This window comes from Dromiciops gliroides, chromosome 2 (genome assembly GCF_019393635.1).
Source record: "Dromiciops gliroides isolate mDroGli1 chromosome 2, mDroGli1.pri, whole genome shotgun sequence".
NCBI classification, from domain to species: Eukaryota; Metazoa; Chordata; class Mammalia; order Microbiotheria; family Microbiotheriidae; genus Dromiciops; species Dromiciops gliroides.
Genome location: NC_057862.1, coordinates 301,280,619 through 301,352,707, shown reverse-complemented (window position 1 = coordinate 301,352,707; position 72,089 = coordinate 301,280,619).

The window sequence follows — 72,089 nt, the reverse complement described above, 5'->3', positions numbered from 1 at the left end:
TGTGTCTGCTTACTTCACTTTCCATTGCTTCAATTCTTTATATTCTTCATTTCATATAGTGCAATGATATTTGAGTACATTCACACGCAATTTGTATAACTCTTCCTCAGTTTATGGGTATCTCTTTTGCTTCAGTCAGTCAACTAGAATTTGTTAGAGTTTATTATTTGCTAGTCACAGTGTTGCCATAGAAATGAGTATAAGCAGAAAACAAAAACAAAATCCCTGCCCTCAAGGAAGGTACATTTTAATGAGGGAAGACAACATAGAAGGAAGTTGAAAAGGAGTTGGCACATTATCCAGCCAGAACATTTTGGAGAAAGTTCTGAGAGACAGGACAGGAATGAAGACATAGCTAGCCTGGGCATGCTTCTTATCTTCTTATTTTATTTTTATTGATTTTTTTCAATGCAACAAACATTTATTTAATTTTTCCAGTTACATGTAAGGGTAATTTTCAAAATTTATTTTCATGAGATTTAGAATTCCAAATTTTTCTCCCTCCCTACCTTTCCTCCCCTCCACAAAACAGCAACCTATCTGACATAGGTTATTTATATACAATCCACAAGTGCCTTTTTTTTAGTCTGTGTCAGTCAATATCAGTTCTTTCTCTGGGAGTGGATAGCATGCTTCATCATTAATCCCTTGGGATTGTCTTGAATCATTGCATTTCTGAGAACAGTTAAGTCATTAACAACTGCTCATAGAACAATACTGCTGTCACTGTGCACAGTTTTGCTCACTTCACTATACATCAGTTCATATGAGTCTCCCAGGTTTCTCTGAATTCATCCTGCCTGTCAATTCTCACAGCATATTAACATTCAATTACAATCACATACCACAGCTTCTTCAGTCATTCCCCAATGGATGGACATTCCTTTGATTTCCAATTCTAAGCTACCACAAAGAGCTCATTTTTAAAATTACTATTGTTAACTGGTTCCCTCCATCCTATTCCCTTCCCCATGATAATTATTCTTTTATCTATCTTCATTCACCCTATCCCTCTTCAAAAGGGATTTGCTTCTGTCTGTCCCCTCCCCCAATCTGCACTGCCTTCTTTTACTCCTCTCTCTTTATCCCCTTCCCCTCCTATTTTCCTGCAGGGTTAGATAGATTACACCCCCAAAATGAGTATGTATGCTATTCCTTCCTTGAGCCAATTCTGATGTTAGGCTCATTTATTGCCCATCTTAAATATATTACTCCACCCAAAATGGGTGTGTGTATTAATCCCTCCTTGAGCCAACTCTCATGAGATTAAGGTCTTTGAGCCTATTCTGATGAGTATAAAGTTCATTTACTGCCCTGATCTTCCCCCATCTCTTCCTCCTTTCCATGAACCAACCCTTTCCTGTTTCTTTCATGTGGGATTTTAACCCCATGCTACCTCTTCCCTTCCCCTTTCCCCAGTGCATTCCTCTTACCCCTCAATTTTATCCTGAGGATGTCATCATGGGGCACCTATGTGACACAGTGGACAAAACATTCACCCCATACCCAGGAGGACTCCAGTCAAAACCCAGGCTTAGACACATGACAGTCACCCACTGCACAACACCAGGTATGTCCCCCAACTTCTTATTTTTTATGGTTCTCTAGGGTCTTGTATTTGAAAGTCAAATTTTCCATTCAGTTCATGTCTTTTCATCACAAATACCTGAAAGTCCTCTTTTTCACTGAAGTCCCATTTTTTTTCCTCTGAAAGATTATGCTCAGTTTTGCTGTGTAGGTGATTCTTGGTTGCAATCCCAATTCCTTTGCCCTCTGTAATATCATATTCCATGCCCTCCAGTCCTTTAATATAGAAGCTTCTAGAACTTGTGCTATCCTGACTGGGGCACCACTCTACTTGAATTCTTTCTTTTTGGCAGGTTACAATATTTTTTCCTTGACCTGAGAGCTCTGGAATTTGGCTATAATTTATTCCTGGGAGTTTTATTTTTGGGATTTCTTTCAGGAGGTGATCAGTGGATTCTTTCAGTTTCTTTCTTTTTAAATTATAAAAGTATTTTATTATTTTCCAGTTACATGTAGAGATAATTTTCAACATTTGTTTTTGTAGGATTTCTAGGTTCAAATTTCTCTCCCTCCCTCCCCTCCTTCCCCCTTCCCCAGGAGAGCAAGTAATCTGATATACATTATATATGTACAATCACATTAAACATATTTCTGTATTAGTATTTCTGTGAAAGAAGAATGAGAGCAAAAAAGAAAAACCTCAAAAAAGAAAAGTAACAGCACCAAAACCAAAATTAATAGTATGGTTCAATCTGCATCCATATTACACAGTTCATTTTTTTTCTGGATTTGGAGAGCATTTTCCATCATGAGTCCTTTGGACTATCTTGTACCATTTTACTGCTGAGAAGAATCAAGGCTATCACAGTTCATCAACACATAATGTTGATGATATTGTGTACAATGTTCTCCTGGTTCTGTTTATTTCACTTATCATCAGTTCATGCAAGTCCTTCCAGGTTTCTCTGAAATCTGCCTGCTCATTGTTTTTTGTTTTGTTTTGTTTTGTTTTGTGGGGAAATGGGGGTTAAGTGACTTGCCCAGGGTGACACAGCTAGTAAGTGTCAAGTGTCTGAAGCCAGATTCAAACTCAGGTACTCCTGAATCCAGGGCCCATGCTTTATCCACTGCGCCAACTAGCTGCCCCTTGCTCACTGTTTCTCACATCACAATAGTATTCCATCACATTCATATATCACAACTTGTTTAGTCATTCCCTAATTGATGGGCAACCCTCAATTTCCAATTCCTTGCCACCAAAAAAGAACAGCTATAAATATTTTTGTACATGGGGGTTATTTTTCCTTTTTTATGATCTCTTTGGGAAAAAGACCTTATAGTAGTATTTCTCAGTCAAAGGGTATGCACAGCTTTATAACCCTTTGGGCAGAATTCCAAATTGCTCTCCAGAATGGTTGGATCAGTTCACAGCTCCACCAACAATGCATTAGTGTTCCATTTTTTCCACAGCTTCTCCAACATTTATTATTTTCCTTTTTTGGTCATATTAGCCAATCTGATAGGTGTCAGGTGGTACCTCAGAGTTGTTTTAATTTGTATTTCTCTAATCAATAGTGATTTAGATCATTTTTTCATATGGCAATAGATAGCTTTCTTTTCTTTATCATAAAACTGCATGTTCATCTCCTTTGACCATTTCTCAATTGGGGAATGACTTGTATTCTTATAAATTTGATTTAGTTACCTATATATTTTAGAAATTAGGCTTTTTTCAGAAGTACTGGCTATAAAAATTGTTTCCCAGTTTTCTGCCACCCTTCTAATTTTGGATACATTGCTTCTCTTTATTCAAAACCTTTTTAATTTAATATAATAAAAATCATCCATTTTGCATTTCATAATATTCTCTATTTCTTCTTTGGTCATAAACTGTTCTCCTTTCCAAAGATCTTATAGGTAAACTATTCCTTCTTCTCCTATTTCACCTATGATATCACCTTTTATGTTTAAACCATGTACCCATTTTGTCCTAATTTTAGTATAAGTTATAAGATGTTGTTGTTCTGTGCCAAGTTTCTGCCATACTATCTTCAAGTTTTCCCAGCAGGTTTTGTCAAATACTGAGTTCCTATCCCAGAAGTTGCAGTCTTTGGGTTTATCAGACAGTACTTTACTAAAGTCATTGACTACTGTGTCTCCTATGCCTAACCTATTCCATTGATCCTCCACTCCATTTCTTAGCCAGCACCAAATAGTTTAGATGAATGCTGCTTTCTAGTAAAGCTTTCAGATTTACTACAACTAGCCTACCTTCTTGTGCATTTTTTTCATTAGTTCTCTTAATATTCTTGACCTTTTGTTTTTCCAGATGAATTTTGTTATTATTTTTCTAGCTCTACAAAATTATTTTAGGTAGTCTGATTGGTATAGTCCTGAGTAAGTGAATTAACTTGGGTAGAATTTTCATTTTTGTTATATTAGTTCAGCCTATCCATGAGCAATTGATATTTTTCCAATTATTTAGATCTGATTTTATTTGTGTGAAAAATGTTTTGTAACTGTGTTTATAGAGTTCCTGGGTTTGTCTTGGCAAGTAGACTCCCAAGTTTTTTATATTGTCCACTGTTATTTTAAATGGAATTTCTTTTTCTATCTCTTGCTGCTGGACTTTGTTGGTCATGTATAGAAATGCTGTTGATTTATGTGGATTTATTTTATATATTGCTACTTTGCTAAAGTAGTTAATTGTTGCTAGTAATTTTTTAGTTGATTCTCTAAGTATACCATTATATCATCTGCAAATAATGATAGTTTTCTTTCTGCCTTACCTATTCTAATTCCTTTAATTCATTTTTCTTCTCTGATTGCTAAAGCTAAAGTTTCTAGTACAATATTAAATAAGAGAGGTGATAAGGGACACGCCTGTTTCACCCCTGATCTTATTGGGAAGGCCTCTAACTTATCTCCATTACATATAATGCTTCCTGATGGTTTTAGGTAGATGCTGCTTATTATTTTAAAGAAAGCTCCACCTATTCCTAAACTCTCTAGTGTTTTTATTAGGAATGGGTGCTGTATTTTGTCAAAAGCTTTCTCTGCATCTGTTGAAATAATCATATGTTTTTGGTTTGTTTTCTTATTGACTTGGTTGATTATGTTTATAGTTTTCCTAATGTTGAACCAGCCCTGCATTCTTGGTATAAATCCCACCTGGTCATAGTGTATTATCCTGGTGATCACTTGCTGTAATCTCTTTGCTATTATCTTATTTAAGATTTTAGCATCAATATTCATTAGGGAAATTGGTCTATAATTTTCTTTCTCTGTTTTTGCTTTGCTTGGTTTTGGTATCAACACCATATTTGTGTCATAAAACAAATTTGGTAGCACTCCTTCTTCACCTATTTTCCCAAATAATTTGTATAATATTGGAATTAATTGTTCTTTAAATGTTTGGTAAAATTCACTTGTAAACCCTTTTGGCCCTAGAGATTTTTTCTTAGGGAGTTCATTAATGGCTTGTTCAATGTCTTTTTCTACCATGGGTTTATTTATGGATTTTATTTCTGCTTCAGTTAACTTAGGCAATTTGTATTTTTATAAATATTTATCCATTTCATTTATGTTGTCAAATTTATTGGCATACAACTGGGCAAAATAGTTCCTAATTATTGATTTAATTTCCCTTTCATTTTTGTTACTGGTAATTTGGTTTTCTTCTTCCTTTTTTTATTAAATTAACCAACATTTTATCTATTTTATTGTTTTTTCCTACAAACATCTCTTAGTTTTATTGATTAATTCTATAGTTTTCTTGCTTTAAATTCTATTAATTTCTCCTTAATTTTTAAGATTTCTAATTTAGTATTTAATTGGAGATTTTAATTTTTTTTCTAGCTTTTTAAGTTGCATGCCCAATTCAATTGATCTCCCCTTTCTGTTTTTTATTGATGTAAGCATTTAGAGATATAAAATTTCCATTAAACACTGCTCTGGCTGCATCCCATAGATTTCGGTATGTTGTCTCATTATTGTCATTCTCTTGGATGAAGTTATTGATTTTTTTCTGTGATTTGTTTTTTAACCCACTCATTCTTTAGGATGAAATTATTTAGCTTCCAAATAATTTTCAGTCTACCTTTCCATGGCTCTTTATTACATGTAATTTTTATTGCAATTATTATTTCTGCCTTTCTACATTTGACTATGATGTTTTTGTGCCCTAATACATGGTCAATTTTTGATTATGTGCCATGTCCCACTGAGAAAAAAGGTATATTTCTTTCTATCCCCATTCAATTTTCTTCAGACATCATATCTAACTTTTTTTTTCAACAAAGATTTATTTTATTTTTTCCAGTTACATGTAAGGGTAGTTTTCAACATTCATTTTCACAAGATTTAGAGTTCCAAATTTTTCTCCGTCCCTTCCTCCCTTTCATCCCCCCTCCACAAGACAGCAACCAGGTTATATATGTACAATCCACAAGTGCTCTTTTTATCAGTTATTTCTATGGGGGTGAATAATAAGCTTTGTCATTAGTCCCTTGGAATTGTCTTGGATCATTGCGTTGCTGAGAATAGTTTAGTCATGAACAATTGCTAATTGAACAATACTGCTGTCACTATGCACAATGTCCTCCAATCTCTGCTCACTTCCCTATACATCAGTTCACGAGTCTCTTCAGGATTTTCTGGGATCATCCTGTTTGTCATTTCCTATAGCACAATGCCATTCCACCACAATTTTATACCACAGCTTCTTCTGTCATTCCTCAATTGATGGACATTCCCTTGATTCTCAATTATTAACCACCAGAAAGAGTTGCTATAAATATTTTTTGTAGAATTTTCCTCCTTTTCTCTTTTTAAGGATTACTATTGTTAACTGTTTTCCTTCCATCCTATTCCCTTCCCCACAATATTTATTCTATTATCCATTTTCTTTCATCCTAGCCCTCTTTAAAAGGGATTTGCTTCTGTCTGTCCCCTCCCCCAATCTGCTCTCCCTTCTTTTGCCCCTCTCTCTTTATCCCCTTCCCCTCTTATTTTTCTGCAAGGTTAACACATTACTCCACCCAAGTGAATGTGTATGTTATTCCCTCCTTGAGCCAATTCTGCTGAGATTGAGGTCTTTGAGCCAATTCTGATGAGTGTTAGGCTCATTTGCTACCCATCTTAAATAGATTACTCCACCCAGTTAGGTGTGTTTTGATCCCTCCTTCAGTCAACTCTGATGCCTTTAAGGTCTTTGAGCCTTTTCTGATGAGTGTAAAATTCATTTACTGCCTTGCTCCTCCCCCATCTCTTCCCCTACTCCATAAGCCTTTTCCTGTTTCTTTCATGTAGGATTTCACCTCTGCCTTTCCCCTTCCCCTAGTGCTTTCCCCTCATCCCTCAATTTAACCCTAAAGATGTCATCATGGGGTAGCTAGGTGACACAGTGGACAGAGCTTCCACCCTGGACTCAGGGGGATCCCAGCCAAAATTTGTCCTCAGACACAAGATAGTCACCTACTACATGACCCCAGGTATGTCCCCCAATTCCAATTTTGTATGGTTCTCTAGGGTCTTGTATTTGAAAGTCAAATTTTCCATTCAGTTCATGTCTTTTCATCACAAATACCTGAAAGTCCTCTTTTTCATTGAACTCTTATTTTTCCCTCTGAAAGATTATGATCAGTTTTTCCTGTGTAGTTGATTGCTGGTTGTAATTCCAATTCCTTTGTCCTTTGGAATATCATATTCCATGCCCTCCTGTCTTTTAGTGTAGAAGCTGCTAGATCTTCTGCTATCCTGACTGTGGCTCCATAGTACTTGAATTCTTTCCTTTTGGCAGCTTGCAATATTTTCTCCTTGACCTGAGAGCTCTGGAATATGGCTATAATATTCCTAGAAGTTTTCCTTTTGGGATCTCTTTCTGGAGGTGATCAGTGGATTCTTTCAATTTCTATTTTATCTTCTGCTTCCAGAATATCAGGGCAAACGTTTCCTGACAATTTCTCGGAAGATGATGTCTGAGCTCTTTCCTTGATAATGTTTTTCAAGTAAACCAATGATTTTCATACTATCTCTCCTGTACATATTTTCCAGGTCAACACTTTTTCCAGAAGATATTTCACATTGCCCTCTATTATTTTTTATTCATTTGGATTTATTTTATTTTGTCTTGGTTTCTCATGAAGTCACAAGCTTCCATTTGTTCAATCCTAATTCTTATGCAATGATTTTTGCCACAGAGCTTTTCCATTTGACTTTTCAAGCTTTTGACTTTTTCCTCATGTCTCTCTGGCATCACCCTCAGTTCTCTTTCCATTTTTTCTTCTACCTCTCTAACTTTATCATCAAAGTCCTTTTTGATTTCCTCTATGACCTGAGACCAATTAATATTTTTCTTGGAAGCTTTAGACATAGGGGCCCTGACGTTGACATATTCCTCTCAGGGTGCACCTTGATCTTCCTTGTCACTAAAGAAACTTTCTATGGTTCTCACCTTTCTCTGTCTGTTCATCTTGCCTTTCTTTTACTTGACTTTTAGATCCTTAAAGTGAGGCACTGTTTCCATGATGCACTGTCCCAAGCTTCAGGAGGTTCCATTTGGTAAGATTTAAGGAGGAGCAAGTTCTTCTCTCACCTGGCCTATTCCCTAGTCTATAGATAACCTCAGACCAAATTGCTAATCAACCATCTTTTTGTGCTGTGTTCTCAGCTCTCACAAGCCTGTGCACTTTCCAACTTGGGCCACTTCTACTCAAGCTTACCTCCTTGTTCCCAGCAGGAGTGATAAACTCAAGTTCTGCTGCAGCACCAGCAGAAACACCTGTAATCTCCCCCCTGTTAAGGGCTCAGCACTCTCACCAGACTGTGAGCTTAGTTTCAGACATCATTGATGCTGCAGCTTATTCAGAGGCTCTGCAGATCTCCTTCTCTGGTGAAGCCTTCCTGGTACTGGATCTGTGTTAGCATGACTGTGGAGTTGGGCTCCACTCCTGTCTCAGAACAGCTGCTCCTTCCTTCTGACCTTCCAAGCTGTTTTTGGTTGGAAAATGATCTAAGCACATTCTTCCGTGGATCTTGCTGCTCCAGGAATTATCCTATGCCATTATTTGGATGTTTTTTTGGAGAGATTGTGTCATGAGTTCAAGACCTCATTGACTTTCCTCCACCACCTTCGGGCATGCTTCTTAAACCTGGAGTTCTGGAAGGATACATCCAATCAGAGGAAGAGGCTACAGGGGCAGAACATACTTCCAATGTGAAAATTGCAGTGCTGTAGTAAACTTCAGGATGAAAAGTTGGGGTAAACTAAAGAGAGTCAAGGCAACTGTCAGCAGTCTTCACTTGCCACAGGAATTTCAAATACTTTGTTATTATAAAAATGCTACCAATCACAGAAGAGTTCCAGGGAACTCATGATAGAAGAGGATCTTCAAATCCAAGAAAAAAAAAGAACTGTGGAGTATAGATGCTGATTGAACCATACTATTTCTTTTGTTTTGGGTGCTATTGGTGTTTTTTTTTTCTATTTTGAGGTTTTGCATCACTGCTCTGATTTTTTCTCTTGTAACAGGATTAATGCAGAAATAGGATTAATGTTATTATGTGTATATATATGTGTGTATATATATCTATATCTATATGTATATGGATATGATATATAGATATAACCTATATCAGATTACCTGCTGTCTAGGGGAGGGGGGAGGGAGGGGAGGAAGGGAGAAAAATCTGAAATTGTAAAGCTTGTATAAACAAAAGTTGAGAACTATCTTTACATGTAATGGAAAAAATAAAATACCTTATATGTAAAAAAAATGCTACCAATCAATATTTTTACATATATGGGATTTTATTCTCTTTAATAACCTCATTGGGATATGAAACTAACAATGAAATCTCTGGTTCAAAGGATATGGATATTTTAGTCACTGTATTGATATGATTCAAAATTGCTTTCTAGAATGGTTATACTGATACACAAATGTACCAACATGTAATAATATACCTATCTTTCCACAACTCCTCCAACATTGACAGTTCCCATTCTGTGTCATTTTTGCATATTTGCTGATTGTCTTTATGCTTATACTTGGATTTCCCTTGCTTAGCACAGTGCTTTATATAGCAAGAACTTAATAAGTGAGATTTATTGACTCTACCAAAGTGCTAATTCAGTCAGTGCCACAACTTGATAATAATTTACCAACAATTCAGGGTTCCTATCAGGTGTTCATAGCAACTGTAACAGTATTCAGGAGATACAAAGTCCCTTTAAACACACATCACTCTAGCTGGCATTGTTCTACTTTGCTATTCTGCTATCTGATGGTATGCATATCATGTTGGAATTTGAGATGTGAACAATTAACATTATTATAGATAATAACTATAATTAACAATGATAAGTATTAGAATTCCATACAGAGCTCATATATTACTTCTTAGTAGGAAGGTGTATTTTCCTTGTTTCTTAGGCTATGCCAGGGCAGTCTAATTTCTGTCAGGTTTTATTGACCTGAAATAGAGAGAACTAGATGATATGGCTGATAAGTGTTGTACTTGGTACAGGGTCACTTAGCTACATGACCCTGATCAAGTCAATGTCTCTGAGAGTTATTTTCTCATTAATAAGATGGGGATAGTAATAGCTTCTGCTTCTTAGGGTTGTGTGTGTGTGTGTGTGTATACCAAATGAGAACATAATTAAAGTGCTTTGAAAATCTTAAAGATCCATATAAATGCTAGCCCATTCTTCTTCTTCTTATTATTATTATTAGTAGTAGCAGCAGCAGCAGCAGCAATAGCAATAGCACTAACAGTAACAGTAGCAGTGACAGTAGTAGCAGAAATAGCAGCAGTAGCAAGTAGTAGTAGAAGTAGTAGTAGTAGTATGAGCAGCAGCAGCAATAGCACTACTAGTAGCAGTAGTAGTGGTAGTAGTAGTAGTAGCAGCAGGACTCTGAGTATGAGTATGGATCCAACACAGTCTGTGTTTTTCAGTAGATGAATTAGGACAATCTAATTCAATGTGGAAAGATTCATTATCAAAAAGTTGGCCACCAAGTAATGAATTTTTGTTGCAATAACTCATGAAACTCTAAGCATTGTGATCTCCACTAGTGGAGGATGTACTTGCAGCAATAGAAAACATTTATGGTATGGAAATAGTGTGAGTATTATGAGGCCATAAAATCATCAATTTAAAACTTGAAAAGTACTTAAGTCACCATTCCCAATTTTCTCATTTTATAGTTGAGAAAACTGAGAAATTGGGGCCAAGGGGCTCTGTGACTTACCCAGGATCACAGAGCTATCAAGTGTCTAAAGCAGGATATAAACCCAGGTCTTCAAGATTCCAAATTCTTCTATAATGCCAAGGTGCTTCTCAAGCTGTTGTACCTTTTACAAATCTTTTCAAGATGTACCAGTTTATAGTTTCTATGATCCTTGTTCAATCTGTTCCCAGTTTGGGGATTAGGACTCAGAATAAACCCTCAACTTGAAGTCAGAAGATTGAGGCTAAAATCTGAGCTCTATTGCTTATAACATGAGTGATATTGTGCAAGTCATTTTCTAGTTTTGGATCTCATGTTATTCCTCAGTAGAATTAGGGCTCAAACTACATAATCTCTATGGTCACATTAATCTCTCAGTGCTATGATCTTGTGTCCTTTTATAAGAGAAATTTTAGCTCTAAATATGCACAGCAGATCTTGCCATTCTATCACCCTCCTGCTTCTACTCAGGATCTTGGGCTGTCAAGAAATTCAAGAGAAGATATAAGACCTGGGTTGGATTGGACATGAAGAGGTGCTTTAGGTGGCCCCTCCTTTTTCTTGGAACTTTCCTTTTTATTCTTTGATTAAAGTCTTTTTCCTTTACTTACATCCTCCATTAAGATGTCTCAGTGTCATTTAGGGTGTTAATTGAGAGGAGGTTTAAGCTCATCAAGGCGATTATAAGTGATAGTTAAAAATTTCTATATATGGTCTGTGCTGGAATCAGCACAGTGGGGTGCCATTTTTCTTTTATCTAACTGACATTGGTAATAATAGATGAAATTATTACTAAATCGCAGCTGCAGAGATGATATCATGATTTTTTTGTGTAATCTTTGATGAAAAATTAATTTTTGAGAGGGATAATTTAAAATGATTTAAATAGTATTATACTGAAGTCCTTGCTGATAATTAACACCAATCTTGTCAGAAGTGAATTCACTTTTGCAGCTGTTTCTAAAGATACCTAGAGTATGTGTAACTTTTCTGCAAGTGAAATTATAGTGTTTGGACTTTATTTTTACTGTGCAAGGACCATTAAAAAGAATGAAGTTGAAGAGAAGCCTTTGTTCTTCAGGGCCCCGGGTTCCATTCTGTTCATCCAATTACCTATGTTTAGTGTTCTGGAAGACTAATGGATTTCACAGAAATTTAGAATCTCAGAGCCCAAATCAACCTCAGGGGTTATTAATCTGACCTATACCTGATTATGTTTCCTCATTACAAACACTGGACAGTAAGCTTCCACTTGAAGATCTATCTCCAGTGATGGAGAACTCACCATGTTTTGTTGTTGTTGTTGTTGTTGTTGTTGTTTTTGTTTTTAGTGAGGCAATTGGGGCCAAGTGACTTTCCCAGGGTCACACACCTAGTAAGTGTGTGTTAAGTGTCTGAGGCCGGATTTGAACTCAGGTACTCCTGACTCCAGGGCTGGTGCTCTATCTACTGCACCACCTAGCTGCCCCAAACTCACCATGTTTTGAGGAAGACCATTCCAATTTTCATCAGCTCTAATTGCATAGAGGTTTTTCCTAACATTAAGCCTAAATCTGATCTTTTTGGCAGCTTTCATACCATGTTCTTAGTTCTGCACTTTGGGCTCAAGCAGAACAGTTCTGATCCTTCTTCCATGTGATAACCCTCCAAGTACTTGAAGTCAGCCCTACCAACCCCTTTCCTACACACGAACTCCTCCCCCAACCCAACCCAACCAAACCAAACCCAAAACAAAAACAGAATCCTTTGTAAAAACTACTTATTGCCAACTTCTTCAATTAAGCTTCAAACCACACATTCTTTTTTTTTTTTTACGTATAAGGTATTTTTTTTTCCGTTACATGTAAAGATAGTTCTCAACTTTTGTTTATACAAGCTTTACAATTTCAGATTTTTCTCCCTCCCTTCTTTCTCTCCCCCCTCCCCTAGACAGCAGGTAATCTGATATAGGTTATATCTATATATCTATATAGATATAGATATAGATATACACACACACACATATATATATATACACACATAATAACATTAATCCTATTTCTGCATTAGTCATGTTATAAGAGAAAAAATCAGAGCAATGATGCAAAACCTCAAAATAGAAAAAAAAAAACAACAGCACCAAAAACAAAAGAAATAGTATGGTTCATTCAGCATCTATACTCCACAGTTTTTTGGTTTTTTTCTTGGATTTGGAGATCCTCTTCTATCACGAGTTCGCTGGAACTCTTCTGTACCATTGCATTGGCGAGAAGAATATAGTCCATCACAGTAGATCAACACTCAATGTTGATGATACTGTGTACAATGTTCTTCTGGTTCTGCTCATCTCACTCATCATCAGATCACGTAAGACCCTCCAGGTTTCTCTGAACTCCTCCTGCTCATCATTTCTTACAGCACAATAGTATTCCATTGTATTCATATAGCACAACTTGCCCAGCCATTCCCCAATTGATGGGCACCCCCTCAACTTCCAATTCCTTGCTACCACGTAAAGAGCAGCTATAAATATTTTTGTACATCTGGGTCCCTCTCCTCTTTCCATTATTTCCTTGGGAAAAAGACCCCAAAGTGGTATATCTGGGTCAAAGGGTATGCACAGCTTTATTGCCCTTTGGGCATAATTCCAAATTGCTCTCCAGAATGGTTGGATAAGTTCACAGCTCCACCAACAATGCATTAGTGTTCCAATTTTCCCACAGCATCTCCAACATTTATTATTTTCCTTTTTTGTCATTTTAGGCAATCTGATAGGTGTCAGGTGGTACCTCAGAGTTGTTTTAATTTGCATCTCTCTAATCATTAGAGATTTAGAGCATTTTTTCATATGAGAATAGATAGCTTTGGTTTCTTCATCAGAAAACTGCCTGTTCCTATCCTTTGACCATTTCTCAATTGGGGAATGACTTGGATTCTTATAAATTTAATTTAGTTCCCTATATATTTTAGAGATGAGGGCTTTATCAGAAGTACTGGCCTCAAAAATTGTTTCCCAGCTTTCTGCCTCCCTTCTAATCTTGGATGCATTGCTTCTGTTTGTACCAAAAATTTTTAACTTAATATAATCAAAATCAACCATTTTTCATTTTATAATATACTCTATCTCTTGTTTGGTCATAAACTGTTTTCCTTTCCAAAGATCTGATAGGTACACTATTCCTTTCTCTCCTAATTTACCTATGGCATCACCTCTTATGTCTAAATCATGTATCCATTTTGAACTTATTTTAGTATAAGGTGTAAGATGTTGGTCTATGCCTAATTTCTGCCATACTATCTTCCAGTTTTCCCAGCAGTTTTTGTCAAATACTGAGTTCCTATCCCAGAAGCTGGAGTCTTTGGGTTTATCAAACACTACATTACTAGTGTCATTTACTACTGCATTTCCTGAGCCTAGCCTATTCCATTGATCTACCACTCTATTTTTTAGCCAGTGCCAGATAGTTTTGATGACTGCCGCTTTATAGTAAAGCTCCAGGTTTGGTACCGCTAACCCACCTTCCTGTGAATTTTTTGTCATTATTTCCCTGGATATTCTTGACTTTTTGTTTTTCCAGATGAATTTTGTTATTATTTTTTCTAGCTCTATAAAACAATTTTTAGGAAGTCTGATTGGTATGGCACTGAATAAGTAAATTAATTTAGGCAGTATTGTAATTTTTACTATATTAGCTCTGCCTATCCATGAGCAATTGATATCTTTCCAATTATTTAGATCTGATTTGATTTGTGTGAGGAGTGTTTGGTAGTTGTGTTCATAGAGTTCCTGGGTTTGTCTTGGCAAGTAGACTCCCAAGTATTTTATATTATCTACCGTTACTTTAAATGGAATTTCTCTTTCTATCTCTTGCTGCTGGTCATGTATAGAAATGCTGATGATTTATGTGGATTTATTTTATATCCTGCTACTTTGCTAAAGTTGTTGATTGTTTCAAGTAATTTTTGAGTTGATTCTCTAGGATTCTTTAAGTATACCATCATATCATCTGCAAAGAGTGATAGTTTTGTTTCCTCCTTGCCTATTCTAATTCCTTTAATTCCTTTCTCTCCTCTGATTGCTAAAGCTAACATTTCTAGTACAATCTTAAATAATAGGGGTGATAATGGACATCCCTGTTTTAACCCTGATCTTATTGGGAAGGCCTCTAATTTATCTCCATTGCATATAATACTTGCTGATGGCTTTAGGTAGATACTGTTTATTATTCTAAGGAAAGCTCCACCTATTCCTAAACTCTCTAGTGTTTTTATTAGGAATGGGTGTTGCACTTTGTCAAAAGCTTTCTCTGCATCTATTGAGATAATCATATGTTTTTGGTTGGTTTTCTTATTGATGTGGTTGATTATGTTAATAGATTTCCTAATGTTGAACCAGCCCTGCATTCCTGGTATAAATCCCACCTGGTCATAGTGTATTATCCTGGTGATCACTTGCTGTAATCTCCTTGCTAATGTCTTATTTAAGATTTTAGCATCAATATTCTTTAGGGAAATTCGTCTATAATTTTCTTTCTCTGTTTTTGCTTTGCCTGGTTTTGGTATCACCACCATATTTGTATCATAAAACGAATTTGGTAGAACTCCTTCTTCACCTATTTTCCCCAATAATTTGTATAATATTGTAATTAATTGTTCTTTAAATGTTTGGTAAAATTCACCCGTAAACCCATCTGGCCCTGGGAATTTTTTCTTAGGGAGTTCATTAATGGCTTGTTCAATTTCTTGATTCTGAAACTACAGAACCTGCAAAGAGACAGAGAGACACAGTCTTCCAACCAGAGATAATTTAGAAGACTTCAGGAAAGGTCAGTCCACTGGAGCAAAAGAGAGGCCCAGCACACAGTGGCAGGGCAGGGGCGAGGGGGTAGAGGCAAGTCAGCAGGAAGCTGTGGGCTACAGCCAAGCAACTGAGGCCCCAGGATCCTGGTTCAACAAGATGGTTTTGCAACAGAACAGTCGTGAAACCCACCTGCATCAGCCAGGAGGGCAGTTTGCCAGCTGGAAGGCAACCCATAGGACAGGCACGGCTTGGCCTACTGATCCAAGTGTGCAGCCAGCAAGCCTAGGGTGGTAAGAAATCCACAAGCCATAGAGGCCTCAGTGTAGAAAGCCAGTGACACAGCCTGTATACCCCAGGACAAGAAGCTTGAAACAGGGACCCTGGTGCCCCCAGAGAAGACATTAACTTAAAAAAAAATAAGCTGCAGTATGAGTAAGAAACAAAAAAGAGCTCTCACCATTGAAAGCTTCTGTATCAACAGGGTAGAGGCAAACACAAACTCAGATGGGGACAATACTCCCAAATTGCCTACATGTGAAACCACAAGAGGGAAGATGAATTGGTCTCAAGAACAAAAATCCTTGGAAGAACTCAAAAAGTATTTTAAAAATTGAGGCAGCTAGGTGGCACAGTGGATAGAACACCAGCCCTGGATTCAGGAGGACCTGAGTTCAGATCCAGGCTCAGACACTTGACACTTACTAGCTGTGTGACCCTGGGCAAGTCATTTGGCCCCAGTTGAGAGAAATGGGGAAAGAAATGAAAGCAAAACAAGAAAATTATGAAAAAAAAATTCAGCATCTTGGAAAAGGAAGCACAAAGACTGACTGAAGAAAATAATTCCTTAAAAATTCATCTAGCCAAATGGAAAAAAAAGGTGCATAATCTCACTGAAGAAAACAATGTCTTAAAAATTCATTTGGCCAAATGGAAAAAAGGTGCATAATCTCATTGAAGGAAACAATGCCTTAAAAATTAAAATTGGACAGTTGGAAGGTAATTAATCCATGAGACACCAGGAATCAGTCAAGCAGAATCAAAAGAATGGGGGCAGCTAGGTGGCTCAGTGGATAAAGCACCAGTCCTGAATTCAGGAGGACCTGAGTCCAAATCCGGCCTCAGACACTTAACACTTACTAGCTGTGTGAACCTGGGAAAGTCACATCCCCAATTGCCTCACCAAAAAAAAAAATAATGAAAGCAAAATCAAAAGAAGGACATAATAGAAGAAAATGTGAAATTCCTCATTGGAAAGACAACTGATCTGGAAAACAGATCCAGGAGAGACAAATTTGAAAATCATTGGACTGCCTGAAAGTTATGATCGGAAAAAGAGTCCAGAAACCATATTCCAGGAAATTATTACGGAGAACTGCCCTGATATTATAGAATCAAAGCATAAAATCATCATTGAAAGAATCCACTGATCACCTCCTGAAAGAGATCCCAAAAGGAAAATTCCAAGGACTATTGTAGCCAAATTCCAGAATTATCAGGTGACAGAGAAAATACTCCAAGCAGCCAGAAAGAAGCAATTTAAATATCATGGAGCCACAGTCAGTATTGCTCAAGACCTGGAAGCTTTAACATTAAAGGATCACAAGGCTTGAAATATGATATTCTGGAAAGCAAAGGAGCTTGGACTGCAGTCAAGAATCTATTACCCAGCAAATCAGATCATTCCCTTTCAGGGGAAAAGATGGCCATTCAATGAAATTGGGGACTTTCAAGGTTTCCTGATGAAAAGACCAGATCTCAATAGAAAATTCGATCTTAACATACAAGACTCAAGAGAAGTTTAAAAAGGTAAACAGGGGGGAAAAAGTTACTCAATAAGGTTAAATTGTTTACATCCCTACATGTGAAGATAATACTTATAACTCTTGAGAATTGTATATGTATTTGGGCAGACAGAAGGGTTATACACAGTGGGTATAAATATAAATTATCTTTGATGTGATGATATCAAGGAAATTAAGGGGTTAAAAAGGGAGTTTATGGGGAGAAGAGTAATGGGGAGCTGGAGTGGGGTGAATACACTGTATGAAGAAGTGAAAAAAACCTATTACAATAGAGGGAAAGAAGGGACGGGTGAACATTGTTTCAACCCTACTCTCACAAGATTTGATCCAAAGAGGGAATAATATATATATTCATTTGGATAAAGAAACTTAGCTTATTCTTTAGGGAAGTAAAAGGGTAAGGGGAAAGGGGGGGGACTGATAGAAGGGAGGGCAAAAGCAAGCGAGAAAATTGTAAAGAAAAGTAACAGGGTGATAAAAAAGGAGAGCAGACTGAGGAAGGCAGGGGTAAGAAGCAAGATGTTGGTGAGGAGGAATAGGGTAAAATAAGGGGAGAAAAGTACAAAGAAGGTAAATAGAATGGAGGGGAATAAACAGCTAGTAATAATAACTGGTAATGTGAATGGGATGAACTATGCCTTAAAATAGAAGTGAAATGCAGAGTGGATTAAAACCAGAATCCTACAATATACTGTTTACAAGAAACACATTTGAAGCAGAAAGATACACACAGAGTAAAGGAAAAGACTGGAGTACAATATATTATGATTCAGATAAAGTCAAAAAGCAGGGGTAGCAATCCGTATCTCAGACAAAGCAAAGGTAAAAATATATCTAATTAAAAGAGATATGTAAGGAAACTACATTTTGCTAAAAGGTACTATAGATAATGAAGTAATATCAATATTAAACATGTATGCATGAAGTGGTATAGCATCAAATTCTTAGAGGAGAAGTTAAATGAGTTACAAGAGGAAACAGACAGCAAAACTATACTAGTGGGGGATCTGAATCTTCCCATCTCAGAATTAAATAAATCTAGCCACAAAATAAATAAGAAAGAAGTGAAAGAAATGAATAGAATACTAGAAAAGTTAGACATGATAGATGTCTGGAGAAAATTGAATGGGGATACAAAGGAATATACCCTTTTCTCAGCATTACATGACACATTTTCAAGAACTGACCATTTATTAGGGCACAAAAGCATCATAGTCCAATGTAGAAAGGCAGAAATAATAAATACATCCTTCTCAGATCTTGGTGCAATAAAAATTACATGTAATAAAGAGCCATGAAAAGGTAGACTGAAAATCGATTGTAAACCAAATAATTTCATTCTAAAGAATAAGTGGGTCAAACAACAAATCATAGAAGCAATAAATAACTTTATCCAAGATAAGGACAATAATGAGATAACATACCAAAATCTATGGGATGCAGCCAAAGCAGTGCTTAGGGGAAATTTTATAGCTCTAACTGCTTATATGAATAAAAAAGAGAAAGAGGAGAACAATGAATTGGGCATGCAACCTAAAAAGCTAGAAAAAGAACAAATTAGAAGTCCCCAATTAGATACTAAATTAGAAATCCTGAAAATTAAAGGAGAAATTAATAAAATCACAAGCAAGAAAACTATAGAATTAATCAATAAAACAAAGAGCTGGTTTTATGAAATAAAAACCAATAAAATAGTTATACCACTGGTTAATTTGATTAAAAAAAAGGAAAGAAGAAAACCAAATGACCAGTATCAAAAATGAAAGGGGTGATGTTACCACCAATGAAGAGGAAATTAAAGCAAAAATTTGGAATTTTTTTGCCCAATTGTATACCAATAAATTTAACAATCTAAAGGAAATGGATAAATATTTACAAAAATACAAATTGCCCAGGTTAACTGAAGAGGAAATAAAATCATTAAATAAGCCCATATTAGAAAAAGAAATTAAACAAGCCATTAATGAACTCCCTAAGAGAAAATCCCCAAGGCCAGATGGATTTACAGGTGAATTCTACCAAACATTTAAAGAACAATTAATTCCAATATTGAACAAATTTTTTGGAAAAATAGGTGAAGAAGGAGTTCTACCAAATTCATTTTATGATACAAATATGGTGATGATACCCAAACCAGACAGAGCAAAAACAGAGAAAGAAAATTATAGACCAATTTCCCTAATGAATATTGATGCTAAAATTTTAAATAAAATATTAGCAAGGGGTTTACAGAAAGTGATCACCAGGGTAATATACTATGACCAGGTGGGATTTATGCTGGGAATGAAAGGCTGGTTCAACACTAGGAAAACTATTAACATAATCAACCACATCAAGAAGAAAACTAATGAAAATCATAGGATTATTTCAATAGATGCAGAGAAAGCTTTTGACAAAATACAGCACCCATTCCTAATAATAACACTAGAGAGTTTAGGAATAGGTGGATCTTTCCTTAAAATAATAAGCAGTATCTACCTATAACCATCAGCAATCATTATATGTAATGGAGATAAGTTAGAGGCCTTCCCAATAAGAGCAGGGGTGAAAAAGGCATGTCCCTTATAACCTCTCTTATTTAATATTGTACTAGAAACTTTAGCTTTAGCAATCAGAGAAGAAAAAGGAATTAAAGGAATTAGAAAACAAAAGGAGGAAACAAAATTATTACTCTTTGCAGATGATATGATGGTATACTTAGAGAATCCTAGAGAATCAACTAAAAATTATTTGCAACAATTAACAACTTTAGCAAAGTAGCAGGATATAAAATAAATCTACATAAATCATCACCATTTCTATACATGACCAACAAAGACCAGCAGTGAAATATAGAAAGAGAAATTCCAATTAAAGTAATGGTAGATAAAAATAAAATACTTGGGCATCTACTTGCCAAGAAAAACCCAGGAACTCTATGAACAAAATTACAAAACACTTTTCACAGAAGTCAAATAAATCTAAATAATTGGAAAGATATCAATTGGTCATGGATAGACTGAGCTAATATAATAAAAATGACAATTCTACCTAATTTAATGTACTTATCCAGTGCCATACCAATCAGACTACTTAAAAATTATTTTATAGAGCAAGAAAAAATAATAATAAAAGTCATTTGGAAAAACAAAAAGTCAAGAATATCAAGGGAGATAATGAAAAAATGCACAGGAATGTGGGTTATCTGTACCAAATCTGAAGCTCTACTATAAAGCGGAACTTATCAAAACTATCTGGTACTGGCTAAAAAATAGAGTAGAGGATCAATGGAATAGTCTAGGCACAGGAGACACAGTAGTAAATGAAATTAGTAATGTACTGTTTGATGAACCCAAAAACTCCAGCTTCTGGGATAGGAATTCAGTATTTGACAAAAACTGCTAGGAAAACTAGAAGATAGTATGGCAGAAATTAGGCATAGACCAACATCTTATACCTAATACTAAAATAAGGTCAAAATGGGTACATCATTTAGACATAAGAGGTGATACCATAGGTAAATTAGGAGAAGAAGGAATAGTCTACCTTTTAGGTCTTTGGAAAGGAGAATAGTTTAAGACTAAAGAAGAAATAGAGAATATTATGAAATTCAAAATGGCTGATTTTGATTACATTAAATTAAAATTTTTTTGTGCGAACTGAAGCAATGCATCCAAAATTGTAAGGGAGGCAGAAAGCTGGGAACCAATTTTTATGACCAGTACTTCTGATAAAGGCCTCATTTATAAAATCTATAGGAAACTAAATCAAATTTATAAGAATCCAAGTCATTCCCCAATTGAGAAATGTTCAAGGAATATGAACAGGCCGTTTTCTGATGAAGAAGTAAAAGCTATCTATTCCCATATGAAAAAATGCTCTAAATCACTACTGATTAGGGAAATGCAAATTAAAACAATTCTGAGGTACCACCTGACACCTGTTAGATAGGCTAATATGACAAGAAAGGAAAATAATAACTGTTGGAGAAGCTGTGGAAAAATTGGGACACTAATTCATTGTTGGTGGAGCTGTGAACTGATCCAACCATTCTGGAGAGCATTCTGGAATTATGCCCAAAGGGCTATAAAGCTGTGCATGCTCTTTGACCCAGCAACACCACTTTTGGGTCTTTTCCCCAAAGAGATCATAGAAAAGGGAAAAGGACCTACATGTACAAAAATTTTTATAGTTACTCTTTTATTGGTGGCAAGGAATTGGAAATTGAGTCGATGTCCATCAGTTGGAGAATGGCTGAGCAAGTTGTGGTTTAGGAATGTAATGAAATTTTATTGTTATGTAAGAAATGATGAACAGGACAAGTTCAGAGAAACCTGGAAGCACCCAAATGAACTGATGATGAGTGAGGTGAGCAGAACAAGAAGAACACTGTACACAGTATCATCAACATTATGTGTTGATCTATTGTGATAGTCTAGATTCTTCTCACCAATCCTATGCTACAAGAAAGTTCCAAAGGACTAATGATGGAAAAGGCTCTCTAAATCCAGAAAAAAAAGTAACTGTGGAATATGCATGCTGATAGTACCATACTATTCTTTTGGTTTTGGTGCTGTTGTTTTTCTGTTTTGAGGTTTTTCCTTTTTGCTCTGATTCTTCTCTTATAACACGACTAATGTAGAAATATATTTAATGTTATTATGTATATATAACCTATAGCAGATTACCTGCTATCTAGGGGAGGGGGGATGAAGAGGAGAGAGGGAGAAAAATTTGAAAATGGAAATCTTATGTAAACAAGTGTTGAAAACTATCTCTGCATGTAACTGGAAAATAATAAAATACTTTTATTTTAAAAAATACATAGCCTTTCCAGATATCTATTAATGCCTTTCTTCTAAAATGACTTGTATTTGTTATATAGATTCTTTTTATATTTATTCTATATAACAACAGACCTGGGAAAGACCTTAACTTTAAAAGGCCAAAGTCTCCAACTGCATCTGGGACCATCTCAAGTCATCTTGATCTATGTCTTGCCACAAAGTGAGGTTGGTGACTGTAAGCCCGCCTTGACTTAAATCCAATTCACTCACAGGTCAAGGCATCACCTTTCTGATGCCATTTGTCCTATTTGAGAAAGAAGGACAAACAATGACATTTCATTTATCATATTTGTATCCCTGACACCTAACATAGTGCCTATCACATGCTTAATAAATGCTTTTTGATTACTTCATTTGCCCAAAGTCATGCAAGCATAGCAAATATAGAATTCAAACTTGTGGCTTTATATTCAGTGGTAGTAACTTTTGACACCATAACCTAGGATTGTTTCCCTATATTTCCTATACTCTAAGGAATTCTGCTTATATATCCTATATAAAATACTTGTAGCTTTTTGGATTTTTTTTTCATTTTATAGAGAGGTGGCATTAAGAAGGCATCAGGGAAGTCAATGACTTGCTCATTTAGAAACAGGAAAAGCAATGAAAACCAGTTGGCAGTTTGTGCCTTGAGTGTCATGAAAAAAATCACACATTGACAAGCCTTTAAAAAAGTATCCTTCTTGCCTAATAGTTTTCCTATTGATCTTAAATTAATTTCCAGCTTTTCAGTACAATTCTCATAATCTGTAGGAAAAAAAAAAGATGGTGGGAAAAAAGGGAGTGGACAGAGATGCCTTCTCCTTTCCTTGTCTTTATAATAATATGCCACTTTCTCTAGAATTTTTGGTCTTTTTATCATGTCAAATGAATGCCGAATTCATCTAACTACAACTTTGATTTATAATTCTATCCACCTGAAATAGTAGTTTGTTCATAGAGACTTCTTGGGACTTCTTTGTATTATGTCCTTGAACTATTTCCTCCATATCTACTTGTTGAAATCCTACCCATTATTCTAAAGCCCCAAACAAAATACAATATGATCTATTCAAATAGTATTTTGATAGCCTGAAAAATAGAAAATTGAAGAAGGAAAAGACATCAATTTTGACTAGCATAATTCTTAAAGAAATGTAACCCATGTGGAGCAATTGTCCAAAAAGAATAAGTCCAAATAATGCATAACTCTTTCTTGATTTCTAGAGAGATATAGTTATAAAGGTGAACATTGGTTTAGGACACTGCCTTCCTTACTAGACATTATTCCCATTAATATACTCATTATTCAAGTCAAACTGTCCTAGTTACTATTCCCTCAACTTGGCATTTGATTATTGACCTCTCTTCCTTTGCACAAACTGTTCTATGATCCTGGAATATATTTGTTTGTTATTGTTTATCAGTTGTTTCAGTAATGGCCAACTTCTTGTGACCCCATTTGGGGTTTTATTGGCAAAGTACTGGAGTAGTTGCTATTTTCTTCTCTAGCTCACTTTGCAGATGAGGAAACTGAGGAAAACAGGGTTAAGTGGTTTGCCCAGGGTCACACAGCCAGTAATTATTGCCAGCTAGATCTGAACTAAAAAAGATGAATCTTCTTTTCACCAGGCCCAGTACTCTATCTACTATGCTACCTAGCTGTTCGAAATCTTTCCCCATCTCCATTCTTAGGATGATTAGTTTTCTTTAAGGTTTACCTGAGGTGACACTTCAGGAGTCACCTCCTTAAAGAAATATGTTTGTGGTGCCCTTAGAGTTTTCTACCTACTCAAAATATTTCTCATTTATTTATCTGTGTAAATGTTTCATCCTTCCTTCTCAATAGAAGGTAAGTTTCTTGAGGAGAATCATAGCTTCCTCCCTTTCTGCGCAGTATTTCCAGTACCACACAGACACTAAGTGTCTCTTGTTGTCATCATGTTGTTTTATTGGAATCCCATTGATTAAATTGTTGGACAGATATAAATTCATTTATGAATATTTCAATGAAGGTTGATAGATATTATGTGAAATATCAACTCATATGGCCAACCAAACCAGTTTACCATAAGAACATTTAATGGTGAAATTGAAAAGAATTTACACATGAAAAATAAAACCAATCTAGTATTTCTGAACAGATTTATTTCTGTCATCAGTTGCAGCTGAAACATAATATTTGAACTCCAACATCTCACCTTCCCATGTGCTATATAAGCAAGTAGAAATGGTATTTTAAAAATGAAATTAGGTAAACCATCTTGAGCATATAACATAGAAGAAATCTAGAAGTAAAGACAATTTCATAAGTGGTGGTTTTTATTTTCAGTATATTGAAGGGGTGGGGAGAGGTCCAGTGATTATATATTACTATAAATCAAGAGGGCAAGAGTAATTATTCACTCATGTGCATATATTTTTCAGTTTTTAAAAAATATTTCTGATAATTATCTCCACACCTACTGAGGATATTCTTGATAGAAATATGAGAAGGGGAAAATGTAGGTACAAAGAACTTTCTCTAGTAGACCAAATCTTTATATTCACGCAAAAGATTAAAACATTTAGGGAATGAATGCAAGATTAAATTGCATTTATAAATAATTTGTTGTGTTTTTTTTCAAGAAAACTTTTTTAGAGCAAAATGAAAACTCCAAAGATTTTCTCCTATAAGGTATGTGATACATACATATATATATATATATATGTGTGTGTGTGTGTGTGTGTGTGTGTGTGTGTGTGTGTGTGTGTGTGTATGTATATACATATCTCCTAAGACCATAGCTAATTCCTTGATAGATATAATTTCAGAGATTACTTTGAACCATGATTCTTTGCTATTCAATTTTAAGGGAGATATGAGCATAGAGATATATACCTGCAAAAAGTGTTGGACACACTCAAAGTGCATGTGATATGGAGTTTTCAAATGGAAGATGTGAAATTTATAGATGCTGGAGTCTCCCTAGATGTTCTTCTGTTGAAATGATGTGTAGAATTTAGAAAGCTCCACATATGATGGAGCCATTTCAGTGAAATCGATGACCATGCACAGTAAATTTACCTTATAGTCCAAACAGGAAAAAGAACAATTACAACAATAATAAAAAGAAGAAGAATATCATTAGAATATCATAGGTAATTTTATAGAAAGTTCATTGTTACCACATCAATTAGTGTGTATCAGACAGGCTCTGCAAGTTAAAAATGAGTTAGGTCTAGAACTGAACTATAGGTAGAAAATGAGCTAGATTTCATTTTGGAATTTTATGACACTATCAACAATCCTAAACTGATTCTTACATAGGGAAAAAATTTTAAAACACAATTATTTTAATGTGATGCTATAGGTCTAAAAATCAAGAAGAACCATAGTCTCTTACAATTAAAATTGAAAATGACCTTGCCCACTTCTGGGAGCAGAGCCAATAAGCCTGAGTAGAGAAAATATTCAGCTAAGTTTTCCCAATATTATCCTCTAATAAAATAATGACTCCAATCAAATTCTGGAGTGGCAGCATCAACAAAAGATCAGAGTGAGACATTTTTCCAGATCAGGGTCAACATAAGCGGTCAGAAAGATACATATTTGTGACATGGGGCTAGGGTAGGCTAACCTGAAGCCCACATGAATTAAACACCAGTGTGGTGACTATGTGACAGAAACAGCAGCAACTTTAAGGGTTCTCAACCCTGAGATAGTAAAAAGGCCTGGCAACTGGTCAGAAAAAGATTAGGGAGATCATATACTAGCAATGGACACAAGATCAGACTCTGTTTGGGAACACCATTGCCTATGCACAATTCTGGGTCATAGTTTAAGGGAGAAGAACACTTTAAGTCTGCAGGGAGTGAGAAATTTGAAGGGTAATGGTTTGACAGCTCCACTGTTTATACTCACTCCTGGGTCATAGTTCAAGGACAGGAAGGAGTATTTTCAGTAAAGGGGAGTGGAAGCCCTGAGAGAAGGTGTCACTTCTGGCTACAAGGAATCAGAGACCCTGAACAGTTTTTTATAGTCCCAAGGGAACAAGGCTCCAGAGAAGCAGCATTGAATGCAATCTCAATTGTTTAAGGGCCCTTGCTGGGTAAGAACAGAGTACAGGAAGAACAGAGTACAGGACAGTAGTGACCATATCTCTTCTTAGATCAGAAGACCTAGAAAGCACCAAACACTTCCAAATCTACAGGACTATCTCTGAAATAGCAGTGTGATAAAGCCTGAAGCTTGAGACAGTTGTTCCCCTTCCCTCCCCAACCATGCCAAGAACAGATAATAATAATAATAATATAATAATTAATAATATAACAGATAATAATAAATAATAATTTATTAACACAAATTTCCAAGTGAAGAAAAAAGGTGGAAAATTAGCAAACAATAACAGAAATAACCTGACCATAAAAAGCTAATATAGGGGGCAGCTAGGTGTCACAGTGGATAGAGCACTGGCCCTGAATTCAGGAGGACCTGAGTTCAAATCCAGCCCCAGACACTTGACACTTACTCCTGTGTGACCCTGGGCAAGTCACTTAACCCTCATTGCCTCCCCCCCAAAAAAGTTAGGAGACTGTTTAAAAAATAATTTTATTTTTCCAAATTACATGTAAAATCAAATTTTGACATAAATATTTTTTGAAATTTTGTGTTCCAACTTCTTTTCCTCCCTCCCTCCCCACCCCGAGAACTCAAGCAATTTAACATAGGTTATACATGAGTGGTCATACAAAACATCTCTACATTAGCCAGGTTGTGAAACAAAACTTCAGATTAAGGAACTAACAAAAAATATTCTTCAATCTGTTTTCAGATACCATCAGTTCTTTCTCTCTAGATGGATTACAATTTTTATAAGTCCTTCAGTGTTATTTTGGATCATTTTATGACTGAAAATAACCTAGTCATTCACAGCAGTTCATTTTCCAATATTTCTGTTATTTTGTATACAGTAAATTCACTCTGCATCAGTTCTTGCAGGTATTTCTAGGTTTTTCTGATAGCATCCTGCTCATCGTTTTTGTTTTTTTTGTTTCAGATAAAGGAATTAACAAATATATATATATATATATATATATATATATATATATATATATTTCAATCTATATTCAAATACCATCAGTTCTTTCTCTATAGATCAATTACATTTTCCATAAGGCCTTCAGAGTTGTCTTGGATCATTGCATTGCTGAAAATAACTGAGTCATTCACAGTAGATCATCTCACAATATTACTATTATTTTGTATACAGTACATTTCACTTTGTGTCAGTTCACGCAGATCCTTCCATGTCTTTATGATAGCATTCTGCTCATCATTTTTTAAAATAGTAAACTACATTTATATAGTACCTTAAAAAGAAGTTTCCTTACAATAAACCCAATTAGTTGATTCTTGCAACAACAGTCATAGTTAACATTTATATTTTACCTTAAACTTGACAAAGAATTTTCTTCACAATAGCCCAGCAAAGTACCATAAATTTTGCCATCATAACCACCTATCAATCATCATCCATCAATCCTCAAACATCATTGTCAGTCAATTCTCATCATTGTCAATCAATCCTCATGTTCTTCATTCAATCCTTATCACCAATCAGTCCTCCTCATCAATCAATCCTCATTTTCCTCCAATCATCATCAATCCATCAATCAACTATCATCATCAATTATCCTCATCATCTTACATTACTCTTGCCTCTGCTTCAAAATTTTTTCACAATTACTATTATTAACTTTTTCCCTCCATCCTATTTCCTCCCCATTATATTTACTCTATTTTCTATCTTCTTTTACCCTATCCCTCCTCAAAAATGTTTTACTTCTGACTGACCCCTGACTCTACCCTTCTTTATTCACCCCCACTCCTTATCCCCTTCCATTCTTACTTTCCTGTAGGGTAAAATAGATTACTCCACCCAAATGAATGTGCATATTATTCCCTCCTTGAGCCAAATCTGATGAGATTAAGGTTTTTGAGCTAATTCTGATAAGTGTAAGTCTCATTCATTGCCCCACTCCTCTCCCCATCTCTCCCTCCACTCCATAAGCCCTTTCCTGTTTCTTTCACATGAGATTTCACCCCATGCTACCTCCCCTCGTGCAATCCTTTCCCCCCTCAATATTATCCTCAAGATGTCACAGTGTGGCAGCTAGGTGATACAATAGACAAAGCACCTGCCCTGGACCTAAAAGGACCCAAGCACTAACCCCACCTCAGACACAAGACACTTATCAATTTAGCAACCCCAGGCATGCCACTCAACTCTGACCACCCCACCATATAAAATAAAATAAATGCTTTACAGATATCTTCCCATCATAATCAATTCCTACCTATGCACTCTGTATAAATTTATTCCTATCATCTGCCCTAATACTGAGAAAGCTCTTATGATTTAGATGTATCATCTTCCCATGCAGGAATGTAAACAGATTAACTTTTCATCATCTCTCATGATTTATTTTTCCACTTTGTCTTTTTATGTTTCTCTAGGGTCTTGCGTTTGAAAGCCAATTTTTCTATTCAGTTCAGGTCTTAACATCACAAATACCCGAAAGTCCACTTTTTCATTGAAGTTCCATTTTTTTGCCTGAAAAATTTTACTCAGTTTTGCTCGGTAGGTGATTTTTGGTTGTAATCCCAATGCCTTTGCCCTCTGGAATAACATAGTCCATGCCTTCTGAGCTTTTAATGTAGAAGCTGCTAAATCCTGCTCTATCCTGACAGTGGCTCCACAGTATTTGAATTGTTTCTTTCTGCCTTCTTGCAATATTTTCTCCTTGACCTGGGAGCTCTGGAATTTGACTATAATATTCCTGGAAGTTTTAATTTTGGGATCTCTTTCAGGAGGTGATTGGTGAATTCTTTTAATTTCTATTTTACCATCTGATTCTATAATATCAGGTCTTTTCCCTGACAATCTCTTGGAAGATGGTGTCTAAGCTCTTATTTTTATCATGGTTTTCAGGTAGTCCAATAATTTTCAAATTATCTCTCCTGGATCTATTTTCTAGGTCAGCAGGTTTTCCTAGAAGATATTTCACATTGCCCTCTATTTTTTATTCATTTGGATTTGCTTTACTGTGTCTTGGTTTCTCATAAAGTTGCTAGCTTCCATTTTTTCAGTACTAATATTTAGGCAATTATTTTCTTCAGAGAGCTTTTCTAATTGTCTTTTCATGCTGTTGATTTGTTTTTCTCATGACTTTCCTGTATCATTCTCATTTCTTTTTCCAATTTTTCCTCTACCTCTCTTACTTTATCTTCAAAGTCCTTTTTGAGTGCTTCTATGGCTTGAGATCAATTTGTATTTTTCTTGGAAGCTTTGGATATAGGAGCTCTGATGCTGCTATCCTCTTCTAAGGGTGCATCTTGACATTCCTTGTCACTAAAGAAACTTTCTATGGTCTGCACCTTTTTCTGTCTGCTCATCTTGCCAGACTATATCTTGTCTTTTTTTTTTAATGTATGAGGTATTTTATTTTTTCTGTTACATGTAAAGATAGTTCTCAACTTTTGTTTATACATGCTTTACAATTTCAGATTTTTCTCCCTCCCTCCCCTCCCTCCCCCCTCCCCTAGACAGCAGGTAATCTGATATAGGTTATATCTATATATCTCTATACATATACATATATATATATATATATATATATACACACACACACATATATATACACATAATAACATTAATCCTATTTCTGCATTAATCCTGTTACAAGAGAAAGAATCAGAGCAGTGATGCAAAACCTCAAAATAGAAAAAAAGACCAACAGCACCCAAAACAAAAGAAATAATATGGTTCAATCAGCATCTATACTCCACAGTTCTTTCTTTCTTTTTTTTTCTTGGATTTGGAGATCCTCTTCTATCATGAGTTCCCTGGAACTCTTCTGTACCATTGCATTGGTGAGAAGAATATAGTCCATCACAGTAGGTCAACACTCATTGTTGATGATACTGTGTACAATGTTCTTCTGGTTCTGCTCATCTCACTCATCATCAGCTCACGTAAGACCCTCCAGGTTTCTCTGAACTCCTCCTGCTCATCATTTCTTATAGCACAATAGTATTCCATTGTATTCATATACCACAACTTGTCCAGCTATTCCCCAATTGATGGGCACCCCCTCAACTTCCAATTCCTTGCTACCACGTAAAGAGCAGCTATAAATATTTTTGTACATGTGGGTCCCTTTCCCCCTTCCATGATTTCTTTGGGCAAAAGACCTAAAAGTGGGATTTCTGGGTCAAAGGGTATGCACAGCTTTATCGCCCTTTGGGCATAATTCCAAATTGCTCTCCAGAATGGTTGGATCAGCTCACAGCTCCACCAACAATGCATTAGTGTTCCAATTTTCCCACAGCATCTCCAACATTTATTATCTTCCTTTTTTGTCATTTTAGCCAATCTGATAGGTGTCAGGTGGTACCTCAGAGTTGTTTTAATTTGCATCTCTCTAATCATTAGAGATTTAGAGCATTTTTTCATATGGGAATAGATAGCTTTGGTTTCTTCATCAGAAAACTGCCTGTTCCTATCCTTTGACCATTTCTCAATTGGGGAATGACTTGGATTCTTATAAATTTGATTTAATTCCCTATATATTTTAGAGATGAGGCCTTTATCAGATATATCTTGTCTTTTAACTCCTTCTTACAGTGGGGCCCTGCTTCCAGGCTCCACTTTTCCAAGCTTCAGAGGGTTCCAGGTGGTACAATTTAAGGAGGGGCAGGTTCTTCACTTGCCTGGCCTATGCTCTGTTCTATAAATAACCCCAGGCCAACTTCCTAATTAACCAGACAACAAAACTTTGTGTGCTGTGGTTGTTAGCTCTGACAAGCCTGTGCCCCTCCCTTACCTGGGCTGCTGTCACTCAAGATTTCTTCCTGGTTTCCTGCTGGGGTAGAACAACTGAATCCCCCCTCAGCTCCCACAGAAAACCCTGTAGACTTCCCCACCGCAGGCAACTGCTCAGCATTCTCACCAGACTGTGATCTTAGATCCAGAAGGTGCCTGTGGTGCAAGTGATTTGCAAGCTTGGGTCTAAATTTCTCTGGAGCCACCTGCCTGGGGCTGGATCTCTGTTGGCTCCAACATGGTGGTGGGTTCCACTCCCACCCTGGCACAGCAGCCCCCTCCTGCTGAATGTCTAAGCCATCTTTGGCTGGAAAATGGTCTCAGTTCTTCCTTTTGTGGGTTCTGCTGGTCTAGGAGTTGTCTTCTGGCTGTGTTTGGAGTTTTTTGGAGTTATTGTGTCAGAAGTTCTGAGTGCTTACTGCCTTTCCTCTGCCATCTTCTCTCTGCCTCCCTATTATGTGTCTTCATTGAAAACATGTCTTCCTACCCATTGCAAAAATAAGGATCTGAGAATCAGTAGAGTTTAACATCTTACTCAAGTTGACAAAAATGACCCAAAGGGAAAATCTGAGACTTTGATTCTATATAGTATTTGATCTTGAATGAATCCTTGCTATCATTTATTCCAACTCATTTTATAGATGAGCAACTATGGATTAGCACAGCGTACTAGGCATAAATGGTAAAGGGGGATGTTCAAATCCAGATTGCATGAGCTTAGTGCCTTTAAAAAACAAAAAAACAAATACATCATCTTAGTAAAGAACTGGAAAAAAAATTAGGTGAATGGATAAACAAATAATTTACCATGAATACAGTAGAATAACACTGTGCTACAAGGATGACAAATATGAAAAACTCAGAGAAGCATAGGAAGACATATGAACTTATTTGTATGAAGCAAACAGAATCAGAAAAAATAAAATACACAGCGACTACAACTGTGGAAATGAAAATAACAAAAAAGTGAAACCAAATACTCTTATTACAATGATAAATTTGGCCCTAAAGAAGAGTTGTTTTTTTTTTTCCTTAAAGAAGAGTTTTAAAAAAAGGATTATCCTCCCTTCCCAATTCGTAGCAATGGCAAGCTATGTGTAGGGAATATTCCATGTACTGATACAGTTGATGCATTTATTCATTTTGCTGATTCTTTTCATTTTTTATCCTTTCTTACAAGAGATGGCTTATGGGATAGAGGGATGGGGAAGGATATATTTATAAATGTGATGTAAGAACAAATGGTATCAATGTCAACACCTCAATAATAGCTAGCATTTATAGAAAACTTTAAAGTTTGTGTAGTACTGTACGTATAATCTTATGTGATCCTTCAAATAGCCTTGAGAGTTGGTTGTTATTATTTTCCTCATCTTACAATAAGGAAACTGAATCTAAAATAGTTTAGGTGCTTAGTCAAGGGCCACACATCTAGTAAGTGTTTGATGCAAGATTTTGACAAAAATTATATCATACCAATTTCTCACTAATAAATATATATTGTTAGTTGAATTATCAAGAGTATTATTTTAATGTTCATATAATAATCTGTTTATCAGTTGTGAGATATAAAATTCCATATAAGAGCATTAAACTCCCCTTTAACCTCTCCCTTATTTATCTCCCAGACCAGTAAGAGAAAGAAACCTCTGAGCTTTAGTTAGAAATGGATTACTTAGCTTTTATTGTTTGGGAATTAATTAGTCAACAAACAAGGTGATGCTGATTAGAGAAATAGGAAAGTAGAAATACAAATAAATAGTCTTAGATCTAAGCTTAGTCTATATTCTGTATAGAACTCACCAAATCCCAAGGCCACCTCTGAGGCTGAGAACTGCATCAAGCACGTGCTATTACGGAGGACCAGGCCGATCACCAAGGACCACCCATCAAAGTTGACTCAGCATGCGTGTGCAGAGTGAGCGAGCAAGAGACCACTTCTGTTCTCTCCTTGCTTTTAAGCTCGCACCCCGGAAGTGGAGTGCTTAGCAGACACATGGCTGTTTGTCACGGTCTCTTCCCCGAAAGGGTGGTCCTTCCAAAATTGGCGTCCTTCAGTTATTGCTAACCAACTCTTAGATCTTAGTTAAAAGCTTTCACATTTTACCACACAGTGTTGGGTGGTAGAGTACATATCTATGAGTTAACACATTTGGGAAGTTAGTTTCATACTGAGGTTCAGTTCCTAAGTCTTGAAAATGAGAAAATTATATTAAAACTGCATTTGGTTCTATTACTTGGTTCTTTAGAAGCATAAGAGAGTGCACTGTAGTAGAAATATTATGGACTTTGGAGTCAGCAAAGAATACAACTTAAAATGTTCTCTGACACTAGCTAGGGGATCAGGGGCAACTCACGCATGCCTTCATTTTTACCTGGAGACAATTTAGTTCTCGATTGTACATACATCTCAGGGTTGTAGTGAGGAAAAATTGGATCAATACTCTCAAATCCTACCTAAATGACAGTTACTTATTTTCATTCTAAATTCCCTTCCAGCTTCCAAATCTCATAATGATAAGTGGAATCAACTATGGTGATTTTCTTTGAAATCATTTTGTAAGCAAATATAAAAGGGAAAAGGAGGTAAATTGAGAAAGTGGCCAAGTTTTATGTTATCATCAGATCATAATCCTTTCTTTTTTACCATCTTCCAAGTTCAAATCAACCTAGAGAAACTCATCGGTGTTGAGACTTGTTTGTTTAGCAGGACAAGCAGGGCAAGTAAAGACTCTGGGTAGAGGAAGGAGTGGCAAACTACTTCAGAAAGACTCTAATACTATTCCTATCAATCATCAGTTCTATAAAAGCATGCCATTAGAATCAGGTATTACAGTGCCTGGCATAGAGTAGACATAAAAATGCTTGTTGATTGAACGATTTATTGATTAGAAGGCAATAAAAATAAAAGGGCATATCATGTCTGTTCTTAATATTAAGGCCCTTTGACAGAAACACTGCTAAAGACAGATCTATTTTACTTTAAAAAAAACAAGGACTGTTTGTTCAGTTTTACCTGGGAGAATACCACCCAGATGGCATTGAATTCAACATGTACTTATCTTTCTGATTCTGAATTGTGCCTTTGCCACTTGCATCACTATGGAGTCAGGTCCTAAAGGGGAGATACTATGCTTCATTTAAATTTTTTATCTACCCTGTGCCAAGCATAGTGTTCTCTATATGGTAGTCACATATATTTATTGAATAGAAATTAATTGAGCAAAGGGTTGTTTGACCAGGTGGCTTCCCTTATTCCATAAACTCTTTTACATCCAGAATCAAATATAAACATCATAACCTGCCACCCAATCCCCCCTCCACAGACACATATTTCCACTCATTATACTTCACTCCCCTCTACATAATCTAGTGATACTGTTGTCCTTCCTAAACTTTATACAAGATACTTCATCTCATGATTCTGACTATTTTCCCTGGCTGCCCTTATGCCTGGAATTCTCTCTCTCTCCTCATCTCTACCTCCTGACTTTACTGGCTTCTTTCAAATTACATATCAACTCTGATCATCTGCAAGAAGCCTTTCTGAATACAGCTTAATGTTAATTACTCTCCTAAGTGATGATCTCCGATTTACCCTGGATTACATCTTTTTTTGGTATATAATTATTTGCATATTGTTTATCCTATTAGACTGTGAGCTCCTTGAGAGCAGGGACTGTTTTTGCCTTCCTTTATCTTTCTAATGCTGAGCACAATACAATAGTAGGTGCTTCATAAATGTTTGTTGGTTAATGACTTAAGAAAGAGACGCTATAGCTCAATTCCTCCCTAGAAAAGAGCTCCATTTTGGAAGAAGAATGAAAACTACAGATAGAATATTGTTGGTCATGGTGTTCTGGGCTTGTCTGGGCAGGTCATGTGACCCACTCATTTGTAAGGCTCTGAAATCTTTTATAGGAAGGGTGTGGGCTTAGCAGGAGGTAGTTTTGGCTTTAGAATTATGCTCAGAAGCTCAGGCAGATGGTGTTGGCAAATGAGTTCCTAGGCTCCTGCTGTGCAACACATCACTGTGGAGGTGGCTAGAAGAGCTATGAGGTCATGAAGAGGCAGCTGGTGGTATTCATACTGTACATGTCTCCTTCTGAGCAATCAAAAGTAGTGCATCCCTGAAAGAGAGAAGAGACACTATCTCTGAAGCAAATCAAATTCAGCCTGCTTTGACTGTGGGAACCTAGTAAAGGATGTGGGAGATAGAATGCTCAAAGGATCACAGTCTCATTTTGGCTGCCTTCAGGCAAACACTTCCCTGTGACTCTGGCAACTTCTTATGATAGACTTGCCCATACAGGTTCAAATCATCCAAGTTGATGGCTGAACCCATCTTCCTTAGGATGCTAATTTTCAATGACTTTATATCTTGTTTATCATTGCCTTTGCCATCTCCTTGCAACTTTAAAGATACCGGACAAATGCAATCATATCCCAAATCTCCACAGGATTGATCTGGATGTTTCACTTTTTTTAAATTGAATTGGGTGTGGGAAAAGATGGGAATTTATCTAAAGCATATTAGCTTGTGAAATGGAATGAAGATTAATCACTTCAGTCTCCACAAGGAAAAGACTGTTTGATTCAACCTGTATTAACCATGCTATTGGTTGTATGGATGGAATGCTGTTTATTATCATAAGACAATATCTCTCGAGAGGGAAATTAGGGGATTTTCCCCCCTTTCATTTTGTTTACTACTTGTCATTTTGTCTTTTCTCCTAGATATGGAGAAATAAATATTTGTTGCTTGATTGATTCGCTAATTGTGCTATCACATAATCTCAGATTTACAGAGAATCTCAAAGTCCACTCCAACCCATATCTGTAAAAGGAGTCCCTTATACAATATTGCTGGAAAGTGGTGCTCACTCCTCACTTTGAAGTATTCCATTATTTTATGAGATAGCCCATCCATTACAGTTTTGTGTAGCCCTAATTGTTGAGAAAGTTTTCCTTTTTATTGATCTGGAATTTCAGTTCTGTTCTCTTAGGTCAAGCAAAATGGGTCCACCACACTTCTTCCACACAATAACTTCCAGTTCTTGAAGTTACTATAGCTATGACAAGCACTATAGTTTTCTTTCTTTCTTTCTTTCTTTTTTTTTTTTGGTCTAACCTCTGTCTGTCTCTGCCTCTCATTTCCACAATACATATACACACATATGGATGTACAAGCATAAATGTGTGTGTGTGTGTGTGTGGTCACACCTCAATTCACTCTTGGATAGAGCACTGGTTTCAGAGTCAGTAAGATCAAAGTTCAAATTTGGCCTCAAACACTTACTACTAACTGTGTGACCCTGGACAGGTCCCTTAACCTCTCCTTGCCTTAATCCATTGGAGAAGGAAATGACAAATCACTCCAGTTTCTTTGCCAAGAAAACCCCACAGATGGTATGGTCTATGGGGTCACAAAGCATCAAACATGACTGCAAGAGTGAACAGCAGAACTCAATGAATGAAGAAGGGAGTAACCTTCCTTTGCTTTCTTCATATCACAGGAATGTCAAATGTGATGTTTTTTAACGTGTTTAGTACTATTCCTGGTACAGAGTAGATGCTACATAAATGCTTATTCCTTTCCCTTCCCCCTGCTGTGTGGAGTTCTGTGTACACATTTTATAAAGGTTACCATAGCTTGGGTACAATTAGACGAAAGTAATAAGAATGGTGAGGAGATAGGCAACTATGTCATATAGGAATCTGTTGAAGGAATTAGAGATTTTTAGCTTGAAGAAGAGAAGATAGGTATGTAACTTCAAGTGACATCAAGAAGACCAATGCAGAAAATGGATGCCTGTGGGTTCTGAGAGATTTCTTAGAGTCCCCTTCCTCAACTGTCTGGAGAGTTTTGCTCTCAGCTTGCAAGAAGCAGGAAGATGGGTAGATCCTAGGAGGTGACCATTGAGGAAATGAGATGGAGAAAAGCAAAAGTAGAGGAAGAAGCATGTCCTACAACTGGAAGGCATCAAGTGACTTCCAGGAGTCATGAGTTAGGGTGTTATGGAAGCTTGTGGGACTAGTTGGGAGCTTGCATTCAAAGAAAGAAAAAAAACACACTCATTTTAGCAACTTCCTAGAACATAGAAAATACTTTCACTTAGATTCTACTTTTTTTTTTTTTTGCAGGGCAATGAAGGATAAGTGACTTGCCCAGGGCCACACAGCTAATAAGTAGCAACTGTCTGAGGTCAGATTTGAACTCAGGTCCTCCTGAATTCAGGGCAGGTGCCTTATCCACTGCACCACCTAGCTCCCCCCACTTAGATTCTTTTGAGCCTCAAATTGTAGGAGCCAGCTGAGGTGAGTCAGGCAGCAGCCATTAAGCCCTTGGCCATGGGACCAGGTTTGGAAGGAAACCACACCCCCAGAAGGGAGGAGGGTGCTGGAGTGGGTAAAGAGAAAATCTTACCCCAAACTGAGGAGTGAACACCAAGGGGTAGCTCTGCCTAGGTAAAGGTGGGATGGGAGGGAGGAAAGCTACTCAGAACTCTACCTGTCTGTTTACTAATCTAGAGACCACTATTATACATGGCACATGATAAATAACATGGGGAAGAAAGATGAAATGTTTACTTGTGTACAAAGTATACAAAGCCACATCATGAACTGATAGTCAAGGTGAATTAATAATAATAATGATAGCTGGAAATTTTATAACACTTTAAGGTTGGCAAAATGCTTTACAAAGATAATTTCATTTTTTCTCACAATTCTGGGAGACTGATGCTATTATCCTTATTTTACAGATGAGAAAACTGAGGCAGAGGTTAAATTACTGGCCTTGTGTCACAAAACTAGCAAATATATGAGGTCAGATTTGAACTCCTTTCTTCCAGACATCAAGTCTAGCACTCTATTCCCTGTGTGATCTAGTTTCCTAGGAGACATCTGATCCTATTATTCCCAGTCCTGTGCTGTTTCTACCATACCAGACACCAACTTCAGTGCCTCCCTAAATTTGGCTGATATATATTTAGGTGAGGAATATTTACTGTATGAGTCAGAGGTAGAAGAAAAACCACTTTATATGAGACAGTGTATTTTCTTTTTATGCATGGTACCTTTGCAAAGCCATGGAATCATAGATCTCAGAATTGAAGTCCTTCAATGTAGGGGAGGCCTTTATTGCCAGAGGCACCCCATTCCTCTTTTGAACAGCTCTAATTATTAGGAAGTTTTTCTTATACAGAGTTTACGTATGCTTCTTTACAACTTTTATCCATTGCCTCTAGCTCTTCTCTCTGTGGCTAAGGAGACAAGTCTAATACTGTTTCCAGATAAGAGCCTGCAAACTATTTGAAGAAAAAAAATATTTTCTCCCTTAGTCTTCTTATTTCTAGACTAAGCATCCTCAGTTCTTTCATATGGCTTGAACTCTAAGGTACTTTAGCACCCCATTTACCCTTCTTTGGATCCGTACTAGCTTATTAATGTCCTTAAAATGTAGTGTCCATAATTGGCCACAATAATGCAGTCACAGTCAGAACACAACAGCATCATGGTTCTTTGGAAAGAATACTGAACTTGGACTTCCTGGCTCTGAGTTTTAATCCTGCTCTGCCATTTACTATGTATATAACCTTGAGCAAGTCAAGGTTGACACCTTTTTAGGCCTCAATTTCCTCATCTGAAAAATGAAAGGTTAGTATTAGATTATGGCTGGCATCTCTTTCAGCCTTAGATCTTAGATCAGACCCCTTGATCTGCTTATGCTTGGAAGGCATGTTTCATTGTAAGATGTGCTTAGTACAACCCACGATCACATTAACCATTTTGGCTACTATATCACAATATTGACTCCTATTGATCTTGCTGTCTATCAAAATGTTGAGATATTTGTTTTTTTTTTTCAGACAAAATATTATTTAGTCATTTCCTATTTGTGCTTATGAAATTGCTTTTTGAACCCCAAGACAACACTTATCTCTATTCTCTTTCATCTTATTAAATTCAGTCTAATGTACAAGCTATCAATTATTTTATCCTGACTCTATAGTCCAATTTCATAGTTGTTCTTAATTTTATTCTGATTGCCTCATGTTTCTTTTTTCTTTTTTTTATGATCACAAACCATATGGAAGACAAAAAGCTTATTAAAACTTCTTTAAGATTAGCAGCTAGATCACATTAGACCAACAGATCATGAAGACCTTTGTTATTGATTTCTGTAACAAATACTTCTGTAATTCAGCCCTCTTCATAGTTGGGAAAGTGGGTACTTTTCTTTGCATTTTTACTTAATGACTTTCCTTACAATACTCCCATGAGACACACATTTTGGGTTTGTTATTTAGTAACTGAATATGCTTGGAAAAACCATTGACATTTTGTGACTCAGTTTTTTCCAACAGAAAGTCAAAAGAAAAATACTTGTACTGCTTCCGTAACCATGCTTTTTCATTTATTTTTACCTTTTCCCACCTTTGAAATGGAGTCAGCCAGTATCAGAATATATATTGACTTTATTTGGAAGATCCTACCAGATTCTTTATAGTATTTCTCTCACTTTTCATTCTCAGCAATCACTAGAGACATATGACCTACAATTATTTTGATGATGATCATTTTGCAAATAACCATCATTAATATTATATATATATACATATATATATATTTATTGACCAAATATGCCATATATTTCTTGTTTCCTTTGGCTTACAATAAAAATGCTCTGCTAATTATTTTTTTTTCCTAATCAAGTTGAATTTATGAACCTTCCTCTCATCTAGATTAAAATTCCTTTTTATTGTTTTCCTTATAAAAAATATGACAAGAATGATATGAGGGGCAGCTAGGTGGCACAGTGGATAGAGCACTGGCCCTGGAGTCAGGAGTACCTGAGTTCAAATCCAGCCTCAGACACTTAACACTTACTAGCTGTGTGACCCTGGGCAAGTCACTTAACCCCAATTGCCTCACTAAAAAAAAAAATGATATGAATCTACTCCAGAAATAGTTCTACTCGTTGGTAACTAGATAAAGATTCCAAAATTAGAGTACCAGTAATCAGGTTAAAGTTCTCTGACGATTGAAAAACAGATTCTAAGTACCTTCTGCCTCCTTTACCATGATGTTACCACCATCATTGTAGAAGCAATTCACTGAGGGCCATTTTTCCCTCCATGGTTTGCCATGGACAAAAAAAAAAAAAAATCATAGCCAGGTGGCCAGAATGCTGATGATGTGTCTCTCTATATTTAGCTTGGTTGTTCCTTGGAAAACAGACTCAATCTGTTGCCATGGCCATACTTGAAGCCTTTGCAGTATTGTAGAATCTGCCAGAGATAATGCTCTGCTGGTTTAGTATGTAAGAACTGAAAGACACCTCCACACCATGGCAAGGCATCCGACTAGGACTTTGTGGATGCTTAATCTCATATAGTTCATATGTAGTTCATATCACATAAGGTAATACCTGTGACAGTGCTTTGTAATGATAAAATGTTACACAAATGCTAAAGATTGTTATCAACATAGTAAACATTTTTATATACTTTAATACTTAATGGCAGCAATTCACATTGAAAACCCCGTTTTAGCAAAAAAGGTTCATATACCTATTATTTTTAAAATAGTAATACCTAATGATCATAATAACTATCATTCATATGGTGCTTTAAGGTTCTCAAAAACCTTTATATTATTTGATTTTATCTTCACAATAACTTTGTGAGGTAGGTACAATGATAATCCTCATTTTACATATGAGGAAATGTAGGTAGACAGAATTGAAAGTGACTTGTCCAGAGCCACACAGCTAGTAAGTGTCTGAGACCAGATTTGTACTCCAGAACATGAAACATAAAACATTAATACCAGCAAGGAACTTAGAACATGTGATTATATCATTGGAAGAGAACCTATAATCATAGATATATGGGATATCAGCGCTGAAAGCCACTTTGTAATCACTGATTATAGAATTTAAAAGCCAAAGTAACCTAAGAATATAGAATGCTAGAACAGAAACCAGTCAATTTGCAGATTGGGAAACAGGTCTAGAGGGAGGGAATTCCTTCCCTAACATCACACTTCTGAGGTATAGAGCTGGGTTTGCGATCCAGGTCTATGATTTTAAGCCCAATGCTGCACTAAAGTAAAGGCACTACTGTTGCCAGGAGTACAGGGTCTGGGGTCCTCAATCCAACCTGTTCCAGACTTGCAGGCACAAACTAGCTTTATTGCTAGGGGTGCCTTCCTCTAATTAAGGATAGTGGGCTCCCCATTTTTACTCTTAGTGGCTCATAATACCCCCACCTTAATGTCCCAAGGACAATGTTGGTTTTAGGCTCAAGCCTAAGGCTTACCTTCCAAAAGAGGAGTAGGACATGTAAGGTACAATATGAATCACATAGTTTATTCCTACACAGAGTGATATGCTAAAGATAAAAGAATAATTTTATAGTTTTACAGAGTTAGAACAGTATTTCATAACTTCGAACTATGGTTATATTGTTTTGGGAGGCTAATCGTTTAAGCCTAATCAGAAAACAAAGCAATTGTGCAAAAGTGCTAATTAGCTATTTTACATTCCTCTTACTCCTGGCATTGTTCAGTCACTCCCAGTATTTGTCTCCTGGTGAAATAGACTGTACTTGGTTCCTTACGTGATAGTAATCAAATTTTTTAGTGTGAAAATTTTCCCTGCCATCAGTCATTGCCACTTCAGTGGATGTCACAGCTGCCACTATTACAAGGTATCCAGGACATTTAGACTTTTTGCACCTCACAAAGTTACACCCCAAAGACATTCATCTTGCTGTGATTGCTCAGTGACTCAGTGTGATTACTCAGGGTAGGAACCACAAAAGAGGCATCATTGCTAGTTTGCATAGTCAGGACATGAGCTCATAGCCATGTGGAAAATAGGTGCACTTCCCCCCAGTTTCACTTTGGGGAGCCAGCTTAAAACAGTTCTTACTCTTTTACTTGCCCCTTTTATTTATCTATAGATATCTAGCTCAGCACATAATTACTAAGTTTTTCATCTTAACCAATCACAAGCCCATCAGTGATAAGACACACATGATTGGACTCAGTTTCCCCAAACTCTAATGAGGCCCATTAGAAGCAGGATGAGAAAAAATGTGCATGTTCTGTACAAAACAACAAGTTAGGGAACTGAACATCCATGCACCATGGTCTGGTTACATTTCTTCTTACAATAGCCATACTCACATATTTTTGTTCCTATTAAAGACTGGGGGAAAAGCCAAACAAAAAATTAATGCTAGGAAAAAGAACTAACTAATTGTCAGTGGTATTATTGAAAAGCAATATCTATATGTATCCTCTTTTTGCCTAATATCTTTTCTATTTATTATGTAATTTAGAGGGGAAAGACAATTGTGGACTACTTCGAACAATAATATTTTCATTGTGGTTTTTATGATGTACCTAATATTTCATCAAGTTCTCCTTTTTTATATTTCAAGTAGAAATTGTGAGCAAAAATATTAAATAAATAAATTTCAGGACAAGCATTATCAGTACTCAAGTCAATTATGAAATGATAGGTCCTAAAAGATGTGATTCCAATCATGGCATCTCATGCTAATGCTGTCACATTTTTTCCTCACTTGCTTCTTGAGAAAGTAGAAATTGTAGGAGAAGAGAAATGAGGATTTGCAGTACAAAGTACTTCATGAAGTCAGGACCACAACATTTAAGGGAGAATGCCAATTTGAGAAATTTGGAATAGAGAAGCACTCTGAAATAGAAGCGGCTTTGGCAGGTTCCAAATGTTAGATCAGTACAAAACAATTTCAAATTAATGGGCTGAATTCAATTTTGTTCATATGAAAGCTTCTGTTTGGAAGGGCTCTGTAGGGTTTAATATACACTGGATTGCTTGAAATTCTGAATTTAAAAAAAGGCTAAAATTAGAAAAAAAAAAAGAGTTTCAAAAGTGCTTCAGGTGCCATGGAGGTATTTTAATTTAGGTTGTAGCTGTGACTTAAATAAGAATAATAATAACTCACACTTATATGGTGCTTAAAAGTCTACAAAGGAATTCCCAACAACGTGCAGGCCCATAATGATTTACTGTGTTTTTTTTCTAGACTACATTAAAAAAAAGTGGAAAAAAAAAAAAAAAAAAAACAAATCCTGTTGCTTATCCACTGCCATTAAAGCTGAGGAAAGAGGCCTCACTTTTCATGCTTGTAACTGTGTAAAGTCAAAAAGAGTTTCAAAGCCTCAGTTTCCTTATCTGCAAAACAAAGGAATTGGATTAGAAAAAAATTTAATTAAATTCAATAAATATATATTAAATATTTTCTGATCTCAGGGCATTTTCCTTTTCCCTGACAGAGACAAAATTTAGATAAGATATTAACACATAGTCCCTTGCTCTAATGGAATTTAAAGTCTAAGAAGTTGATTTCTAAGGTCCATGAATATTCTAGCATTCTAGATTCTATGATTATAAGGTCCTCTCTGGCTTTAAAATTCTATTACCCTCACTAAAAAAAAAAAAAAAAGGGGGGCAGCTAGGCGGCTCAGTGGATAGAGCACCGGCCCAGAGTCAGGAGTACCTGGGTTCAAATCCGGCCTCAGACACTTAACACTTACTAGCTGTGTGACCCTGGGCAAGTCACTTAACCCCAATTGCCTCACTAAAAAAAAAAAATTCTATTACCACATGATTCTAAGGTCCTTAATATTTGAACATTCTATAGATGTCTGATTTTGTGAATCTGTACAGTTGCCCAGAAAATTCTGGTCTTTAGTTCATTGGTACTATATGGATATGTAAGTATATGTGTGCACATGCACACATATACATACATGTATGAAAAAGTACAACACATGCATTTTGTATATGCATATGTGTATGTGCACATAAGTACATATGTAGTATGTATATGTGGGCAAGCCTGTGTGTGCATATGCATGTGACATACATATGTTCCATATATGCACATGCCAAAGTAATGGATGTATATCTATGCATGAATATGTTGTGAAGTAATATGCATTTGGGCATATGCATGTGTCTATATATGTGCACACACATACACATTCTATTTTAATTACTTTCATAAGCTATCCATAGGTATGTTTGTTGTTGTTGTTGTTGTTTAATGAGGGGAGGAGAGTGTAGTCATCTGTGCTTGACTCTTTCTGGCCAATAGCCAACACCTGAAATTTCATCTTGTGGGCCAAAGGAAGGACTATGGCGATAGGTGGATCTAAATTAGATGTCAACAGCTTGTAGCATTCTGTGGGCTAAGTATACATGCAGAAATTGTTGGCATTTTTCTGCTCTTCCCTATTGTCTGTGTAGAACCTTTTCTCCCTTTCCCTGTCTCTTACCTTACCTCTTTCCCTCTCCGTCTCTCTTCCCTACTTTTGTTTTTCTAGTTTGGGTATTTCTTCTGCTTGTGCATTTTCAAAAAGTTCTCAGAGACCTAATTTTTTATGGTGTCCCCAGTGAAAGGTTGCTAAGCACATTTTAAACCCCTCTAGGATGCCTAATTGTTATAGAGGTGATTACCACTTGAGCAATAACTAATGATTCTGGCACTCCTGTCAAATATCTACAAAATACATCTAGTCAAGTAGTACAATAGACACTATGTAATCAACCTTTTAAGAAAAAAAACTATTTTGGAGAAAGGAGGTGTTGGAGGGGTACCTCAGATCATGAGTCATTGCATCAAGGAATTGAGAGAACCCCACATATGACAAGTTTCTTACTGGGGAGATTGTTGCTAAGAGTTCACCTGAGTGTATGTTTGAGGAAGGGGGAAGGAATGAGTGTTCATTTTCTATTTGATCTAATTAATCTTGCTAATTTCAGCTAAAAGAACACAACTGCTATGAGTGCCCTCTAAATTTTGGCACCCTGCCACAAATCCCCATCACTCCTGGCTAGTTACTGCACTGATTACCACTTCCTCTGAAAATAGTAGCTGATCTTCATGAACTGGAGACCCAAACAGTAAATGGCCTAGGGTGGATTTTTCTTCATAGTGTTTTGATGCAGAAGTTATTTAGCTAAATGATTATGATGACTGTGATGGGAGCTTCTGGACTATATATTGACAGTGCTTACAACAGTTCCCCTTCCAAGACTCAGGAAGGATGAAATTCAGAAAGTAAAGATGTCATGTGATTTCCTCCTTCAATATTCTAAAAGTTGCTTCTTCCTTCCTAATGAATGAGTTGAACGTTTGTGAGAAGCTAACTTTGCAATATGTAGACTGTGATGAACTGTAGCCTTCCCAAGTTTCCAGAATTATAGCTGTGATTTTCTGGGATCCCATTCAGAACTGTTAAGATGTGCCCACAGAGATGATATTAAATGTTTTATATAATAAGGTTGGCCATGATACAGCAACACTTGCCTCTGATGATTCTATAACATCTTCGACTCCTGCCATTTGGAATTTGTGTGGAATTTTACTAGGCATTTCCCTACCCTGCTGTTCCCCATCACTTACCGCCTTCCTTTCTTGCCTTTTTTACTTAATATAGAAGATTAATTTTGTAGTTTCTAATATGTTATAAGTATATTCCTTATCTGTTTATCACTCATAAATCTATATTTGATGTGTACATATGAATATTCATATTTAAACATTAGGAGGTGGTGTTTTTTGGGAGAGGAACCTGTGATTTCATTAGTGTGAATAACTCTTTTCACCAATACAAATCACCCACTCACAGACAACTTATAGACTTAATGTGTTGTTTGTGACAGACATGTTAAGAAACTTGCACATGGTCATCAGAGTAGGATATAGAAAAAGAAAGACTTGATTTCAAGTCTTCCTGTCATCAAGTGCATCACTCTATCCACTCTATCCCACATATCGTCCTCCTCTCATTCAACTCCAATGACTCCCTATTAACTCCAGAATCAATTAAAATCTTCTCTTTAGTGTTTAAAGCACTTCATACTTTGGACCCTTCCTAACTTTTCTGTCTTCTTACACATTTCTCTCTCCCAATTCCAAGTATAATTTGTAATACGATAATATTGATTCCCTTCCTATTCCTTGCACAAGACAAACTATGTCCCTTGCTCAGTGCATTTTCACTGACTATTTTCCCCAAACCTGGAATTATTTTCCTCTTTATCTCTATCTATTGGCTTTGTTGCCTCCCTTCAAAGTTCAGCTAAGACCATATCTTCTTCAAAAAACCTCTTCATATCCATATTAAAGTTAATGCTTTCTCTCTGTTCATTATTTTCAATTTACTCTGCCTTTAGTTTGTCCATAGCTGTTTACATATTGCTTCCCAAGTATGCTGTGAACTCTGAGAGCAAGGACTGTCTTTTGCCTTTATTTGTATCCCTAGCACTTAGCACCATGCATAACACACAGTAGATACTTAACAAGTGTTTGTTAACTTGATTTCCTTCTCTTTGTACATATGAAAATATGAATACACATATTTACATCATCAAGTCCTGTTGTAGGAGACTTGAATTTTAATCTTGGCTCTAACACCTAGCTGTGTATCTTTGGGCAAAATGTTGCATTTCTCTGAGCTTAAGTCTGACCTAAATGATTATCAAAGTTCTTTCCAGCTCTAATCATGTTGAGGTTTTATGGTGATCAGACTCTACTTCTACAGCCAATGTCTTAAGTCTAAGAGCCCAACCAAAGCTATAATAACCACCCAAATACAGAGAGACACATCACCAGCATTCTGGCCACCTGGCTATGATGTTTTTTTTTTTGTCCATGGCAAACCATGGAGGGAAAAATGACCTTCAGTCAATTGCTTCTACAATGATGGTGGTAAAATCATGGTAAAGGAGGCAGAAGGTACTTAGAATCTGTTTTTCTGTCATCAGAGAACTTTAACCTGATTACTGGTACTCTAATTTTGGAATCTTTATCCAGTTACCAACAAGTAGAACTATTTCTGGAGGAGTAGATTCATATCATTTTTTTTTTTTTAGTGAGGCAATTGGGGTTAAGTGACTTGCCCAGGGTCACACAGCTAGTAAGTGTCAAGTATCTGAGGCCAGATTTGAACTCAGGTCCTCCTGACTCAAGGACTAGTGCTCTATCCACTACACCACCTAGCTGCCCCCAGGGTATTCTTTTTTACTGCCTTCAAGGTCCTAGTCTAGAACCATTTCTTTTCCTTTTCTTAGAGAAAAAATATACAATACTTTAGAAGTTTTTCAGGTCCCTGCACCATTTCTATAGAGTAGGAATGGGGAGTCACAGATAAGTGAGTGCTCTGAGAGATTTGTGACAATATAATTCACATCATTCTTCCTTAAATACTCTATATTCTAGCTGTATTGGTCTAGCTGTTATTCTCTATACAAAACATTTGATCTTCTATCCTGGTTCTGACACTTTGTCTTTGCGACTATGAAAAAACTATCACCTCTCTAAATATCAATTTCCTCTTCTTTGAAATACTACCTCTCCCATGAGTTGTTTTGAGAATCAAATGAAATAGAAATTGTGAAAGTACTTTGTAAACCATTTAGTACATTATAAATGTTAACTGTTATTATTCTGTTGTGATTAAGGCTTGGTAAAATCAACACTTCAAATTCTTAACCTCTAACTTCTTGGTTAGACTATGACATTACATTTCTTAAATAGGGAATCATGGAGGCTTACTAAGGGAAAATGGTGTTCATATCTTCTTCTGGAAGACCTCAAAAGGAAGAAAAGTACAGTAACATCTCATGCTTGGTTGTATATCCATTGACAGCTTGTTCACTTCTTCTCTCACAAGATGGAAATATCAGATTTCAGTGTGCCTACAAGCCCTGTGAAATTTCTCTTTCTAACTTTTTATCTTCCATATGTTATATGTTTCAAGTAAACTGGACCACTCTCTATTTTCCACTATGCCTGTGTTTTCTCTCCTTTCATCCTTGGTTCAAAATGTCTTCTATGCTAAGTCTATCCTCCCACCTTTTCTTTGCATGCTTTAATGCCCACACATGCTTTAATTTTCAAATCAAATGTTGTTTCATCCATAAAGGCTTCTCTGTTACACACTCTATCCCTGACTTCCACATTCACTGATGATCCTCCTTGGAACCTTGTGTTATGTTTCCTTGAACAAGGCACTTCATCTCCATATTGCAGGCAAGGAGGCATATTCTTCCGGCATGAATTACTCTCCTTTTTAATCTTCACTTCCTGGCATTCCTGGCTTCCTTTAAATATATCCCAGGCACTGTGCAATATTTTAAAATTATTTTCTAATTTTATCCAACCAACAAACTTGAAAGGCAGGTGCTATTATTATGCCATTTTAAAGATAAGGAAACTGAGGCAAACAGATATTAAGTAAACTGCCCAGGATAACATAGCTAGTAAGTGTCTAAAGCTGGATTTGTATTCAGTCTTTACTAACTTTAGACCCAGCACTCTTTTCACTGCACAACCTAGCTGTCCACTAGAGTAGTCACTATACAGTGCACACTATATCATATCACACACTATATCTATGACACAAAAGAATATATGCTATGTGGATTAAATTAAACAACAATAACAACCAAATGTCAGAAACCCTTACCAGCTTGAGAATCATGGAAAGTTTTGTGGAAGAGGTGACATTTAACCTAACTATGAAGAATAGATAAGATTTGAATAGGGGGAAATAGACATTTTTCCTATGATGAGTGAGACACCATCACAAATAGAGAAAGCAGCATATGTAAAGTCAGGAAGGTAGGCAAGTGGGAAATATATTTGAGATGCAGGGAATAATACAATTTGGCTTGATTTATAAATGTCGTTACATGGGGGGAAAGCTTGATAGTGCATAAATATAAAAGCACACACTTAACCATAAATGTGGAAGGAGGCAAGGCCATTCCTAAACAAGGTAGCTTTCCTGGACCAAATTGAATGACTATGCCCTATTGTTGGATGAGTTGCTTTGGGTTGTTGGATAGCTTTCTGTTGTAGAGCATTTTCAGCCAGACATTTTCATTACAATCTCTGCACATTGTTATGTGTTGGCTATATGCCATGTTTTGCATATATGCCAAGATGCTTTTATAAAACCATTAGAAAAACAGCCCTAATGAGATATTTAGAGGAACTGGATTCCTGAAGGTTAATGTGCCAGTGAAGCATTTCTGACCACAAATGGGTGACATATAAGGAAGTCGGCAAAGGACTGTTTTTGATCATGGTGCCAATCCACTCTGTTCTGCATTTAAAACTCAGAGAGATACAAAATATAGATAGAATATCTCACATTGGTAGCATTTGTAGGAATAAATTGTGTTGGATTAGGCCCAGACCAGTTTTCAGGGCTTTAGATCAGCTTTCCAAGATCAAAGTGGGTAATAATGACATAGCAAAAAGAGAATCTGAAGTAATATCATAGAATCACTGAATTTCCAGTGTGGTAAAGCCTAGGTGCTTGAAATATAGGTTGTGGTCAGATTGAGAAGGACCTTGAATGGTATAAAAAAGGGTCTGAATTATATTTAACATCCAGTACAAAACAAGATTTTTTTAAAGCAGAGATGTGATATGGCCATATCTATGTGGTGAATCAATTCAATTAAATTGAACATTTATTTTTGCTGTTGTTCAGTTGTTTTTCAGTTGTGTCTGACTCTTCATGACCCCATTTGGGGTTTTCTTGGCAAATAAACTAGAGTGGTTTGCCATTTCATTCGCTGCTTCTTTTTATTTTATTTTATTTTATTTTTTTGTGGGGCAATGAGGTTTAAGTGACTTGCCTAGGGTCACACAGCTAGTAAGTGTCAACTGTCTGAGGCCAGATTTGAACTCAGGTCCTCCTAACTACAGGGTCATTGTTCTATCCACTATACCACCTAGCTGATCCCTGCTACTTATTTTTTGACATGAGGAAACTGAGGCAAACAAGATTAAGATACTTGCCTAGGGTTACATAGCTAGTAAGTGTCTGAGGCCAGATTTGGACTCAGGTTTTCCTGATTCCAGGCCTGGACCCGTAAGCCAAGTCATGATCACAGTAACTATAACAATGTAAATGAAAAGAACAACAACAACAAAAGAAGCTTAGTGATGCATAATTAGAGTTACCAAGCTTGGGTACAAAGAAGCATTGAGAAAATGTAGGTCCTTCCTTTGATTAAAAAAAAATGGAGGAAGAGGGCAGAGTGTGGATGCAGAATATTTCACACTATATAAGATATAATTGAGTTCTGATCATTTTATCTGAACTACTTATTCTTTCTTTTTTAACCTTTGTTACAAGGGATGTCTTTGTTAGCTTTTTTTATAAGGGGATGAACCCAAGATGGAGGATTAGATGCAACTCAGCTGAATTCTTTTAATATTCCCCTCCAAACAGCTTTATTTTTTTTTATTTTTTTTTTTAGTGAGGCAATTGGGGTTAAGTGACTTGACCAGAGTCACACAGCTATTAAGTGTTAAGTGTCTGAGGCTGGATTTGAACTCAGGTACTTCTGACTCCAGGGCCGGTGCTCCATCCACTGCGCCATCTAGCTGCCCCTCCAAACAGCTTTAAAATAGTGCCTTGAATAAAATTTTGGAGTGGCACAGCCACAAAAACATCAGGGTAAGAACTTTTTCTGGCCTAAGAAAAAATAGGAGGTAGGAAGGAGGAATGATGGAAGATTATGTGGCACTCACACACAAAGTGTCATCAATAGCAGCTGTAGGAGCAGCAGAAGCTTCAGGAGTTTTCAGGCAAGAGGCAGTAGGAAGGAGGGGTGGTCAGGCAACTGGTCAAAAAGATATCATAGGAGAGGTTTTCCTGGAAGTGGGTATAGCTGGCATTGATTGGCAATTCAATTTCTCATACACAGTTCTGAGTCACAGATATAGGGTGAAATGGGGCACTGGGGCATCAGTCATAGGGGAGCTGGGGACCTGATTGTAGATCCAAGGCAAAGAGGAACATTAACACTTGCATCTGCAAGGCATTAAGGGTCTTCTGGGGTAAAGACCAGAGGACATATCAAGAAATAAATACCTTTCCTCACATCAAACCACCTTGAAAGCACACATCAAACCACCTTGAAAGCACTAAAAACCTGGCGACCCCAGTATTAACTCTGAAAACAGCAAGCAGTATGAAAAAGGCTGACACTTGGAGAGTGCCTCCCCACCCATAAACATAAAGTTCAGAGTAAAGAAATGGACTGGGAAAGTGAGAAAACAACAACACCAAAAAATTAATTTGACCATAAAAGCTAGTATTGTGACAGGGAAGACCAAAACATAAACTCAAAAGATGACAACAATATGAAAACAGATACAAACGCAGCCTCAAGGAAAAATGTCAATTGGACCTAACTACAACAAGGATTCCTACATAAGAAAGAGAGAATAGTAGAGGAAATTTAGGAAAAGAAATGAGGGTTCACCCTCATTAGGAAAAGGGGAATTAATAACTTGCTAAAAGAGGCACCAAGATGCTACAGAAAACAATACCTTAAAATTGGTCTAATTATAAAAGAGGCACAAAAATTCACTGAAGAAAAGAATTATTTAAAAAGCAGGAAAGTCCAAAATGGAAAAGGAGGTACAAAAATGCACTGGAAAAGAACTACTTAAAATTAGAATTGGGCAAGTTGAAGCTAATTCCTCCATGATACATCAAGAAACAATAAGATAAAGTTAACAGAATGGTGTGTATATATATATATATATATATATATATATATATATATTTCCCCTGGAAAATAGTTGTAGGAGAAATAATTTAAAGATTATTGATCTGCCTGAAAACCATGAACAAAGAAAGAGCCTAGACATCACAGTTTATGAAATTATCAAGGAAAACTGCCTCGTCACCTTAGATCCAGAAGGTAAAAGATAAATCAAAAGAATCCATCAATCATCTCCTGAAAGATATTATAAAATGAGAACTTTTGGAATATTATCATCAAATTTCAGATTTTCCAAGTGAAAAAGAAAATATTTCAAGTAGCCAGAAAGAAACAATTCCAATATCATGGAGCCACACATGAGGATCACACAAGATTTAGTGACTTCCAGGTTAAAGGAATAGAGGGTTCAGAATATGATATTCCAGAAAGCAAAGCTGAAGGAAAGAAAATAAAGACCTTCAGTTGAAGTAAAAAGAAATCAAGGAAAAAAAAGTCATTCCAGATAAAACAAAATCAGAAAGAGACTTAATCAAAAAGAATAATCAAGGAAAATACATTTTGCCAACAGTACCATAAACAATGATTTAAAAAAACAAATATATATATATATATATATATATATATATATATATATATATATATATATATATATATATATATATATAGTTTCTCTGATAAAGGCTTCATTTCTGACATATATCCTCAGTCAAAAGAATACAAATAAAAACTATTCCCCAACTGATAAATGGTCAAATAATTTGAACAGGCAGTTTTCTGAATGATAAATCAAAGCCATCTATACATACAAAAATGCTCTTAATCACTTATAATCAGAGAAATGCAAATTAAATCAATTCTGAGATACCACCTCACAACTATTCAGAAATGACAAATGCTGAAGGGCATGTGGGAAAATACATACATTAATGTATTGTGGATGGAGCTGTGTATTGGTCCAATCATTATGGAGAACAATTTGGAACTATTCCCAAATGGCTATAAAACTGAGCATTCCCTTTGACACAGCAATACCACTACTAGGGTTGTATCCCAAGGAGTTCAAAGGAAAAAGAAAATAATGTATACATACAGAAATACTTATAGCAACTCTTTCTGTAGCAGCAAAATAATTGAACATTGAGAAAATGCTCATCAATTGAGGAATAGATAAACAAGGTGTGCCCTTTGACTGTGATGTAGTACTTATCCTGTGGGAAATGACAATGGAGGTGAATTCAGAGGTACATGGCAAAGTTTATATGAACTAATACAAAGTATATTGAGAAGAACCAGGAGATTCTTGTGCCCCGTAACAATAATGTTGCAATGATGTTCAACTATGAAAGACTTGGCTATTCTGATCATTACAAAGATTTAAGATAATTCCAAAGGAATCATGCTGGAAAAAAAATCCTCATTAAGAGAGAGAACTGATGAATTCGAGTACAAATGGAAGCATAAGTTTCTCACTTTACTCTTCTTGCTTTTTTGAAATATGGATAATATGCAAATACATTTTAAATTATTTCACATGTATAATTGATACCTCTGACTTGCCTTCTCAATGATTGGGAACAGCATCATGGGGAGGGTTAGAATTTAGAATTTGAAATTTTAATAATGTTAAAATAAATAATAAATTTAAAATATTCAAAAGAAAAAAATAGCTATATCAAAAAATCATTCTTCTTAACTTAAAATAAACTAACAATGAAAACTCTAAATAATACTAAAGATTTCCAGGTGATCCAAAGGTAAACATGACTTTTTTTGCATTAAAAATGTTCCAGTATAAGTTTTCAATTTAATCTATAAGAAATATGTTAGGTAATAGAAAAGAAAAAGTGAAATGCACTCTAAATTTAAATGAAACTCTATATAAATGAAGCTGTTTAATTAAGAAAACTCAAATATCCATCATACAAAAGGATATGTAAAAATATAAGTAAACATTTTTATGGAAACTTTAATACATATATAAATATATATATATATACATATATACATGTGTGTGTATCCATAATATATTCCCCCAATTTAACATTTGCTAAACAATTAAAAAATTTCTTTAAAGTTTTAAGTTCCAAATTATATCCTTCCATATCTTTCCTTCCCTACCCCTTCCCTGAGATGGCAAGTAATCTGATAGTTGATACATGTGCAATCATATAAAACATTTCAATATTAGTTATTTTGTACAAGTAGACTCAAAATCAAAGAATGAAAGAAAGTGGAAGTTCTAATGTTTCAAGTCTGTACAAAGGCAATATCAGTTTTTTTCTCTTGAGACAGAAAGCATGCTTCATCATGAGTCTGTTAGGATTGTTTTGGATCATTGTATTGCTCAGAATAGCTAAGTCATTCACAGTTTTTCATTGTATAATATTGGTTTTACTGTGTATAATTTTCTTCTGGTTCTGCTCACTTCAGTTTGCATCAGTTTATATATGCCTTTCTAATTTTTTATGAAATCATCTAGCTTGTTATTTCTTTCATTTTTATATAGGGCAATGAGATTTAAGTGACTTGCACAAGGTCACACAGTTAGTGTCAAGTGTCTGAGACTGGATTTGAACTCAGGTCTTCCTGAATCCAGGGCCAGTGCTTTATCCACTGTGCCACCTACCTGCTTCCTAGCTTGTTATATCTTATAGCACAATTATATTCCATTACAACCTCATACCACAGCTTTTTTAGCCAATTGATTGGCATCCTCTCAATTTTCAATTCTTAGCTACCACAAAAAGAGCTGTTACAAATGTATTGGTACAAATAGGTCATTTCTCCTTTTTCGATGCCTTTGGGATATAAACCTAGCAATGCTATTGTTAGATAAAAAAGGTATGCATAGTTTTACAGTACTTTAAGCATGCATCCAAACTGATCTCCAGCATAGTTGGATTAGTTCACAACTCCACCAACAGTGCATTTGTATCCCAATTTTCCCACATCCCCTCTAACATTTATCATTTTCCTTTTTGTCATAAAATTGCCATTATTTTAAAAATGTAAAGCAAGTGCCTTTTAAAGTTGTAGTTATTATCTAAGAAACATTTTCTTAAATAAAATTATAAGTATAAATTTGTTTTATAAAACAAAACAAAATACAATTTTTAATTTGTAAAAACCACAAGGGATGTCTTTCTGTGTGAATGAGAGGAGAGAATAACATTAAAAATGAACGTGATGGGGCAGCTAGGTGGTGCAGTGGATAGAGCACTGGCCCTGGATTCAGGAGGACCTGAGTTCAAATCTGGCCTCAGGCCAGCTTTGTTCACACAGCTGTGTGACCCTGGGCAAGTCACTTAACCCTAATTGCCTCACCAAAAAAAAAAAAATGAACGTGATGTAAAATCAAAAGTATCAGTAAAAAAATAAAATAATTTCTTTCAACCCAGTAGTGACTTTCCTTTAACTGTAGGTTTTTTAGTTATATCTCAATAAATCCTTTGGAGATGTTATTGGTAAGAATTTGTGTTTTGTTTTAGCAGTCAGGTTAGATGATGTCAAAAGTCTCTTCCAAATCTGACTAGACTGCAAGAAACTCCAAACTAGCTAACAGACATAGATATTAGCTATATATGTTGGCTTTAGTTGTAATGTATCAGCCAGGTATGAAAATATAGATAAATCATGGGCCCCTGGTTCACTTAAAAATCTTTGCACCTTGTGTATGTAAAGTACCTTAGAGTAAGTAAAGCTCTTTGCTTTCACTCAATTTGATCTTCAAAAGAAGCTTAAGAGGGGCAGTTAGGTGGCGCAGTGGATAGAGCACCAGCCCTGGAGTCAGGAGGACCTGAGTTCAAATCCGGCCTCAGACACTTAACACTTACTAGCTGTGTGACCCTGGGCAAGTCACTTAACCCCAATTGCCTTACCAACCCCTCTCCCCCCAAACAAAAATACAAACAAAAAAATAAGCTTAAGAGATAGGCAGGTCAGGGAGTAGTCTCTCCATCTTACGGATGAGGAAATTGAATTAAAATGACTTGCCCAATGTTATGTACCCAAAATTTTGGCAGTGAGAACAACAAGCCTGAACTTTTGATTTCTTGTCCAATATTATTTCCACTGGTTGTTGCTCATTTTATTTGGAATGACTAAGTCAAAAGACTATTATACTTCAATAATCAATGGTACTATCTTTTTAAAATTTTTTTAAATTTTGTTTTTGTTTTGTTTGTCTTTTTTTAAATGCTACTATCTTGCTAATATTTCAGGTTTGTCAATCAGATCTCTAAGGGATATAGAGCCAACCTGTGGGCTAGCTTGACTATGTAACATTCACACGATAACCAGAAATTTGATTCATAAGGGCCCTTTGAACTGAACATATCAGGCCATGGATTTAAAAATACTTTTAGAATTTATATCCATTAGGATAATTTATATATATATATATATATATATATATATGTATGTATGTATGTATGTATGTATGTATGTATATACATATATATATGTGTGTGTGTGTGTGTGTATTTGTCTGCCTCACGTTTTCTTGGTTATACCATATGTGCACAGATTAATACTTTGATGTATTTAGCGTTTTCTACTAATTATACCTTGCAGTCTCATGTTAATTCCCATTTGAAATATTTGGCACTATTCCTCCTAATTCATTTATATTAATGAGGGGAGGATCCTCTGAGCAATAATCAGTTAAAAATCATGACTAGCTTGGTTAATAAATACCAGATTGGTGCGTGATATTGTATTGGCTTGGCCTTAATTAAGCAGCTCTGAAAGCTGTACCAAGTGGGAAATGCTTATAAATTTCTCTTATAAAGTCTAGTTGCTCTTTTTTCCCCCTATTTACAGCCCAGGAAAGAAAAAAAAATGGAATTTGTGACTTTTAAATCCCTTAATTTGTTCACATTTAAAGCATCTTATCCTTAATTAAGATATAAACTAGGCATAAAAAGGTATTTTTTGTTGCTTTTGCTTTAGCAATTAAAAAATTCTTTAGATCTGACTATTTTCTGGGCTCTAGGAGTATGAAAATGAGTAAGACCTAGATTGTGGCCTGAAGTAATTTATATAGCTCTGTAAAAATATAAAATACATGCTTCATAGATCCTTGATATATTAACATTGGCTATTCTACCCATTGACATATATTCAAACATTGTTATGTGGTTTTGTGAGTAGTTTAGAAGACTTTAAAAAATTATCATTTGATTTCATGAGTTACTATAACTAAAAGCCTCTGATGGCTAATCTTCAGGTGATGAACTTTAATGCCTTGTTTTTTTCTGGGACAATAGACACATTATTTTCTGAGTCATTTCTTAGAACCTTCTAGACTGACGGTACCTGCCAGAAGTTCTGATCTTCTACATAGCTATTAGGGACTCTTGGTCACCTCCACATCATAACAATATATTAGAGAAGATCTTTAGTGAGCAAAGGAGATGACTCACAGAGAAATACTTGTGTTATAAGACAAAATGAAAGCCTGAGCATAGCACATATAGCCAAAAACCTGAAAAAGACACAGAAAAAGAGCTCCATTCCATTGGATTAGTCCTCTACAGTGTATTGAGGGGAGTATGTAGATATGAATTGCACAGGAAGAGATGATATGTGTGGTTGATGACTGGAGAGATTACTCAGCTTGATGAGTTCATAGGTTGTATTAAAGTATTTAATTAAAGTAACTTGAAGGGATCAAGAAATGAATAAGACATTCTTGCTTTCAGAGAGTTTATACTTCAGTGCAGGTGGGGAAATAAACCATCTACACAAATAAACTTACAAGGATGTCACATTTAAAGACATTCCAACCAATCCTATTTCAACATCCATACAAATCAACACATATTAAGTTCCTACTACATGCAAGGATTTCATAGTAACATTTTTTTATTTTTTGGTGAGGCAATTGGGGTTAAGCGACTTGCTCAGGGTCACACAGTTAGTAAGTGTTCAGTGTCTGGGGTCGGAATTGAACTCAGGTCCTCCTAAACCCAGGGCCAGTGCTCTATCCACTGCACCACCTAGATGCTCCCCCATAGTAACATTGTAACTCATTTGAACCTAATTCCACTGTAATGTTATAAATCCTCCAAATGATTGTTGAACTACCTCTTTATAATCCAATTTCTATAGAAATTATTGACACCATAAGGTCTAATGGTTTTTTTTTCAGTAATGATTAATAATATTAATCAAAGTAATACAAGCTATGTTGAGCATTTTGGGAGAATATAATAGAGACTCTGCCCTCTCAGAACTCACAGATTCAAAAGGAATATGTGATATATAAAGAAAGAACAGTAGGATTAGACAGAATGTGATCTAGGTCTTCTATAAAAAAGATTTGAGGGAATAAATTGAGTTCATCCAAAAAAAGTACTGTGAGGTAGAAATACTTAATAAAGGGACCTGAAAAATTACATGATTAAAAAAAATAAAACTAAAGAAATGACTGAATACTGAGACCCACTGCTTTCATTTGCTCCTTGTCAATTGTGATTTAAATTCTGGTTAAAGATCTGTCTGAGAAGTTTTAGAGAGGGTTTTTTTTTTTTCAGATGGGGCTGGATTAGATGACCTCTAAGGTCCCTTCTATTTTTAAGAACCTAAGTATATGAGACTTGTGCTAATTTAATGTCATGTTTGTGGCTGATATCGGGAATGGGACTACATTTCACAGAGTTCCTGGGGTCCAATTCATGGGAGTCTCATAGTACTGGCAATTGCTGCAAGAAGTATAATAGAGCTCCCTTTTGTGGTTTGTGATTATAAGGAGGGAAAGACAAGTTAGACCTGTAATATGGAGGCATTTATACATAAGAGTCATGAATATATTCAGAAGTATGTCAAGTTTGAAGCTGCAATAGATCCCAGAACAAATACTAAGGCTAGCCGCATGATTTCTTACCCTTCTCTCCAACTTCAGAAAGACCTTGGTTTAGCAAAACTGCTTGCAATATTTATTTGCCAGGGTCTGCTCAGAGAAAGGGAATGAAATTGTATTTGCTTGGGATATAGCTGAGATAGTTTTCCACTGCTTTAGTATCCATTTCCATCTTGATTAAATGTTTCACTGTTTCAATGCTGCTCTTTTTTTTCAGTCAATCTGACAATTAAAAATTTCTTGAATTCTCCTGCCAGGAGCCAGGACTCCAAAGGCAAAATAAAATTATTGCTGCCCTCGAAGGAGCTCTATTCTTCTCGATGGAGAGGAGTGTGTGTGTGTGTGTGTGTGTGTGTGTGTGTTTTGTGGCAATAAAGAGGAATTACATATATAACTATGCATGTATACAAAGTAAATGGAAGGTAATTTAATTGTAAAAAATAATAGCAATTGGTGTCAGTGAGATCAGGAAAGGTCTCATGTGGGATACGATGCCTGAAATCACCTTTGAAGGAAGCTAAGAATTCTCAGAAGTGGAGGTGAGGACCTAGTAAATTTGAGTTAAGGGGAACAAACAGCCTATGCAAAAGAGTAGAGTCAGGAGATGGAATTATATGTGAGGAATATCAAAAGGGCCAGATCATAAAGAGAATGAAGGGGAGTTTCTGGTTTTTCCAGTATGGTGAGTAATTGAATATCTAAACTTGACAAATTTAGATAGTTCCAGTTTTTAAACTGGGTCAGAGATTAAAAAATCACACATTTGAGCTCTTTTTCTGTGAAGGCTCAGAGCAGGCATGGGGTGATGGGCCACATCAGATTCTATGTATCTGTAATTTAGACCACTATCAGCTGTGACCTCTATAAATTGGTTGCTTACAATCTATACAATAACCAATTAACATTAATATCCTTTTTCAAAATGTTCCCCCATGAAACTCCAAATTGTATCAACTTTGAAGATCAGCTTCTTTCCCCCATTCCACTGTATGTTCCTATATAGGCCTTGAGTAGACACCATTTGTGAATAGCTTTGACTGCTGCTTCCTGTTTTGTGAAGAAGCTGAAGATCTCAGTCTCTGGGGTTAGCCATCTGGCAACTTTTCCAAGAACTAAATTTGCTTACAATTTCAAATAAAGCATTGCCAGGCATTTAGACTTTGCTTGCTTTCTCTCACTCTCTCATAAGTACACTGTTCAATAATGTATTTGGAAAATGAATAATATACTTTGATGGTGTAAGCTGGTCAGGAAATGTTTGTGGGCAGTATGAATGGTGAGACAAATAATTAGGCATTTCTTTTTTTCCCCTTTCAGTTTTACATGGTTTCTCCTTTATTCTCCTGACTTTTAAGTTTGGCAGAGTTTGTGGAAGGCTATGAAGAGGTATCTGTTACACTTTGTTTTCCAGGATTCATAATGATGAAAATTATTTTATTGATAAACAGTAAGTGAATAGAATTAGTTTATACAAGTAATACAATTAGGGCTGTAAAGAATCTTAGAAATTTTTTGAGTCCCTCATTTTCTATTGAGGAAATGGAATGTCACAGAAAGGAAATGAGTTACCCAGGATTCCATAGGATAGCAAGGACCCAAACCCAGGTTTTTTAACTTTCATGTCTAAGGTGTTGAAAATATTTCCAAGCAATGTATTGTGACTAATAATTTTGATCTATCTATTTGGGTTATACTGGTTAAAAGGCTGAATTAGGAGTCAGGAGGCTCTGGCTCTAGTCTTGTCTCTATCAACTCATTTTCAGACAGTATACAGGTCACTTCCACACTTAGGCTTTAGGCCTAAGTTTCTTCACCAAAAAAATAAAACCAACAAAAACAAAAACCTCTAAGAAAGGTTTTCTTTCTTTCCTCTAAAGGGAATCTCATTCTTTTGTTCACTTACCAAGGAGCAAACCCAGTCAGGTACCCTGAGTAAGGTACCATGTAAACAAATTAAATGGAAGAATGAATATGTGCCAATATATAAGATGCTGGAAACCTAATACCTACTAATGATTATTTTGCCATTACAATCAAGTCAAGATGTTTAGTCAGTTGAGCAATTTATGTGCATTATTTTTTAAATTCCCTTTCTAGATTTGTCATGATTTTGACAATTTTCTACTCAATCTAGAGTTAGATTTATTGTTCAAAGATTTATGATCTCATCCCTATTGGCCCTCCTTTTACCAACATGGATTGTGGTCCTTCTATTCCTCAGGAGACTATCATTTTGTGCCTAAAAACAATAACTACATAGTGGACATCCCTCTGATAATCAGCTCTTCTGCATTTAGACATAGCTGTCAGATAAGAGACTGAATATCATTAGGATCAAAACCAAAAATTTTCCAATTTGGTAGACTTGACAGAAATAGTATTCTACTTTAATAATATTTGAAGAAGAATGCAAGCTCCTTGATAACAGGGACTATAGTAATTTTGTCTTGGTCTTCCCAGTGCCTAGCATAATACTTGAAATATAGTAGGCACTTACTTAATGCTTGTTGACTCATTGAAGAATCTGAAGTTATAGCTCAGAGCATGATTTGGAGTAAGATTTATAATAAGCTAGTCACATATCATAGTGAGCATTAAAACTATTTTGCATTTAGGGAAGTTAAATAGTAAAATAATAAAAGGATGATATAGTAGAAAGTCAATTGGATCTATAAGAATTAAGATAGCTGGGCTCAAGTACCAGACATGCAGCCTCTACAAAAGTGACCTTGACAATTTGCTTAGTCGTTGTTGTCAGTTTCATGATCTGTAAAATGAGGATTATTGGAGTCATTGATGTCTAAGGACTCTTTCAGTTCTAACTCAATCACTCTTTCTAAATAATTTTGTAATGTTCCATATATATGAAAAGAACCTGGAGCATCAATCTATTCCATATCACTGCTTTGGAGTAAGATTTTGTGGAGGTAATACCTAATCAAGAGTCTGATCATCATATCTAGTAGCTCCCTTTGGTATGTTATGGAGATCCATGCATTACTATTATACTTTTAGTTATTTGGGGGCAAATGCTAACTAAATTCTGGGTATTATTATCCCTATGCTTTCAACCCTTTTTATTTCACTACTTTTCTCCTGTCAGGAGGAACTGATAAAGTTTCTTTTTAAAAAAAAAAATTTGTTGATAGGCATTGTTATTCATTGTCACTCTTTTTTCTTATACATTTTATGTTCAATTTTACTTAATTACATGTAAACAAACATGTTTAAATTTTTTAAATTGTTTCATATCTTTCCCTCCATCTTCCCCTTCCTTCTTGAAAAGATAAAAAATTTGATATTGATTATACACATGCATTCATAAAAAATTTCCACATAAGTTATGCTGCAATATTCTTCTTTTAGTCTATCACCTATCTATCTATCTATCTACAAAAAACAAGAATAATAAAAATTTTTTTTATAAAAAGTATGCTTCAATTTGCATTCAGACTCCAACAGTTCTTTTTCTGCAGCATTTTTCATCAGAAGACCTTGAAATAGTTTTGAATCATTTTATTGCTGAGATTAGCTGTCATTCAGAGCTGATCATAGTACAATATTGCTGTTACTTTGTACGTTGTTTTCCTGCTTCTGCCCATTGCACTTTGAATCAGCTTGTTTATGTCTTCCCAGGTTTTTTCTGAAAGCATGCTGCTTATCATTTAATAGGGCACAATAGTATTATATCACAACCATATAACACAACTTGTTTAGCTATTACTCAATTGATGGGCATCCCCTCAATTTCCAATTCTTTGTCACCACAAAAAAAGCTGCTATAAATATTTTTGTATATATAGGTCCTTTTGCTTTCCTTTTTTTCCCCATGTCATTGGAATACAGACCCGGTAGTAGTATTGCTGGGTCAAAGAGTTTGCATAGTTTTCTAGCCCTTTGGGCATAGTTCCAAATTACTCTCCAGAATGGTTGGATCAGTACATAACATTACCAGCAATGCATCATGTCCCTATTTTCTATATTCCTTCCAATATTTATTTTCATTTCGTGTCATATTAGTCAATCTGATATGTGTGATATTGTAGTTCAGGATTGTTTTAATTTGCCTTTCTCCAGTCAATAATGATTTAGAACATTTTTTCATGTGACTATTAGAGTTTCAGTTTCTTCTTGAAAAATGCCTGTTGATCCCTTTTGACCATTTATCAATTAGTAATGACTTATATTGTTATAAATGTAAGTCAGTTATCTCTCTTTCCATACATATATGAAAAATGAGGACTTTACCAGAGAAATTTACTGTAAATTTACCCCTACTTTTCAAACTAGCAAATTTGTAATATGATTTTAAGAAATACAATGATGGCTAGAAAAGTTCCCATTGGGGATAAAAGAATGTCCAAATCTCCATTTTAGAATTATGTTATTTTCAATGCTCCCCATCCCATATTTCTCCAGGGTACAGTATTTATAAACTGAGAAATTGAGAAATAGTGTTTGACCTGGGGAGCATTGCCCATTACTTCCAACAGATGCCTTTCTTGAATAGGAATCAGTGTTGTTCCCATATATCCTACATTGTATTTGCAGCTTCCTCATTTGACTTAATCACTTACTTCCTTTCCATGTCCTAGGTAGGGCTTTTTTTGTTCATTGATTCTATGATGTTGCACTGATCTCTAGGACTTCAAATGCAGCCAGTACTACATAGTTTAATACTTAACAGTTTAGCTTGGTATTAACATTTAAGATTTTAATGACATTATCATTGTTATCAGCGACCTACTTGCATAATAATCATAGATGACATACTTATCAAATTTTCAGGTAATATGAAGCAATAAAGAAAAGTTAACAAAGACAAGTCAGGATCCTTAAAAATGATGAGACTATAATGGTGGGCCACTGAATTAATAAAATTTAAAATAGATAAACATGATATTTTCTTGGGTTCAAATAATCAATTATATATATATATATATATATATATATGTGGGATTGATTTGACTGACTGGAGCATAATTCATTTGAGAAAACCCTTGGAGGGTTGAGTGGTTTCTAAGATCAATGGGAATGAATAATGTGATTCAAATACAATATCAGATTTAATTAAAAGAAACATAATATCCATAGCAAAAGTAGCAATAGTTCTGCTTTCCTCTGTCCTGGTCAGATCACTCTTAGAGTACTGTGTTATATTTTAGATATCATATTTTAGGAACATCATTGACAAATAAGAGCTTATTCATATAAGGGAAATCAGGATGACCAGGATTTTGGAAGGATGCCACTAGAGAATCAATTGTAGGAACATGGGAAATGTTCATATTAACCATTGTACAGCATTTTATGATTTATGAAATGTTTTATATATATATATATATATACACGCATGTATATGTGTATGTATGTGAAACTATAATGCAATATGCACATATGTGTATATCTATATATGTGTATATATGAACATGTATAAATATATACATACACACGTATGTGTATGTGTATGTATGTATAAGTGTATGTGTATGTATATATACACAACTTTATAGTAACTTTATCTTCTGAGTCTTTACACCCCTGGAAAAATTCTCATACAGGAGAAGGATTAGACCTTTCTGTGTATCCCTGGAAGGTCAATAATTTGATGTTACAGTAAGGCAGATTTTAGTTCAAAATAATGAAGCATTTCCTGATGGGTAGAGTTGCCTGAAAATATGATGTGCTGCCTTAGCAGGTTACCCTATTAATGAAAATGTTTTTTAGTGAAAGAAGAATGATGGCTGATTGAAAATGTAAATATGATTCATAATTTTGGTAGGGCTTAGACTACTTGATCCCTAAGGCTCTCTCTAACTGAGAATCTATGGGATTCCTTGATTATCTTATTGCTTCAAATATAGGCTTTATCTTTACAATTAAGTTCCTTGGAGGCAGAGACCATATTATACTTTTGCAAATCCATGATCCATGGAAATTTAAGGCATATAGCAGGTCCTAAATACATACAATAACTCAATTTTATAGTAGTAAGTAATTATCTGTTGGTATCTCTTCCTCTGTTTCTCTGTTTCTATCTCTGTGTGTAGGCATCTTTCTGTCTTCTCTAACCATCTCTGTCTGTCTGTACCTATCGTTGTTTGTCTCTCTTTCAGGCAGAAATCTCCATGAATTCTTTTCAATCCATAGGAAATTTTGTTTTGATTTTAGGATTGGCAAATGGAGTTCTTTGATTTATTGGTCTGATCCTTCTCACTTTACACTTGTGGGATGGGAAATAACATGAGAACAAGACAGTCAGTAGTTGGTGAGGGGACATTGCCATAATATCAACCATGCAGATCTTCTATTGTGGACATTTTTCAGGTTCTAGATAGAAGGTTGAGATTCCTCAGTCCTTTCCTCTCCTTTTCTTCTATCTCTACTGAGAGGGAACTACCTTCTCCATGGAGTGAAAGAATCTTATCCTTGCTTCCAAAATTTATTTTTACCCATTTTGTGTTTAAATATTCTATTTGTCTCTTCAGTCAAATGTGATAAAAATGTTAACTACTGCATTACTATATTGGGTATAATATAGTTCACATGCCGCACTGAGAGGGGACAATTAGGAATGTTTCAAAGGGGAGAGAGAGATTTAAAAGAGGATTACTATTGCCTGAGAGGGGGAGTGGTGGTGGGGGTGGGGTGGTCAGAACCAAAGAGATAGATGCTTATTCAAATTTACAACTTCACAGAATAAAGAAAACATACTGAGCAAAACTTCTTGGGGAAAATGTCATTAGTAGTGGCTAGGTAGCCACTGACTGTGATTTCATCGAGGTAGGCATCATACATGTTCCCATACCTAGTTTAAAAAAATCACTCTTCCAGAGGAGGAATGGTTGAGGAAACAGCTGAAAAGAGAGTCATACCCTAAAGGGAGGGGAGGAGTACCTCAGAAAACATAAAGTTAGAGGCTAGTAAGAAGGATTAATACCTATATTATTGATCCCCAGCATAACATAGCAATCACTACTACTGTCACATCTATATAAATGTGAGTTTTAAAACAATTGTGATTGATTGTAATGATATGTATTCACAATGTCAGCTACCACTAGGAGGTTTAAAATACATATCTATCTATCTATCTATCTATCTATCTATCTATCTATCTATCTGTCTATTTATCTATCTATCATCTATCTCTCATCTATCTATCTATCTATCTATTTTACTTTGGAAAGTAGCAAATATTTATGTTTGTTATTAATAATACTAAGCAACATTTATTGGCACAAGGTATTGTTGTTGTCTTTCTCTCTTTGTGTATGTGTGCACATAAGAGTGTGTGGGTTGAGTGAGTGAGCAAAGGTGCAAGCCTGTGTTTGCACATTGAAAGGCACCATATGATTTCTCTTCTCTCTTTTGTGTTGGCCTAGGATGCCAGCTCCATGTGTCTTTTAGTCTGTGATATCATCATCCTCAGCATCAATGCTGCTGCCAAACAAGCACAGAAGCAAACAACAAAGTTAGGTCTAATTTCAAGCCATTGGGAATCATATTTGTCAGCAGTAGCTGAAATGTTAATGTAGAACTGGAAGGTCTGTGGTTGCAAGAACCTACCCTCTTCTAACATTATCCCTCTCCTTAACTCCTCCAAACCAATAGACACCAAGCTCTGTAAACAATAGAGTGTGAGGAAAGGATTCATGAATTGGGTCAGGGGTAAAAATGGATTAACAATGTTCTCTTCAAGGTCTTATATTTTATGTTAAGAAAACCGAAAACAAAAATAACAAAAGAAGGAAAAGAAACATGGTAGAGAAAGTGTGTGGGGGGAGAGAAGGAGAGAGAGAGAGACAGAAAGAGACAGACACAGAGACAAAGACACAGAGACACAGAGATAAAGACAGCAACAGAGCAACAGAGACAGAAACAGAGACAAAGAAAAACTGAGACTGAGTGAATGGAGAAAGATAAACAAAAAGAGAAGGAAGAGATAAAAATAAAGATAGAGAGGAAAGTCAGATACAGACACATAAACAGAAAGGTACAGAAGTAGTGATAGACAAAGATAGATTGGAGAGAAGGGACTACCTCCATTATCCTCAATCAATGGATAACTATTTCCTTTTCAAGTCTTTGCTATCACAAAAATTGTTGTTATGCATGTGTATGTGTGTGTCTGGGTACCTATGTGTGCACATTTGAAAATATGGGACTTTTCCATCTTCCTTTAACCTTGAGTATATTTCTAGTATTAATATCACATTATTAAAGGGACAATACAATTTATACTTTTCTAGCATAATTCCTATAATTTGTGATTGCTTTCCAGATAACTGTGTATATCCACAGATCCATTAACCATGTCTTAGTTTTCCTGTCTTTCCTCCAACATTTAAGAACAGGTTATTTAAGATAATGCAAAAATAAAGTGGGTGGCAGAGCCAAGATGGCTGAAGAAAGTCAGTGACCTGCCTGAAATCTCCCCAAAACCTCTCCAAATATCTCCAAATAATGCCATGAGACAATTCCTGTAGCAGCAGAACCCAAAAAATGACAGGGTGAAATAATTTTCCAGTCAAAGACAACTTAGAAAGTCAGCAAGAAAAGTTTGTTGTACCAGGGTGAGAATGGAGCACAGCCTAACCCAGGCTGTATCACCACAGACCCAGACCCTGGCCTCAGAAAACCAGGAGTGGCAGCAACTGCTTCTAGAACTCAGCCCAGAGATGTTAAGGGAGTTGAACAATTGGCCAGAAGGAGATTACAGGGATCTCTTTGCCAGCGCTGAGGCAGGACATTGTTGTGCTGCCCATAGTCGGATACAGGTCACAGTCTTTGGTGGTGGTTCCAGGTAGGGGAGGAGCACAAGCACACAAGAGCTTGCAGCCACAATGAAATGGGACTCTGTTCATAGCTGTAGGGCAGAAAAGCAGACCTGTTGCTACTTTAAGACCAGAGCACAGGAGAGGAGGGTAGTAAACATAGCTCTCCTTAAATAATACCTCCTTGGAAGAACTAAAAACTTACAAATTCCTAGAAGTATCTCTGAAAAGAAGTGTACAACCTCCCTGAAGCTTGGGTCAATGCACCCTTCACCCTGGAAGCAGTGCCCCACTTTAAAAAAAGAGTTAAAAGTCAAGAAATAGGCTGGCAAAATGAGCAAACAGAAAAAAAAATGCTTATTCCAGAAAGTTTCTATGGTGACAAAGAAGATAAAATACACCCTCAGAAGAAGATAACATCATCACAATTCCTACATCCAAAGCTTCAAAGCAAAATATGAATTGGTCTCAGGCCATAAAAGTGCTCAAAAAGGACTTTGAAAATAAAGAAAAAGAGGTAGAGGAAAAATGGAAAGAAAAATGAGAATGATGCAGGAAAATAATGAAAAAAGTCAACAGTTTGGTAAAGGAGACACAAAAAAACTGAAGAAAATAAACACCTTAAAAAACAGGCAAGGCCAAATGCTAAAAGAGGTCCAAAAAGCTAATGAGGAAAAGCATGCCTTGAAAAGCCAAATTGGCCAAATGGAAAAGGAAATAAGAAAGCTCTCTGAAGAAAAGAACTCCTTAAAAAGTAGGCCTGAGCAAATGGAAGCTAATGCCTTGATCAGAAACCAAGAAACAATAAAGCAAAACCAAAAGAATTAAAAAATAGAAGGTACTATGAAATATCTCATGGAAAAAGCAAGTGACCTGGAAAATAGATACAAGAAAGATAATTTGAAAATTATTGTACTACCAGAAAGCCATGATCAATCAAAGAGCCTAGACATCATCTTCCAAGAAATTGTCAGGGAAATTTTTCCTGATAATTTAGAACCAGAAGATAAAAGAGAAATTGAAAGAATCCACTGATCACCTCCTGAAAGAAATCTTAAAATGAAAACTCCCAGGAATATTATAGTCAAATTCCAGAGCTCCCACATCTAGGAGAAAATATTGCAATTAACCAGAAAGAAACAATTCTAGTGTTGTGGAGCCACAGTCAGTATAAGACAAGATTTAGCAGCTTCTACATTAAAGGATCAGAGGGTTTGGAATATGATATTCTAGAGGGCAAAGGAACTGGGGTTACAACCAAGAATCACCTACTCAGCAAAACCCTTCTAGGGAAAAATGGGAGTTCAATGAAAGAGATGACTTTCAGCCATTCTTGATGAAAAGACCTGAGTTGAATACAAAATTTGACTTTCAAATACAAGACTCTAGAAAATCATAAAATGGTAAACAGGAAAAAGAAATCATAAAGGATATTAAAAGGTTAAACTGTTTACATTCCTATATGGGAAGATGATAATTGCAACTCATAAGAACTTTCTCACTATTAGGGCAGGTAGATGGAGTATATTTAGACAGAGAGCACAGATGTGAGTTGAATATGAAAGGATGATATCTTTAAAAAATAAAATTAAGGGGTGAGAGAATAATGCACTGTGAGAAAGGGAAAGGGGGTGGTGGACTGGGGCAAAGTAACTCACATAAAAGAAGCAAGAAAAATTATATAGTGGAGGGGAAGATGAGGGAGGTCCTGGGGAGTGAGTCAACTTTACTCTCATCAGAATTGGCTCAAAGAGGGAATAACATAAACACTCAATTGGATATAGTAATCTATTTTACCCTGCAGGAAAGTAGAAGGGGAAGGAGATAGGGGCAAATTGAAGGAAGGGCTGATTGGGGGAGGGGGCTCTCAAAAGCAAAACACTTTTGAGGAAGGACAGGGTGAAAGGAGAGAATAAATGTCATGGGGAAGGAATAGAATGGAGGGAAATACAGTTAGCAATAGTAACTGTGAAAAAATTTTGAAGCAAGTTTGTCTGACAAAAGTCTCATAACCCAAACACACAGAGAACTGAGTCAAATTCGTTGTGATTTGAGCCATTCCCCAATTAATAAATGGTCAAAAGATATGAAGTTTTCAGATTAAATAATCAAAGTTTATATGGCCATATAAAAAGGTGTTCTGGCTCACTTTTGATTGGAGAGATGCAGGTCAAAACAATTCTGGGGTACTACCTCATATTTATTGGATTGGATAATAGGACAGCAGAGGAAAATGACAAATGTCATAGGGGATATGGGGGAAATAAAACATCAATGCATTAATTGGTGGCATTTTAAACTGATTCAAACATTCTGTAAAGCAGTTTGGAACCATGGCCAAAGGGCTATAAAGCCATGCATACTGTTTAGCCTAGTAATACCACTACTAGGTCGCTATCCAAAAAGAAATTAAAAAAAAAACCAAAAAGTTAAAGGACCTATATGTAGAAAAATTATTTATGGCAGCTCTTTTCCAGTGCAAAGAATTTGAAATTGAGGAGATCTCATCAATTGTGGAATGGTTGATCAAATTGTGGGATGTGCTTATGATGGAACACTATTTTGCTATAAGAAATGATGAACAGGATGCTCTCAAAAAAACCTGGAAAGAATTACATGAACTGATACAAAGTGAAATATACTGTATACAAGGTAAAAGCAATATTATAAGATGATCGGCTGTGAATGACTTAGCTATTCTCGGCAATGCAATGATTCAGGACAACTCTGAAGGACTTATAATGAAAAAAGTGATCCATCACCAGTGAAAGAACTGATGGTGTCTAAATATAGGTTAAAGCTTATTTTCTTAAAGTATCTTTTTCTTAAGTTTTTTGTCTGCTTTCTTTCACTACCTGCAAATGGAAATGTCTTGCATTATTGCACGTATATAACTTTTATTGAATTGCTTGCATTCATAAGGGGTGGGTGGGGAGGGACGTATGTAGAGAATTTGGAACACAAAATTTCAAAAAATGGATGTTGAAAATTGTCTTTGCATGTAATTGGAGAGAAAATAAAATAAAATTCTAAATTAAAAAAGCATACCACTTGACTCAACAATACCAATACAGGTCTGTATTTCAAAGAGATCATAAAAAAGGGGAAAGGACTCACATGTCTAAAAATGTTTATAGCAGCTCTTTTTGTGGTGGCAAATTGAAGGGATGCCCATCAACTAGGGAATGACTGAATAAGTGGTGGTATGTGAATGTAATGGAATAAAATTGTGCTGTATAAGAAATGATGAGCATGCAGGGTTTAGAAGAACCTGTAAAGATTTACAGGAACTGATGCTGAATGAAGTGAGTAGAACCAGATCTGACAAAACAAAGATAAACTTGTTGACAAAAATAATCAAGCATTAATGTTAACTATTTATAATTAATTATTAATGATAACCTAGGTTATTAATGTTTTGAATGGTAAAAATAGAGTCCCAACCTATAGTTATAGCATGATGTCTGATCATGAATTAGCAAACCATGAAGGGAACAAGCCTATATCAGAAAATTACTAAATTCAACTAGTTAAAAGTAAAAGGTCAAGAGCAAAACTAAAGGTCAAGTAGAATATAGTATAGAGGATTCATGGCTACTGATCTAGAAAATCATGGTCAACATTTTTTTTCTTGTGACCTGCTTGCTGTACAGTCCTTTTAAACTAGAGGGATACTGCATAACACAGCAATTTCCCAAAACTGAGGTGAAACTATTGCTCCAGTTCACTGTATACATATAAGAACTATGGTCTAGCTGGTGACACTATATACATCTGAGAAAAAAATAATTGAAGTATAATTAAGGAAAACAGGAAGAAGAAAAGTCAGGGATAGTGAGGTATAGTGGATATATAAAATACCTAGAGTCAGGAATATTGTCTCTGACATATACTGGATGATCCTGGGCAAATCATTTAACCTTTTAGTGCCCCCAAACACTTTTAGACTCCAAATTTCAGAACAATTGACACCTGCATTGGTAGAGGAAATTTTTTTATACCAATGTGATGAAAACAAAAAAAAATGCCAATCAGTATTATAAGTAGTATTATTAGAATGGATATGTTGTTGTTGTTTTCCAGTCATTTTCAGTCATTTACAACTCCTTGTGACCCCATTTGGGGTTTTCTTGGCAAAGATACTGGAATGGTTTGCCATTTCCTTCTCAAAAAGTCAGAGCACATGAGCTCAAATCATGGCACTGATATTTAACTCCTGTGTGACTGTGAGTATATCGATTTTCTGCTCTTGGTCTCAATTTTTTCATTAAATAACTCCTTTTTGCATTAAATAAATTAAGATAAGTTATTAAAGGAAAGGATTTTGACAAGTTTCCTGGCAAAGGTGAGAAAGGGTTAACAGTCTTGTACTGCATATGATTTAGTAGAAAGAAGACTGAACTGGAATTCAGGTTCAAGCCTTGACCCTGCCACTTAGGTGACATATGGTCATCTTTCTGAATGTCAATTTATTTTATCTATATAGCATTTTAAATCTTGCCTCATGGCAAACCTATGGGGTGGGTAGTAGAGATTTTATTATTCCCATTTTCAGATGAGGAAACTGAGATGCATTGAGGTTAAGTGATTTTCCTGTGATCACACATCTACTAAAGTGTCAAGAGTAGGATCTGAACATAGATCTTCCTAACTCTAAGTCTAACACTATCTCTAGTCTTTCCTAAATCTGAGTTATTAATCAGGACTATGTTCAGGAACCTTTGTTAAAGCTTCCATTTACATTTATGTATATGTCTGCTTTCTGAAAGCTCTGAACATATCTTAAATCTTAGCATCATCAATGGAAAGCTAGAAGGGTTCTTAGAGGTTATCA